The 68,085-nt window shown below is 40.2% G+C and overlaps 4 protein-coding genes across 4 annotated transcripts in view; 2 read left to right on the top strand and 2 right to left on the bottom strand.

Moving 5' to 3' along the window:
- Positions 1-4,996, bottom strand: part of Ifit3 (interferon-induced protein with tetratricopeptide repeats 3) — a 5,038-nt gene extending 42 nt beyond the window's left edge. Inside the window, exons 1-2 of the mRNA XM_013017034.1 lie at positions 4,826-4,996; positions 1-1,907 (exon numbers count right to left, since the gene is read on the bottom strand). The exon at positions 1-1,907 is cut by the window's left edge and continues 42 nt beyond it. Of these exons, the coding sequence (XP_012872488.1) occupies positions 470-1,907; positions 4,826-4,830 (1,443 nt within the window). The 5' untranslated portion in view covers positions 4,831-4,996 and the 3' untranslated portion in view covers positions 1-469. The remainder of the gene's footprint in view (positions 1,908-4,825) is intronic.
- A 6,813-nt stretch (positions 4,997-11,809) lies between these two features.
- Positions 11,810-15,704, bottom strand: Ifit2 (interferon-induced protein with tetratricopeptide repeats 2). Its single transcript, XM_013017107.1, has 2 exons — positions 15,564-15,704; positions 11,810-13,344 (listed from the first exon to the last, which is right to left on the bottom strand). The coding sequence occupies exons 1-2, from the start codon at positions 15,566-15,568 to the stop codon at positions 11,952-11,954; spliced, it is 1,398 nt and encodes a 465-aa protein (XP_012872561.1). The 5' UTR covers positions 15,569-15,704; the 3' UTR covers positions 11,810-11,951.
- Positions 15,705-33,354: 17,650 nt separating this feature from the next.
- On the top strand, positions 33,355-60,720 carry LOC105986330 (lysosomal acid lipase/cholesteryl ester hydrolase-like). The gene is made up of 10 exons (XM_013017190.1): positions 33,355-33,452; positions 36,853-36,963; positions 39,454-39,571; positions 50,023-50,221; positions 51,359-51,468; positions 52,918-53,054; positions 55,321-55,467; positions 56,373-56,444; positions 59,215-59,286; positions 60,435-60,720. Exons 2-10 carry the CDS (start codon positions 36,853-36,855, stop codon positions 60,666-60,668), a joined length of 1,200 nt encoding a protein of 399 aa, XP_012872644.1. The 5' UTR covers positions 33,355-33,452; the 3' UTR covers positions 60,669-60,720.
- A 4,669-nt stretch (positions 60,721-65,389) lies between these two features.
- The window catches only part of LOC105986326 (lysosomal acid lipase/cholesteryl ester hydrolase-like), a 63,278-nt gene continuing 60,582 nt past the window's right edge, over positions 65,390-68,085 (top strand). The window contains exon 1 of the mRNA XM_013017171.1: positions 65,390-65,500. Within this exon, the coding sequence (XP_012872625.1) occupies positions 65,390-65,500 (111 nt within the window). The remainder of the gene's footprint in view (positions 65,501-68,085) is intronic.

The raw sequence follows: 68,085 nt of genomic DNA on the forward strand, positions 1-68,085 counted from the left end.
GTCATGTACACACTTATTGTTAAAATCAGTATAAAAAACACATAAATGATGTGGTTAAACCAAGAATAGGATGGAAGAAATATTCCAAGTTTGGTCAAACATGAATTATCCTGGCCGAGAAGGCTGGAAGGAAATGGAGTTAAGGAAGTAAGTTTGAAGATACTGTTGGTAAACAGTCACCAAGTATTGTTGGTAAGAGGAGCAGGGATGCAGATTACGTGAGTGAATGCACACTGAAAACAAATTAGTATCATGTAAGCCTAAAGCACTTTCCACTAGTGATTATTGATAACTAAAGCTAACCAGATAACTATATGACTATGTGGACAGGGGAGAAAGAACATGAGATAATGATGCAAAATGTACTTTAAAACAATGAACGATTCCAAACTGGGGGGACACTAGGTTTCTAAGTCTTCTCCATAACCCCACACTTCTACTCTCAGCATTTCCCTTCTTCTTCTGTGAATCAATCCAGGACCTGAGAAGCTTCTAGGCCTTGGTCCTTATCATCATTGCCACCTTTACGCTGTGATGCTGTCAAGAAGAAGTTACCTATGCCTGAGGGGGACTCCCTAAGCAAATAACCTAGTTCTTTCTCATAACATGCCAGAGCTTGCAACAGATCTCCATTCAGTTCATGAACTGATCCTTGCAGATACCAAGAACTCCCTGCATCTTGCTGAAGTAGGTTTTTATCTGTGTTTTGCTCTTGGCTTTTCATTTCTTCCTTCTCTGGTTTGTCTTTGCTTCTAGAAAAACCCTCAAAACCATTTTGAACAGCAGTGTCTTCTGCCTGTCCAGGATTCTCTTGAAGGTTGCAATACCTCAGATGGAAATGTTGGCTCTCAGCCTTGGGGAGCTCTTTACTAAATGCATTCTGACAGCATTCTTCTGTTTCCAGGAACTCATTGAGCTCCAAGTGTGCATTGAGAAGACTTGCCCTCTTTTCAAGAGCTTCCTTCATATAGTCTCTGAGCAGTTCCTCCAGTTGCTCCATCTTCTCTTGATTTCCACTGGCTTCTCCTGGGGCCTGCATTTGTTTGACTAGGTCCATGAAGCTGCGCAAAGTATGGTAATAGAGGTGGCTGTTATTTGGTGTGCATTTTGTTGTCCTGACAATCAGATTAATAACTTTGTCTAGGTCCCCCTTTTTTTTGTAAAATGTGACTGCTTTTAGAAGGACATTTGTTGGGCAAGGGTCCTTCCCCAAGGCTTCTTCCACTAATCGTTCTCCTTCAGCCTCTGCATTTCTCTTTTGTAGTTTCAGGGCCATTAGAACTTTGACATACTGATCGTCAGGATTTAGCTCAATGGCCTGCTTCAGAGCTTCATCAGAAGGCTCCTTCTCAGACTTACTATTCAGGTGGAACATAGCAATTGCCAGTCCTGAGGCAAATTCGGGGTTGTTGGGCTGTTCTTCCAGAGCCCTCTGAAAGCACACCTTAGCTCTCTGATTTCTTCCACACTTGAGTCGTGTCCATCCTTCCTCAGAGTCAATCTCAGGACACTCAATGCTGTAAGGATTTGAAAACTTCTCACATATACACTTCACCTTGTCAATATAAGTCTGAGCTTCAGAGAATAAGCCCATGTGATAGTACACCCAGGCATAGTTACCCCACGTGACCAGGCTTCTGATCTCCTCCTGGTCAGTGTGGCATTGCTGGATTAACTCTTCAGCCTGCTGTAAGCATTCTAGGGCTACCTCATTCTTTCCATGTAGGTGTTTTATGTAGGCTAAGAAGTTATACATTGTAGCTTTGTGTTCAGTGTTTAAAAGTTCAATCTGGCTACGTACTCTTTCTTCTAGATAACATGGCATATTTGCATCCTTGAATAATTTCCAGGTGAAATGGCACTTCAGCTGTGGAAGGATTTTTTCCAGGGACTTTTTGGAGGCCTCACTGTGGAGAAAAACACACATAGTCATTGTGAGGGGCACCTGCTATCATTGTACTCTCTGATGGTTAATATTCTGTGTCAACTTGGTCACAGGATAGTTCAGGATTTGCCACCTTCCTGGCTCCTGATTACACCAGGAACAACAGGACTCTAGGAAGCTTTCACTTTGTGGCAATGTTTTCCAATGGCCAGTTTCCCATCTTTGAAGTAGCCCTCAACTGGGCAAGCTTTGCTTTATGTCAGTATCCTTCTTACCATCTCTCCCTGCCACATCTCTGGCTTCCTCTTCTCATATTTACACACTGACAATACAGGAGGTATTTTGTAAATTTAAAGGATGAGGAACTGAGACACTGGTATCATTTCTGCAATATACCAGTTCTCAAATTTTAATGTGTAGATGGAAGTATCTTTGGAGCTTTTAAAATAGGTTTTCCACTGAGCCACAGTGCCACTAAAAGTTCAAGCCCCACGATCAACTCCCCCCCAAAATTTCCCCCTTCTTATTTCAGATGTACTCAAGCAGGATTTCAGGCATCTAGTTAGAGCAGTGGAGTTGATTGTGGTACAGGGCATCTGCAGAGCACAATGACATGTTCTCCCTGTTTAGAGTTCACATGAGGGTCTAGTAGATCAATAAGATAATCATGGCTGAGATACGTAATCTAGTTCTGAACAAGCAAGGTCAAAGTGACCTATCTTAGCCTGGGAGTTTTTAGTGCTGAACACATTTGCTGAGCAGTAACACTTTACACGGACATCCACAACCATCCACATTTCTAATAAAGTTGCTGTTTTTTTCTCTCTCTAGGCCCCAGTGTTCAATGACCAATTGGGTTTGAATGGACCTGAGCACACACTCCCTCTGGGCCCTCTGTAAGCTCCTGATCCTTCCCAATTCTCCCTTCCCACTTCCCTGTATCCCCAGGATATTCCATGCTAAATGAAAAACAGACAAGAAATAAAACTGCATGAATTACTAAGTCCAGTTTTGACTAAATTAGGCAGATTTTGATCTCTGAGCCCACAGTGAAGTCTACAATTTGAGGAAGCTTTGTGAGAGTTCTTCAGAGGGTGTCCAGAGGGCTCATAGACACCCATGTCTAGGCGTGTTCCCAGGTGATTGTTCCCTTTTGGAAACTTTTAGAACTGCTTGGAAGGAACAGCCAAATCTGCCTATGTTCTGGTGGAACACCTTGATGTGTGCTTCAGCCAATGTGATCCAGAAGGTCCCCTCAGACATCCTCATATGGGTGGCTCTGGATGGCCAAAGATAGGCTCCTGTAGTAGGCAGGCCACCAAACCACAGGACAAAGGTCTGCCTTCTCATCAACTCCACTCATACAGCCATAATTAACATCATTAAAAAAGAACAAAAACAGAAGGCCATTCTATAGGAAAAGGTAACCCGAGGTAGATGACAGTGAATTTATTTCACTTGGACACCTTCAATTTTGACCTTGAAGAGTACTTGAAGTCCTTGGGTGGGGGGCAGCCAGTCTCCTTTTCTTTATTCTCAAAGAGGCTAATAGGGGCCTATTGCTGAGAAATTTTCCACTTAGACATTCCCCTAGGTGTTTGATGAGAAAGATGAATTTTCTCTTGGTTGTTGCTGACAGAACTCTAGCTGGTGTGTATGTATATAAAAGCATCAAGTTGGGGCTGGAAAGGTGGCTCAGTGGTAGAGCACTTGCCTTGCATGCCTGAGGCCCTGGGTTCGATTCCTCAGCACCACATAAGCAAAAAGAAAAAGGCTGGAAGTGGCGCTGTGGCTCAAGTGGTAGAGTGCTAGCCTTGAGCTGAAGAGCTGAGGGACAGCACCCAGACCCAGAGTTCAGGCCCCACAACCGGACCCCTCCCCCCAAAATAAATAAAAGCATCAAGTTCACTAAGATTATACTTTACAAACTACACGATGCACCTAGATTCATACAAACTCTCTGTAGACTATTCCTGCCACCTCCAAAGATTCCATGTTGTCCCCTACTCCATCCCCACCATCTTTAGTTATCTTCTACTTCCCATAATGAGAGATTAGACCAATATTGCATCAGAGATAAAATCATTATGTTTCAGGGGCAACCTTACTTTGTATTGCTTTTTAACATTGACCATAAAAATAAACTTTGAGTTTTATTGTCATATAAGGGGTGTGTGTATGTTTGTGTGAGTGTGTGTGTGTGTGTGTGTGTGTGTGTGTGTGCACATGCTGGTACAAAGGTTTGAACTCAGGGTCTCCCACTCTTGCTTGTTTTATTCACTCAAAGTAGGTGCTCTACCACTTCAGCTACAACTCTACTTTTAGCTTTTTGCTGGTTAATTGGAAATAAGAGTCTCATAGACTTTTCTGTCTGAGCTAGCTGCAAACTTCAGTCCTTAGATTTCAGCCTCCTAAGTAGCCAATATTATAAGAATGAATCCTTAGTACCTGGCCCATGTGAGATTTAAAAAAAAATCATTTATCTGTAAGAATTTTTTCTTAAACTTTCCTATGTGAGAGTGAACTGAACATTTCAGTTTGCAGTATTGAACCTGCAGTGTTTTTCCCAATATTTGCTACTTCCTTTTAAAATCAGAAGAAAAAAGTCACTGGGTTAGCCATTTCAAATAAGGCAATAATATAAAAGTCCATCAGAATTAGAGCTTTAGGGCTAGCTTTCAGTTGGCAAATTTTGCACCTCCTCTGAAGCCTTCCCTTTTTCCCAGTTATTAGCTCCTCTACTAGAATATCAGGAAGCCTAAACATGTACATTAGAAAAAACTATTAAAATAGAAGATAAATAAGTAATTGGTGAATTCAGGTCCAAGCTAACACAGATCTGTTGAATCTGTAAGCAAAAGCACAATCTAGGAACTTTCCTGCCCAGTGGGCGGTTCAGTTTACAATTTGCGAAGGAGAACAAGAATCATTTGGACTAACCTCATGACTGCGATTTGCTTCTCTGCAGTTGTGAAACACAGGGGACCAGGCAGGTTCCTTCTTCAGAAACTCTCCTTCTGTCTCCAGTCCAAGCAAGAGGGACTATATAAGGTGGGAAGGAGGGGGTAGTGTACCAGCAGATGCTTTTCCGTTTCTCTGCAGTTAGTTGCTTTTGTGAAGGGGAAGAGGAAACTAGAAAGTGAAACTGGTATGAAATCATCCAGAGGAGGAAAAGGAAACTTGTGGTTGAAACCAGCATTGGCTGAGTCACAGGCACTGCTCAACGCTCCAACTGTGAAACTGCAGTGAGAGGGTAGAAGGCACTCTCCCAAGAGGCCAGCCTTTGGTTGGGGAGTGATACAGTGTTGTTAATAGAGTACCTAGGGATTTGGGGGGCAGCAGGATGTGAAAGAATATCTCAAAATATTTTTTTTAAAAATAAATAATTGCACTTAATACATTTACTTGAGGGAGACAGTTTGCAACCTGAGATCTGGATTTAAATTTCTCTATTCACATTATGAACTCTGGAATTTTCCCACAATAGAATCACTGAGTTTCAGTTACCACTAAACCCCTATGTGATTTAGGAAGTTAAATATCAGAAGGAGTTATCTTTTAGTAGTTTGCTTCTGAAATGGTGATTATTTAGCTCTAAATCTAGTTGGTAATTACCCAGCTCTAAAATGGTAATTATCTATGTATCTATGCATCTATGTATCTATCTATCCATCTAGCCATAATTGCTGAATGAATGATAGATATAAATTTATTCATTTATGTTTTGAACTCTAAAGAAGTAATGTTACTCTTTTTGTTGTTGTTGTTGTTGTTGTCGTCCTGGGGCTTAAACTCTGGGCCTGGGCATTGTCCCTGAGCTCTTTTTTTTTGTTGCTCATGGCTAGTGCTCTACCACTTTGAGCCACAGTTGCACTTCCCATTTTCGAGGGGTTGATTGGTGATAAAAGTTTAAGGGGACCTTTCTGCTCCAGCTAACTTCGAACCTCAATCCTCAGATCTCAGCCTCCTGAGTAGCTAGGATTAAGGGTGTGAGCCACTGGTGACTGGCTAATGTTACTGTTAGATAAACATTTTTTTTAAAAGTTTTTGGTGATACTTCCCAGAATGCAGTGTCTCATGGCTGGGTTGATGATGAAGGGAGATGGGAGTAAGATTCGTTCTGCACTGAAGCTACACAAAGTGAAGATTCTTGGTTAGCAAAACTGACTTGATCCATGGTATTCCCAACAACAGTGTCTTCTAAGACATTTCACGTTCAGACACTGCTGTTAGGTCCCCCCAAAATAATATTGGCATAGACAGGTCTGGAATTCAGATTGATTGGCTTACTTAGCAATTTGGGGTCTTGTTGGGAATAAAATGACATACCTTTATAACAGGCATTACTACTGCCTTCAAACCCCAGTAGGAAGTGCTTTTGTCTTTGTGTCTTTGGCCTGTGGCTTAGAAAGTTTCACCTATCACAGTCACTATATAATATACATTATATAATATTCCATTATATATATATATAACATAGCTCTATCTATCCATCCATCTATGTATCTATCTATGTATCTATCTATGTATCTATGTATGTATCTATGTATATATGTATCTATGTATCTATCTATCTATCTAACATAGATCTCTCTTGCTCAGAATGCAGTGTTTAGTCATAGCTCAGCAAGGCTTGAAACCCTAAAAATCTAGCTCTCTTTGTCTCTCTCTTTGCCTTCTTTGCACAAATGAGAAGGAAATTGTGACGGGAACATTTGTATGTTGTGAAGGCACTGATTTTAGGGACGGGCTTTGCTTTGAAGTGCAGGAAGAGCCTGGGCAACTGGGTCACTTCACAGAAAGGCTCTTCAAATCTTTCTTCTTATAGAATATGGGACATTCTAACATCGTGAAAGAATTATTTTTGAGTACTATAATACAATCTCCTCATTTCCTTGCTTTTCTTTTTATTCTAATTGCCATCTCAAGAAGTATTGGAAAGGTAGACAATGAAGGGGGAAGGAGAGAGAATGCAATCAAGAATTCATTGTACATATCAGAAAATTAAGAAACAAAGGAAATAGTGGGTAGAAAGGGGGTTGAGATTGTTGAAGGAGGTGACACTGATCAAGATGCATTGTATTCATATATTGCCTTGTTAAAAGACACCTCTCCAGTACAACTATTTAAAGATAATAATTTTAAAAAGAAACTCCTGTCCCCCTCCACCAAAAAAGCACTTTGAGACAAAAAAAACCTCCAAAAGCATTTTCAGACAGAAGACAAGTATTCATGAATTTTTCTTGGGATTATAAAAGTTGTAGAGGGAAATTGGCTGAAAAACATTCTTCAATACTAAGGGATATATATTACTTATTTTCACCATTCAGAAAACAATTTATTGAATTTTATTCTACTACAAGAAAAATCTCATTGAAACTGCTCATTAATAAAAACATTATGAGCGCATGCCTCCATCAATAAGATCTCTTCTGTTTTCAGAAGAGTTCTGAGGCTTGGCATTTCCTCAATTCTTGGGCAGCTATAGTTGCTCCTTGTATCACACTATTTGACCTGCTTCCATTTCCTCTGAGGAGAATATGAAGCAAAGGCTATACAATGATCTAATGTTCACAATTGCCTTGATATTATTTGGTGCAGGAAGAACACAAATAAAGCACTGGAGGATAAACACAACTTGACATTTTCTTGGAAATGGTCTTGGTAAGCTGGAGAAGCCATTTTCCAATGAATGGTTGGCTCCTGAATTTGTGAACATAAAGGTAAGATTAGATGGGACCAGAGTTTCATAGTTTAGTCTACTCAGACAACAGGACACATGATTTATCCTACTTGTTGGATACTCATAGCAGGATTCTGTGAAAAGATTCAGGAGTGGGGAGAGAAGGAAAAGAGAATGTTAGAGGGTGAACAGTATCAAAATACATTGGACCTGTGAGTGAAGACAGCAAATCTAAACCTAAGCTCACTGAAAGTTGTTCTGCAATAGCGGTGGATATGGGCAAAGCTACAGCAAGCAAGGAGATCACTCTGTTTAAAGTACAATATAAGTATTTGTGGAAATACTAGACTGAAACTCCTTTAAACAATTAGCATAGGCCAAACAAAGAAAAAATGACAAGAATGTAAAAAGGTCCTGTGGAGGGTGTGTCACTAGTGGGAAGGGAGAAAATGAACAGAGAGGATGAAGGTGAACATACTTTATGTAAGTGTAAAACTTGCTAAGATTAGTTTGAAAGAGGGAGAAGGGATGAAGGAGAGTGATGTACAGAGTGGGTCTGATCAAGATACAGTGTATGCATATATGAACATATCAAAATGAAATCTGGATGAGCAAAGGCAATCATTATATTCAATGTACATTATTTGAGAATTGAATAACATGACTCGAGGATAGGAATGAAAGGAGGAAATGAAGGCGAATGATGGAAGGGGCTCTGACTAATTAATAGATTAATCCATCCATGGATTCCTAATTTGTTGGTATTATTTGGAGGTGATGGGAATTTTCAGAGGTGGGCACTCATGGGAGGAAGTATATCATTGGAGTATTTCCCTTGGGGTGATATCCTTTTTAGGGCCCCTTTCTTTCTCTTCTGTGTTTCCTGGCGGTTATGAGGGTACCAGTTCTGTTCCACCATGCCCTTCCGCCATGATGCTCTGCCTCACTACATGCCCCTAAACAATAGCACCCGACAACCATGGACTTAAAATTATGAAACACTGAGCAAAAAAAAAGTCTTCTACATGTAAAATTGTTTCATTTTTTGCTGCTGTGTCATAAAACTAACCAGGTAGAAATAAATATGGAAGTGGATTATGACTGTTCCCAGACACTAGACCTGAGCTCCATATGAGGAAGTTTTTCACTGAGAAATGACAAGCATTACTTGAAACCAAAATAGTAATGACAGAATTTCACGCCACTCCTCCACTGGTACAGTGGTACCTGAGCACATCTTTGGACAAGATGCTAGAACTCTCAAAATGACCTCTTGAATAGTTGTGTGGGCAGTGAATGCTGATTGGGTGGGTGTTGGGGCTGCACAAATAGCAAATACAATCAGGTAATTCTGACCAAGGTTTTCATCAATACCTGGGGCAGTTCTGTGGGACATGCCACTTGGTGAGTCACATGAGGGGAGAGAACTATCTTGCACAGGGAGAGGTGGCTAAGACACAGGGAATTTCTAATCAGGACTAGTTAATGTGACTTTATTTGTTCTCATAGTGAAATTTCCAGAAGCAGGAGCAACACATGTAATTTTCTTTACTCTATCCAATATCATGCATTAGCTCTACGGCCTGAAGTAGATAAGGGTAAGTCATTTATCTCTTGTCCACCCTTTCCGCATATTTCCTTCTCAAAATTCTAGTTCAGTATGCTTTGTTGGGCTGACATGCAAGGGCATGCACATTCTGTAGCACACACAGGTACCTCTGGTCATCTCTCAAGGTTGGTCCACCTGACCATCTTCCCTGTCACATAGGATACTCCTGTTTTTTTCCCCTAAGCACCAGAACTAATAATCTACTCAGCCAAAAAGAGCTAGACCTTCATTTGGGGAAAAAAAACAAACATTTGTCCAATGAGGTAAGTTTACCAGTGGTACACTATATGGCTTTCCACTAATGCATTTCAATTCTTTCTACTCTTGATATAATAAGGAAAATTCTTCAAAAAATATACAGACACTTGTAGACTTTGTTACTGATTTTGTTTTATGCGATGAAGGTGGGGCATAAGACAGAACCAGAAATGAATCCTCATTTTTCATATAAGAGGCTGGATACCAGAGGAATGACTAAAAGCAAAATTTAACACATGAAAGTGAAATGACTCACCCTGTTGAGGTTGGATAATGTGTGTGTGTGTGTGTGTGTGTGTGTGTGTGTGTGTGCAGGTAGAAGCATATACCATGGACTCTTAAAGCTTTAGAATTTTATAGATTCAGTAGTTACAAACTAACTTGCTAGATTATCTGAGTCCAGTTCATACTCAGTGTAATATTTCACTTTGCAGGACTTGTTCTTAAGATTTAAGTCTGAAAGAAGGTACAGTGAAATTTCACATAAACTAAAACAGTTTTATTTTCTATCACAGGTAAGTTATTTAATAATAAATGGTATCACTTTTTCCAGAAAGATAAACAGTATACACTGATGATCTCACACACATCCAGCATTATTTTTCTATAGATAACAACAGGAACTTTGTTATAACTAGTTGTAATTGTTAACTTTAAAAGTCTTTGAGTGTCGGGTGCTGGTGGCTCATGCCTGTAAATCCTAGCTACTCAGGAAGCTGAGCTCTGAGGATCAAAGCCAGCCTGGACAGGAAAGTCCGTGAGACTCTTATCTCCAATAAACCACTAGAAAACCAGAAGTGACACTGTGGTTCATGTGGTAGAGTGCTGGCCTTGAGCAGAAGAGCACAGGGACAGTGCTCAAACCCAGAGTAAACAAAAAAAAAAGTCTTTGACTATGACATGTTTAAATTACTTAATAAGAAGCATTGTGATATGCTTAATTAGTAACTAATGCTAAAAAATTTTCCACACAGAGCGTGAATCAGGGTCTCAGGCTGGTCCAGCTGACTCTGTTTTGGCTCACACCGACCTCAACATCTTGTCTATGCAATGTCTACTTAGAAAATCGCAGCCATCACAAACATGTCATCATGTTTGAGGATCTTGGAAGATTTTTCAAAGAGGCATTTATATTGCCATCACTATCAATGATACTGTCTATGACTTTCTTCTAGGCCTTAGTCACCAAGTCATTCCCCCATTGGCTGCTTTCCTGTCATCTCAAAGATGGGTTCATCAAGGCATTTTGAAAAAACAACTCTTATTACATAGAAAATTTCCTAACAGTGGCTAACAAATGAAAGTGTGTCTATGTGACTAACATAATCTACAAAGATTAATCAACACCCATTATTCTTTCTTTTGATTACTCTTTGTCTATGCCTCCCGAGATTACACACAAGATTTAAAGAAATGAATATTTCAATTGTTAGTACATAGTACAGACTTTTCCTTCTTCTTTTCCTGAAGTGTTAGAATTATAAGAGGTTGTAAAGTTCTCCCTCACACCTCCCAGAAGTCATTCATGGGTTTGCCTGAGACCTGGTTAATCCCTGATAGGAACTTTCTGGATCTGATCTGTTCTCTGTCTTCAAACTATGAGGGTACCTCAATTAATAGAACTCCTGTTGAATGAGGCTCTGTAGATTGAGGATTGACTGAAGAGGAAGAGGAAGAAGAGGAGAAGGAGAAGAGAATAAAAACAGAGACAGAAATGAGAGAAATACACAGAGAGGAAGTGACGATGAAGAAGCTGAAGAAGAAGATGATGATATATGAAGTACCATCTAGGCGTTGTGCCCTCTGATTTTCATTTAACATGGGACATAAATGGTGAGGCAGGACCAGCCAGTGATGAATTTTAAAAAATAATCCAAAGTATAGAGAAATGGGTGAAAGCTCTAGCTGATCTACACAAACATAATCATAGAAATAAGTCTAAGTCATCATTCCATGGAAGATGAGTAAAGCATGTCACTTCATCTGCTAGATATAAGAGTTGAACAGGCTGTTTGCTAAGTTTCTTGGATACATGCCCCAAGTGGTCTTTCTCCCAGTACTTCCCATGACCCAGAAATGGAGGTGCACATATCTGGCATAGAAAAATTCTCCCGTAATACTGATCCACTACAATGAGCAATGTCTTCATACATGTTTATATCATTCCAGTTAAAAACTTTGCTGCCCGGTGCCAGTGGCTCACGCCTGTAATCCTAGCTACTCAGGAGGCTGAGATCTGAGGATCACGGTTCAAAGCCAGCCGGGACAGGAAAGTCTGTGAAACTCTTATCTCCAATAAACCACTAGAAAACTGGAAGTGGTACTATAGCTCAAGTGGTAGAGTGCTCGCCTTAAGCTGAAGAGCTGAGGGATAGCACTCAGGCCCAGAATTCAAGCCACACAACCTACAAAACAAAACAAAACACCAAAACAAAACTTTGCACAGTGAGTTGTTGAGGGGTTTCAACCTCCATCCGGCCTTATGGATGGGAGGTGATTTATGGGCATCATGTCCATTATTCTTCATTCTCCATCTCATCTAATGATGCAGAAGGTACATGGCTTCCAGAGTTTGCATCCATCTCAGAGTCTTCATCAGTTTGCTCTACTTCTCCACCTAACTCCTGAAGAAATGCTAAGACATGCCAAGCTTCTATATCAGCTTCATTTCTGGAAAGCCGTGCTTTAGCAAGTTTTTGTAGTTTGATTTTCATTTTTTCTTTCTCCTTTGATTCCTGGTTTATTTTCACACCCTCCATAAACTGCTGGATGGCTTTGTCTTCACGTTTCATTTGATACAGCTGAAAATTGCCATAACGCAGATGGAGAAGTTGTTTAGATACAGGACCAAGTTCCTTGCTAAATTCTTTTTGGAAGTAAAACTCTGCTTCTTTGTACTGACCTGCAATGGTATAAAGATTAGCTAGATAGCTATCTATTTGAAAGATATTCACATTGAGCTCTTCAGCTTTCCTTAAATGATCTATAGCTTGTTCTACTAGTAGCAGAAATTGCTTTCTTTCCACATTCATTGCCTTCTTTCCTCTTTGGAGGACTTGTGATCTATAGCAGGAGCCAATATGATAATGCAAATAAGCATTGTTTGGCATGCACTCTAAAGCCTTTCTAAGCAGCTCTATTGCTTTGTCCAGGGCCCCTTGTTTTCGATAAAACTTTGCAGCTCTACATAACACATCGGTTGCACCTGGGGCTTTCTTTATGGCTTCTTCAACTAGTTCCTGTCCTTCATTCATATTTTGGAGTTTTAGAGCTAAGAGGACTTTAACATACTGATTGTTAGGATTCAACTCAATAGCTTGCCTCAGAGCACCTTCTGAGTTCTGCACTGGTGGGTGGACATCTAGACGGTAGCTCACTATGGCCCATCCAGAGGTGAATTCTGGGTGTTTTGCCTTCTTCTCCAGAGCCTTCTCAAAGCACACTTTGGCCACTTCATTTTGGTTTGTACATTTCAGCCGGGCCCACCCTTCCTCACAATCAAGCTCAGGACTCTCAATTCTATAAAGACTGGAAAACTTTGTGCAGACCTCTTTCACCTTGTCGACATAAGTCTGAGCTTCAGAGAGTCGGCCCATGTGGTAAAGGACCCAGGCGTAGTTTCCCCATGTGACAAGACTTCGGATTTCTGCCTGGGCAGCATGCTCTGCCTGGATGAACTCTTCAGCTTGTCGTAAGCATTCAAGAGCTGCCATGTTTTGGCCTCTGTGGTACTTTATGTAGGCCAAAATGTTACACATTGTGGCTTTAAACTCACTGTTCTGAAACTCATGCTTGTTAAACACTCTGTCCTCAAACTCATCCAAGGAATTTTCTCCCTCTAGCAAGTTCCAGGTGAAATGGCATTTTAGTTGTTGTAGGCTGCTCTCCAAGGATTTCTTAGTGGTCTCACTACAGGACAAAAGCAGGAAAGAAAAAAAAAACGGTTAGACTGACAGCACAGATTCATAGGTCATAAAATTGGTTTACTGTCAGTAAACATCAGTTCTTTCTGCTGTGCCCGTTTCTTTTAACATTGAATACTTTATTCTTGTTCAACTATTCTATTTTAACCACATGCATTTTATTTTCAGTCATTTTCATTTTTATTCAAGCACACCATCTCGTAATTTGCTCGTTATCTATTTGGCAATGTCTTAAACTGGAAGCAAAGTCCGACACATTATTTGCACTGAAGTGGAATTGTTTTTCCCTTTCTTTCCCCTCTCCCACTTCTACTTTAAAGACTGGTAATTTCTGTGTTTCAACAAGCAGACCTATGAATCATTCTGCAGTTTGCATTTCAACTTTCTATTGAAATTGTTTTTGTCCTCTTATGATGTTTCTTTTTAGAATGTGGGTAAGAAGTAGCGTTGTATGAGTTTTTGGGCAAACAGCTTCTTTTCTTATGGAACAACTAACTTTTTTTCCTTAAGGTGTCCTTAGAAACATTTTAAAAATTTTCCCATTCTCCACTGTGGCTCAAGGTGGTACAGTGCTAGCCTTGAACAAAAGAGCTCAGGAACAGTGCTCAAGCCCTGAGTTCAAGTCCCATGACTGACCAAAAAAAAAAAAGATTTGCCATTCTCTTAAAGAATTCCTTCAGGATTGTTCTCAAAATAAATAAATTTATAAATAAATGAATAACAACAAACAAAGAAACCCAGCAAACAAACCAACGATTAAAAAAATGCATTGGTGTCCTACGAATATTGCTCTTTTTTCTCTCAATTGTTTTATGGTATCTATAATTCAGCCTTTTTTTTCAGAAGCTCTACAACCTTCTGAACATGATGAATTCTAACATATACAACCACTAGACACCTAGATAACCACAGGAGAGGAGTGGGGAGGATCACACTCCTGGTCTGAATGTCCACACAAGTCTTCCTCCCCCTTTCTATTTGCCTCTTTTTTCTTCAAACAGAAAGACTGTTGTGCACTGTGATGGTGGCCTTATCCTGGAGGACTCACCCCATTCTCTTATGCAGGCTGCAGACTGTGGGTGCACAGCGTCCCCACCCCCACCCCCATATCCTCCTATTCTAGTCCTCTGGGGATCATTTTTTGTGAGGCACTGCTGGAATGTTAAGGCAGTGACTCTTTTTCTTCACATAAATGGAGACTTAAATCCTGTCCAGAATAAATAACAAGAACAAAAGCACAAAAAGGAAGGAAAAGGAGCAGGAGTTTCTTGGAAGGACCCCCCTTTTCTTTAGAGAAAAAGAAAATCATTACAATACCTCCAGTAGATGGGGACAGGAGAGTGGCTTGGTATTGGACTTCTTAATAACAACAATCTCCCTTTGAAAAGCCCACAACCAATCTGAAATAGCTTCCTTCTTAGTGAGGTTATTGGAGTATTTCCTTCACACACACACAAACACACACACACACACAGCTCTTTTTCACTTCATAAAAGAAACAGTTTTATATCTCTACGATATAAAACATAGCAGCTGTACAGGAGAGAGATATTCAGTAAATATACTTAATTACATCTCTCCAAGCAGCACTGAATTCATGTCCACAGTCACTGCTTGAACTTGGCTTTCTATTTAAAGGAATAATACATCAGAAAGGCTAATTCTTGATACTTGCTTCCTGGGCTCTTTAGTTAACAGCCTAGATACTGACAATGGTATTAAAAGTTAAATTCATTTCCACAGGAAATGAGGTTGGCAATCGGAGTACCATTTAACTCTGAAGAAACTAAATCCTTAACTTTTTTAAATTAAATAATACTTTTATAAACATCCACCAATTAAAGCATTTAAACAAGAAACAGAACTGAGTCCTTCAGACACATCTGTACAAGAAGGTCGCTCACAAACACATTATATTAAACATATTTCGGCCTAATTCTGTCTCAGATCTCAGCTCTCAGTTCCCCAGGAGGCAGAGCTGCAGATGCCCATAGGGGCTGCACAGTGAAATCAGAAGAAGAAACAAAGGAGCACCAGTAAACAGCACAGATTTAACAGCACAGATTTACAGCTATAGAGACAGAAGTCCAATAAGGTGATTAAATAACAGAGCTGGCCTTGCTCTGGACCGTAGAGCTCAGAACTTGCATTCCACAGCAACATAGACATGGTCTCAGCATACAAAGAAGGGAGAAGAAGCTTCACCTCATGGTTGATGCCAGCAGTTTTCAGCCGCTCTGAAGGGCTCAATTCAGGCTGCCACTCTCTTCAGAAATGTTCCTCCTCTGCTTCTGATGAAGGCTAGAGAGCAATATACAACAGCTTCTGGTTTCTTTTCCTGCTTCCGTGAAGTTGATGTCAGCAAAGAAACTGAAACTAGAAAGTGAATTTTCTCTTGAGTAAGAGCCAGTTCCTTCAGGGAGAGGCCCTGTGCAGCCAGTCAGAACAGATTGAGATCTGGAGCTGTGACAGGCAAGGTTTCCAACCTTCACAAAGCCCCTCTCTGAAGTCTTGTGATACCATCCTCACCATTATGTATCACCCCTTGGAATCCCAGCTAACCTCCCCACCAGTTTCTAGTCTATTTCCTTCACTGATAAGGAAGCTCCAGCCTTGGCAGTGATGAGTACACATTGACTGGTATGGCAGTCATCAAAAAAAGTCATCGTTGCTGAAGAATTGACCTCCACCCTATTAATCCCAAGTGTGCAACCTGAGCCTGGCTGTAAAAGTTCAGTTATGGGACTAGCCTGTAAGGATCTGAGGCAGAACTGTGAGGCCAGGAAAGGGTTAAAGAGTTAGAAGACAGAACTGGACCCTGAGAAGGCCAAAAGGTCTGGGCAAGACAGATGTAGAGCTGTTTGAACATTTTTAAAAGAAGCTTGAGACCTTGGATAAGGGAATACATACCCTGGTCTCTGCCTGCATCTGCAGTCATCCCCTTATACACTAAACGCGAGTAAGCCTTGTCTCCTCACCCAGACTCTACAAAACCCCTGACTCAGCCCCCTCTCCCCCTCACACACACCTTAGCTCAGCCTCCAGCCTGTGGGGAGGCTGAGTTTCTCACTGTTGTGCCTCAATCAACAGTCCTAACCTGGAGTCCAGTTTTTTCCGTTTCTTTTGTCTTCCATTTCCCCAACAGTTGCCATTAACCAGCACATGATTTGAAGCACAGATTCTGATGTGAGGCAATCTACATTTGAAATCAAATTCCATCTGTATGGCATGCAGCTTGGAGAAAATTGTTAACTGTCAGCTAGTTTCTTTTATTGGGAATTGGGAATAATATTGATGAAGAGTGATGGATGAATTCAATGAGCGAATACATAAGATATCCTGATGAAGATGCCAGTCACCTAATAACTAAATGTTAGATTTTTTAAATAATTAAAATCATTGACCAAAGAGACCAGAAGGGAGACATTTGGTGTTTGATTTTCTTAGAGCCTTCAATCCTCTGACATTTCTCAGTCTAACCTGATTCCAACCTAAGCCAAATGTCGCTTAACATCTTTACATGTCTCTGGATTCCCTGAGACCTAGACACTTTAAATCTCTGGTATTCAGCATTTGAATACCACAAAGTGTTTGTGATGACTGAGCAATGTATTTTTCTTGCTTTTTCCTTCTTCATTCTTGTGTTAGCTAATCTTGATTGTCCACTCAACTGGACTGGCAGACATCTTAACCATCTAGACAATGGTCAAGCACACTTCTTGCTGTGTTTCCAGAGACATTGATATGAGTCAGCAAACTGAGTTGGGGAAGACCTGCCCTGAAAGTGGGTAAGGCTCTGGATGGAGCAAAAAGTCAGAGAAGATTGAAGAGGTGAAAGAGACGCTTGCACGGACACTCACTCAGTACTCTTTTTTAAGCAGGTGTGGGTTTTTGCAGGTGCTATTGCCCAAGGACTCAACTCTTCAGTATTGAGCATGGAGTCCCAGAGGACTCCCAAGGCTTCTACCTCAGGCAGGAACTACATTGTTGGTCATTCTTAGACACTCATATTCTTGGCTCTCCTGCCTTCAAAGGGTCATTAGAGGACTCTCCAGCCTGTGATCATGAAAGCCAGTCCAATAAATCCCCTCATATATGTTAGGTCCGCCTAGGAAAAATGGCCTCTTCCCATTGTTCTCCCCCCAGTGCACACAGGCTCCCTTCCCTAGCAGTTCCGGCCCCGGTCCAGGTAACTGAAGTACCTGAGGGCAGTGGGAGGTTCCCTGGGCTCTGGCCCGCACCTCCTCCTCACCCTCTTTATTTGCCTCGTATATATTTTGGAGATAAGAATTCCACATTTTCTTTCATTTAAAACTACCATCTTTATTGTTACTATTACTATTATTATTGCATTAGCTTCATGGTATGTCATGTATGGCATGATGAAAACTAATAAATAAGATCTCTCATTTATTGTTGTTTGTCCTTTCAGGGTTTATTTTTTCCTTGTGCTTTGTTACAAACTAAGCTGCATGAACATCAGTATATATGTCTTGGCATGTGTGTACAAATATGAATACAAACAGAATTGCTAGGTAAAGATCCTGGTACATTCAACACAACTCTGTCTTTCTGTATGGTCTATAATCTTCACAGCTTGATGGTGTGTATATATTCCACATCTTCTGTTATTATTTTTTAAATTTGAACTTTAGACACCTATTTTAGCATTCACTTAGATTTCATGAGATTTCTTTCCCAAAGCATAAAGAACTATTTAGACCCTGTCCATTTGTAATTTTATATCTTAGGCTAATATTCACCGCAAAATGTTTTTAGAGGGCTGGGAAGGTGGCTCAGTGGTAGAGCACTTGCCTTGCATGCATGGGTTTGATTCCTCGGCAACACATAAGCAGAAAAAGCCAGAAGTGGTGTTGTGGCTGAAGTGGTAGAGCGCTAGCCTTGAGTTAAAGAGCTGAAGGACAGCGTCCAGGCCCAGAGTTCAGGCCCCACGACCAATAAAAAATAAAAATAAAATTAAATAAAATGATTTTAGATTTTCTAGGTCTTAAAGTAAAATAGGGCAACCTCTTGGTTGTGTCACTTTGGGAACATTACTTAGTCTTTCTCTGCCTCTGATTCCTATTGAATACATTTATTATAAGGATTAAATGAGATAAATCAAGAGAAACCCAAGGCTGGTGCTGCCACATTGTTAGCTGTTAAATGTTAGTGCCCTCCCCCCCGCCCCCCTTCCTACACATTGCATGTGTCTTGCATAAGCTCCTCTGGTCACAGTGTCCCCAATCCCTTAACTCTTGCTTTGGATTTCAGCTTTGGAGTCAGTCCAACTAGTCTTATGACTTACTTTTCCTTTTCTATCAGCATGGATATAAAGTTGTTAAACTGAGAACATAAAACCAACGTTGTTATTACTTCCTGAGAGAAAGCAGGCTAACACATTGCTTTGGTAAAGATTGCTGTTCTTTCTCAGACTGTGGCCCTTTGGCTGATGTCACTAGGGCTACTGACACTGAGTCTTATTCACACCAGACACACACTCTTAGCCAGGAAAGGGAAACTGAAAGGAAACGGGATCCTAAGAGGGTTCTCAAAATGGGAACATGCCATGCCTTGTCCCTCAAGTTTGCATAGCTTTGGTTTCATTTTACATTTGTAGTACAGATAAGGGAGGCTAGAACCACTTGTAAAACAGTAACAAAAAGAAAAACAAAGTTAGTAATCTCATTAGGAAATTCTGTGTGTTGATAAGGGGAGTCAATATTATTTTTGGCATCACCATGGAGTGAAAGTCCAAACTGGAAATTGTGTGGTTATTTTTTTTAAGATAAGTGAGTGAATGCATGAATGTCTTTTACTGCCTTTGATGCCTAAGCCCTGTCATGACCAGAAGCAGTTATTTTAAGTAGTTTCTCCATGTACAGATAGTTATCACTAATTTGGCAGTGTTTATTCTCTGTATTTTTCTGAATGACTAAGGAGAGTTACAAGGCAACAGAAATAACAAGAACAACATATTTTCCCAATTCTCCCATCCATCTAGCTTTAAGGGTTTATCCTTATCCAATGATAATCAATAACTCTTTCTACATTAATTCACCCAGTATTCACTACATTTCAACCATGTATTAGACACTATTCTGTGTCCTTAATGTTCTGAAAATAATGGAAGTGAAAATAAATACTGGAAATATCTACTGATCCTGTAGCAAAAATGAAGGAAGTAGGGTAAAGTCCTTTTAGAGAGAAGATAGGAATATGCTCACACTTGCTAAAAGTCAACTCACAGAGTGTTCTAATTTATGTGAACTGAGTGAAGTCAATTTAATGCAGCCTTCAACGTTGTTCAATTAGGAATACCCTCATTAACTCACTGTGGTGGTTTGGTTATGAAGTGATCCCAAGAAGTCTCATATGTTGAAGGGTTTGGTGCAGCTAGTGAATCTAAACATTAAAAAGTTACTGGATCATGAGGACTTACACCTAATCAATAGATTAGTCCATGGATGATTTCATAGTCTGGTTACATTATTGGGGGGTGATGGGAGCTAGTAGAATTTGGTTGAAGAAAATAGTTCACCAGTAGTGTTGTTTCTGCTCTCTCTGTCTCTCCATCTCCCATCCAATAAATTGCCTCTCACAATTGTGGACATAACCTGTGAAATCTGTTCCTGTGTTTGCTTGTGGGACACTATCCAGGGCTGCCTGCCTGCCTGCTCCTGAATCGAAGTTCTTTATCCCAAAGACAAATGCACTTTCTTTTGATTTCTGTGTCAATCTTTGTTAAGGTGAATCCACAAGTTTCTAAGAACTACTTTACAGGTAGTACACAACATGCCTCTTAAAAACTCCTTAGAACTTAATCCACCTCAGCTTTGTATCCCCTACAAAATAAAAGGATGGAATATAAACATCATATTCTGATCAGAATTGGCATTACTGTCACATAAGCCTGGGGAAGGGTCCAAGAGAATATAATATTATATAATGTGTTATATAATATAATCTGCATACACTGCAGATAGAGAACTATGTATGAAATACTTGGCATGCCTAAACATAGACTGAAGTCATCTCAGAGTCCTAGAGATGGTGTACAAGAGAATCATTTGCAAAATCCCATATACTTTAAAGGATTTCTTTTCTTTTTATTTATTTATTTTATTTTATTTGTGAACATACTGTACAGAGGGGTTACAATTACATGGGCAGGATAATACGTACATTTCTTACCAAGCATTGTAGCCTCCTCCTTTGTTTACCCTTCACATCCCTTCCCAGCCTCCCCCCTACCACTTTAAAGGATTTCAAACCCACCAAAATAACTTCCATAAAACAATAATCAAAACTGGCAGAAATGAAACTAGATGACTTTCAAATTCTCGGTTTCATACAGTTCGTGTGTGTGTGTGTGTGTGTGTGTGTGTGTGTGTATCAGTCAGGGTTTAGAAAGAGAAACAGAACTATTAAGTGTATTTGTTACAGGAAATTGGTGTTATGCAACCAGGGGAGTTAGCTGCTGGCAAAGCAGTCTTTTTAAGATTCTTTGTTTTGGGGCTGGGAAGGTGGCTCAGTGGTAGAGTGCTTGCCTTGCATGCATGAGGCCCTGGGTTCAATTCCTCAGCGCCACATAAGCAGAAAAAGCTGGAAGTGGGGCTGAGGCACTAGCTAGTCTACAGCTGAAGAGCTGAGGGACAGCACCCAGGCCCAGAGTTCAGGCCCCATGATTGACAAAAAAAAAAGATTCTTTGTTTTTCTGTCTGATGCCAGAGTTCATTGTTTGTATTCTAGACTTTTGCTATTATTAAATTAAATGCTATCTTTCAGGAAACAAACATTTCAAATAACAAAAAAATCAAATGAATTTCTGCACTTTTTTTTTCTAAGTATCTCTGTATTTCCAATAGTCTTAAATATCTCAAGATCCCAGGAATGTGAATCGTGGCTATAAGGCTATAAAACATAGACACACATGTTCCAATAAAGCTTTATTTATAAAAATAGTTGTTGGTCTATATACAGACTATGAGCTGCAGTAAGTTAGCTTTTTAAAATATGATCCTATACATTATGTATTCACCCAGAACATCTCGAGGAAATAAGGCCCTCGTGTTATTCACTCTACTTTCTGCATGCTTCTCATTTTTGAATATTTTTCCTGGTACTCTCTGGGATATGGAAACATAGCTAATCATCAGATCTGTTTTCTTACAGTGTTTGTTGGTATTGCAACGACATATAAGTGGGTTTCAGGCTCATAACATCCTGTACTGTGTTTCCCTGACACCATGTTTATATTGCTTGCCCAGTCCTACTCATTCGTTAACACTTCTTCAGGGACCTCCAAATGCCTTCTTGCTCAGGACAACTAAAATTCCCTGTGCCATCCAGCTCCTCATCTCTGAAATTCCTTCTTCCAGTCCCTACCTTTCCTCTACCACCTTCCTATGCCAAGTATATGCAGCTCTCCTACTCTCAGCTCAGAGACTGTGTCATCTGTTTCTCAAAAGCAAAAAGAATTTCTGTTTCTTCTACTCCCACTGAAAGAGGAATAAAAAATCTACTTATATTCCTCATATTAATTGAATGAAGTGAGGGGTATTTACAAACATACGTATATTGTTACCTTGGTCATATTCATCCCTGCATTGCTTTCTTATTTTTCTTCTTAGGTTTTGTTTGTTTATTTATTTGGGTGGGAGGTGCTTGTGCATGCTCATTACACACTCTCTCACTGGGCAATATCCCTAGTACCCCATTGCCACCATGAAGAATTCTGATGCCAGCTGCTACTTTAATTTTGAAAAATACTCCATCACTAGACACACAAAAAATTGCAACTACCACTCTAGAGTTGGATTGTATATATGTATTATATATGTATATACATACATATTATATATGTATTATACACAAACATATACATTTATGTATACACATATATATTTTATATATACAATTTGAGGTGCATTCATTTTATATATACAAGTTGAGGTGCATTCCTTTTCAACCAAGAAATACAAAACGGAAATGGGATTGCGGGTCAGGAAGGAGGCCGTGCGCATGTGTCCCCTAGGGGCACCTCCCGCCCCGCCAAGGTCCACTGAAGCTGCCTGGGCCTGTGCCACCTCCTTCTGGCTATTCTAGGCTAGCCCCTGCCAACAAGGACAAGAGCAGGTCCCACGTCTGGTCTCAACACTTACTCAGCTCTAGGGGCTTCTGACTCCTCTGGGAGGGTAAGATGCTACCAGGAAGGGGCTCTAGGGACAGGGGGGAGCAGGGAGGGGTGGAAGGGAGCAGGGCGCAAGAAGCCCTTATACTATCCCAGGAGGCTGCTTGGCACCATGCTTTGAAAACTGTCCTTCCAGTTGCTGTTTCCTACATTTTAATCTGATTTGTAGCATGCATCCCGATTCCCTAGCACAGGAACCCCACAGCGTCCTAACGTGAGCAGTGCCCCCTTCTCTTCCTACCCAGCAGCTAAGAGGGGTCTTCATCCGCCTGGGCGGGGGCGCAATCGCCCACTCCAGCTGCCAGGCTGAGAAATTCTGGGCTCAGCCTTCGGGCCCACCAGCCCCGGCCCACGAGCTCCCCGCGGGTGCTGCTGTTGGCCAACAGAGGGCGCTCTTCACTTCTACTAGGAGCTCAGCTTCCAGGGCTAGATTGCCTTCTATTTGACGCTTTGCACCCAAACCTCTTGAGCACCCAGGAGGGCCTGGCTTTACTCCTGGGCCCTTGAACGAGCTCTCCATACTCTAGCAGCCTGCACTGAAAATGCCTGCTGCCCTCTTATCTCACCTGTTCCTCGTGTTGCATTTTCAAGACCATCTGACAAGTCATGGACCCAATGGCAGCTGACCCTCACAGCCTGTAGCTCGCTAAATCCTGGTTCTGACGTTAAATCTCTACAGGTACCCCTGTGCGTCCTCAGATTTGTGCCTTACTGTGGTTGCCTATTTCTAAGAACTTATGTGTTAGTAGCTCGAGTGGAGGAATGTGTGTTAGATACTTGAGGCTGCTATAATCTGGGATCACCTCATCTTGAGATCTTAAATTTAATGGAAAATAAAAATAGACACATTGAGAGCATACTGTGTCAGGCACTGTACACATTGTAAATCCTGCAAAGTTGGCTTAATTAATTCCATTTTACAGATGGGAATGTAGGAAAATCAGACTTAGGAAAAGTGTCTTAAATTTTATACCATGGACCATATCTATGAAGTATATTCTTTGCCTATTACATCATGTTGCCGAGTTCCTTCATTCATTCATACAATCATTCATTCCATTCTATAAACACTTACAGAAAACCTATTGTATGTACTGACCATTCTAGATGCTGAAAATGTAGCCAAGAATAAAGATTATAAAAAAAAAGTTCATGCTTGTGAGACAGGGATGTAACCCATTGGGGAAGTGTTTGCCTAGTGTGCATGAGACACTGAGTTTGATTCCTAGCACGCACATACTCATACTCACACCTGCACAATCCCCATTAGTTGGATACAGATGCGATAGCTCAAGTCCATAATGCTAACTACTTTGGGAAACAGAGATTGAGGGATTGCAGTTTGAGGACAGCCTGGAAAAAAAATTTGTGAGTCTCTATCTCAACCAATGGCTTGGCATGGTCCTTTGAGCTCTTTATCCCAGCTACTGGGAAAGCATGATGGCTTGGTGAGCAACAGGCACCTGTCAGCCCAGCAAGACAGGGAAGCACAGAAGGACCACAGCCCAGGCCAACCTGGACCTAAAGTAAGCTACTACTTCAAAAATAATTAATGTGAAGGAAGTAGGAAGCATGGCTCAAGTGGTGGAGTGCCTGTCTAGCAAGCTCCAGGCCCAGAGTTCAATCCCCTGTGTTCTAGTGTGTGAGAGCAACGGTAAGCAATTAAGTAAAATATATGGTGTTTTAAACCATGATAAAGCAAACATGAATCAATGTGTGTACCTTTACCTGTTCTATCTTTTATTCTACATATCAAACAAAGAGACATTTTCACCCAACTGGGACATTTTCATACGGTATGTTATTGTTTGTTTTTTACATCTGATGTTACCATGGTACCTATGTTTCAAAAAATTGAGTTTGCAAAAATACTGATAATTTTTTTTTTTGTTGGTTATGGAGCTTGAACTCTGGGCCTGGGCGCTGTGCCTCAACTCTTCAGCTCAAGGCTAATGCTCTATACCACTTGAGCCACAGGGCCATTTCTGGTTTTCTGGACAGAGGTGTAAACAAAAGGAAAGCAGGATGAAAGCTATGACCCCTCAGCTTTGTAGATGTTAACAACAAATCCTGTGTATCCTAAGAGCAGATACTTTCCTATGGCATCATAATGGCAATGAAGTGATGGCATTAGGGGTTGAGGGGCAGTTCAATGGTAGATTGCTTATCTAACATGCATGGTGCCAAGATCAGTCTGCAAAAGGCCAAAAAGACAGAAAGAGAAAAAGGATAAAGAAAGAAGGAGAGAGAGAGAGAGAGAGAGAGAGAGAGAGAGAGAATATAAGGATATAAGGGCATGGTACCAAAACAAAAGCCAAGAAGTGTCCTGGAGCCATGGCTAAAACAACACCTGCCTCCTAAGCTAGAAGCCCAGAATTTAAGCACAGCACTGCATAATTAAATGACCACACAAAGAAATAGATAATTGTTCCACATTTCTAACATATAGTAAGTACTCAGTAAATGCCCATTTAAAAAAACATCTCCAACCTAGAAAGAAGATGTTGAAAAAGTGTCCTGTAGGTTTTGATTTCCAATAAATATCAGTAGCTAGTCTCAGTAGCTATATCCCAGTAAAACAAAAGAATTTTCGGCTTCAACAACTTTATTTTAAGGACAGAATGGCTGATCACCAAACAACAACAACAAAAATTGCACAAAACCCCCCAAACCAAAAAAACAAAAACAATTACAACAACGAAACATAATCCAGAGCAAATCGCTGTGAATGTCTCCAGCTATGACCTCTGCAAACCTCTTGTTCTGGAATTCTCAAAGTTTAAATTTCTTTCTTTTTTTCTTTTTTTATACTTTCTTGTCTCTTAGTTTTTTTGAATATATATTTTTATTGTAAAGATACTGTACAGAGGGGTTACAGTTACATGAGTAAGGTAATGGTACATTTCCTATTGAGCATTGTTTCCCTCCTTTGTTTATCCCCTACCATCCCTTCCCTCCCCACCTCCCCAATTCCTCCCTCCCCCAACACCTGAAGTTGTAAAGTTTGGTTTCAGCATAGTGTCTTGTACATCTCATTGTTACAATGGGTCAACCTGTATCCTTATTTCAGCATTTTGTTATTTCCCTTCCCCTCCCCAAATTAGAAAAATGTATATACAAGATGCAGGGCACCAGAATCAAATACAGTGACAACAGGGGTTGTATTTATTTCTGACTGAGTCCAGGTTTTGTTCTTCTACCTCAGCTGATTTTCAGTGACTTGAAAAACTGTAACCAAAAATTTCTCCTCCTTGTCATATATATCCATATTGTTTGGCTTTTACTCTTCTTATATGTTTGTATTTTTCTCATATGCTCATTCTTGGATTTCCTCTTTTTTCTTTATTCTCTTCCCTTTTCACAAATCTTCTGTTTTATTTATTATTTTACTTTCCTCACCTTTTCTCTTTTATTCTTTTTGCTTTATTATTTGGGACAGGAAAGAAGGACTTTTCCTAGTCTCTCAGAGAAAAATTATTAAGTATTAAGGTACAAAATTATTATGATGTAACACAAGATAAGGAGAAGCCTTTGCTCTACCCTATTACCTTGTTGCTCTTTATCTAAACGTTAACTTACAGAAACAGCTACCTTTGCAGAGTAAGGAGGCATTAGAACATGATAAATAGCTGAGTGGCTCTTGTGGTATAGCTGAGGTATTTCTCGTACAGAAATTCTGATAGTGAGTACAGGGTAGGGCCATGAGGATCCCCTGGGGTTTGTATCACTTGGGAAATGAAACTCCCTGGCCTTACACATTCTTCACACTGACGAAGAGCTTCTTGTGTAACAAGCTGTTAAAGCAGTTCATTCTACTTTATTCTACCTCAAAACAATACTGAACTAATACTGAAGGTCATTTAATAATTCATTATACTTCTCTGTACTACAAATTGGTTAAAATTTTCCCACTCAGTCATATATCTAACCTCGCTGGTCTATCTCCATCCTGTCTAGATTGGATTCCCTGCTTTATACCATATTTCTTTCTACAGAAACTGCTTCCCTGTAGGGAAATGGTTACTTCCTGGTCTATAACCACAGTTCTATTGATTGTTCCATCTACCATTCCATTCTTTCTCATGGATTTCAAAGACATGGATATTACCCTCATGTTGTTGGGAAATAAGATGGGATGGGCTCAAGAGTCTGCCAGATCAGATGGAAAACCCACAAAATGGAACACAGCCAGCTCTGTTAAAGTGAGTTAGCTTAAATAGAATATAGCAAAATTAAAAGATTAAGGGACTAAGTAGATATTTAGGGCAAATGAGATCAGATTAATATAACACAAGAAAATAGATCAGTAGAAAATATCCCAAAGCATGGAGGAATCATAAGGAGAAAAGAAGCATGAGAATTATGTCCCTTGGAGTAGGTCAATTACATGCATAACTGCAGACCAAGAAGTAGAAGTGGCAAAGTGACATTAGAAGAAATATTTGCAAAGAGAATTAATGATTCCAAAACTGATAAACTACATGAAATCAGGTATTCAAGAGGCTTCACAAGTCATGAATAAGACTTGTCCTGGGATAAATAGCTGTCAGGCTTATCATAAAGGACAGTGTCCCTCCACTGGCCCACCTCATACATAAATTTTAAAGTCAGTATTTTCTAGTTCTATGACTAAATCTAATTTTTATCTGAGGACAAAATACATAAAGCACTCCATCACAACAATGGAAATTACATCGGTCAACCAGCCTCATCCTGACTTTCACTTCATTTTCAGAAATTGTCTCTTTTCTCTGATTTCGTTGCATATGTTGCAAGCATTTGGCCAGAAGTCTTATTCAAAACACAAGTATGATGATGTTAGGAAAATGAGTCATTCAACAAACTATGACTGGTTGTCTACTATACATTCTGTTGAAGTTATATGCCATGGTACATTAAGAGCCCTCTTTATAGCTACATAATAATAAAATTGTAGCAACAATATGACAAAGTGGTTGGCCACCTGCCTGTCAGGTTACTTCTTCTTTTCCCTGCTTCGTTTTTTAGTATCAGTTGGCTGCGCAAGTGGATTCATTGTGATGAGTCCAGATATGCAGGCAATGTGCATTCCTTGATCAGGTCGTCCTCCCCTTCACTCTGCTTCATTTCTATTCCCTACTTCCCAAGCCAGTTTCAACAAGGGTCAGCATTCCATTTTCACATATGTATGTCAGGTTGCCTTTTGAATTGGCGAACTTGATCTCTAAATATTTTTTCATGCAGTAGTTTGTTAAACTTACTGAGATTTACACAGCAGTGATGTCTGTGAGTTTCCATTATCACCGAGTTTTCAACATTAGCCCTTGCACAAAGTCAATGCACAATAGATACTGATCAAATGAATGAATTAGGCATTGCAAAATAAAAGACATATGTTCAGGTCCTATAAAATAAAAGCATGGTTGCTGTAGTTCTTGGTTCATGTAGGAAGGCTATTTACCCACTGTATGAAATAATTTTTCTACACAAATGATATATTTAACTATTCCAAGTTGTGTTAATAATTGTTTTGGTCAGTTGTGGGGCCTGAACTCTGGGCCTGGGCGCTGTCCCTCAGCTCTTCAGCTCAAGGCTAGCGCTCTACCACTTGAGCCACAGTGCCACTTCTGGCCTTTTCTGTTTATGTGTTGCTGAGGAATCGAACCCAGGGCCTCATGCATGCAAGGCAAGCACTTTACCATTGAGCTACCTTCCCAGCCCCTGTGTTAGTAATTTTTATAATGAAATCTATGCCTATCATGCAACTTCTAGTGAATCATAACTTTCTGTGTATGTTTACTAGTTGCTATTATATGATATGCTTGGCAGAGTTATAAGCGAGGTATGATTTCTACCAGGAAAAATAGAAAGAATCACATATATCAAGTTGTATTCTTAAACATAGAACCAACGAATGTATTAAGCATGTTAACATTAATATCTTTAGCATTTTGATAGCAAATAAACCAAAAGATCTTTCATAAAATTTCCCTCAAAATACAACAGTTAGAGGATACAGTCCAATATCAATTATATAGCTTTCTATTGATTTTTGGGCTCTTTCTAAAGTTGGAATAAGGTCACCATTCTCGCATTGTGTTCAGTGCTGGGGATCTGGCTATACTATGAAATCATGGATTAAATGTTTCTGATTTTCACTTAGAACAGTTCACAGAAAACATTGGGAGATGGAGGACTAGGAGAAAGCAAAGGGAAAGTCAAGGCCAAAAATGTTCTGCTGCCCATGTGAGCATCTATTTTCTATGCAAGCGTCAGTTCCAGGAAGAAAAGAATGAAGGACTTGAGAGTCTGAGGGAAGCTCTTGTTGCCTTGCCTGCTCATTGTTCTACAGATATCAGCAGCCACATGTGAGCATGTGCCAATGCTCTCCAAAGTCAGTAGCTTGACAATTTACAAAAATAATTGAGAGATCGGAAAGAATTCTAGATCATAGTTCACTGTGCTTTCTAATGAAATGTTTGCAAAGGGTTTAGCAATGTTTTCAAATAATTTACTAGAACAATGTAGGAAATATGCTCAACCCATGAATATTAGGCTGATGTGCCTTTGAATTAGAATCTTATAAAGAATGCTTCCTGAGCATTCCCCAAATGAGCGGCACAGGGAGAGAATCTTATTCATGTGAAGATTCTGATTCAGCAGACCAGAGGCGAGGCCTGAATTTATTGCTCAGTCCCAGGTGAGATCAATGTGCTGGCCCATGCAGCAAGGTTGTGAAGGCTGGGATGGGCTGGTGATAGTTGAAGAATGAAGAGATGACAACAGTCAAGGCGCACTTGGCAAAGCTGTGGTTCAGACAGGAGAAAGGATGCATGATCCATGCATGATCACGTGGTCATCCATGGGATCCTCTAAGAGGAGCCTCGTCTGTTGGCAGATAGAAGCCAGGAAAGAAAGACGGACAATTGCCGAAAGAAGAAAGGAGAGGCCAGGAGAACAGCCTAACAGTGGCCTGAGGCCAATAAGGAAAACATTATCAGAGGTCCAGGCCCATTAGGACTGTCAGGTGGGAACTCCTGCGGTGCCCATCTTACAGATTCTGAGACAAGGAAAGACCCAGAAGCATGGAATGCACTGTATATGCATTCCTAATGCTGAAAAGCATCAGTTGCTAGAAGTTCTGATTTTGAATAACATTTAACTTAATAACTTGCTTTTGATTAACTCAACTGGAATCAGTATATATGAACTAGTTCTTTTTAAAAAGGGCACATGACAGGGGGAGCAGGTTTATGTAGGCATGGATAGGGTTGGCAGATATCCTCCTGAAGTGAAGCAACAATGAATGACAGAGAAGGCATGTTGGTTCTTAGGAGAGTACTGGTTATACTTGGTTGTTTCAACAACATGCCAATAAAATATTGCATCTGAGTTGACAATGGAAATGAGAGACACCAAGATTTATTTAAAAATAACTGAGTGGGAGGCAGGCAGTGCACATAGAGAGAGTGCACCTTGAACTCTTCAATATTGATATGCATGTGAGGGCAAGGGGCATTGGGAGTTTGGGGTGGGCAAAACACAGCCAGCCAAGCTGGATTGTGTGTGGTTTTCAACTGCTCTTAGACATCACAAGGTGGATAGGTGAACAGTGCTCAGTATGACCTGCAGATTGATCTGGGGCAAGACAGACTGAGGGCAGATAAGAAACTGGTCTCAGAGAGACAATGGAGGATCTAGGTCTCCTTTCCTCTTTGGCCTGTTCTATTATCATTCTGGGTTACAAGGCTCCCCAACCCCATGAATACACATAGACATCTGCATGGTGCATCTGTGAAAGTAAGACACTGTGATAGACAAACTTGCACTGGAGCCTTTTTAAGAGCATCTTTGGCCATATGAACACATGGAACTATTCCTTAGCCCATCTTGCCTAGACTTAAGGGTCCAGCCCCACTCTCAGCCTGGCCAATCTCAATGCCTTCACCTGTAAACAGAGGACAGAAAACTCCTACTGAGGACCAAATGAGACCCACCATGTGAGAACTAAGCACAATGTCTGACACTCAGAAATGTTGTTACATGTGATGTTGAGTTCTCAGGAGTTGCTTCACTGAAGCTACAATTGACACTCACCTCAGCAGAACATTTCTGTTTTCTTACCATTTTCTTGTTTACTTGCTGTCAGGAGCAGTACTCTCAGTTCTCAATCTTCTCAGGTTTTGCATTTTCCAAGTCTACATGCAATTCCTTTGCTTTAGGCAGATGCTATAATTTAATGGGTTTAAATTCTGTCTCTCAACTGTTTATTCCCAAATGCTATCTTTAGTCTAGAACTTGACTTTGAATCTTCCAATACTAGATCTATATATCCTGGTTCCTACTACACATTTCCATGTGGATTTTTTTATCTCTGCATTTATTTATATATTTACTTATTTATTCATTTGCTTACAGATCATTCCCTGTCTTTACTTGGCTCTACTGTGTGTCTCAGAGGGTCAAGATGTCTGATTCTTGCAGTTGAACTCTTAGGCTCCCAATCAGCTAGCTTCAGGCTGCATTTGACCTACAGGACAAAGCTATTGAAAGATGGGAAAGCAGAGGGTAAGGAAAGCAAACACATTTGTAACTCTTCTGTTTTGGATATTTGGAGAGTAGTTTTGGTAGAGTCTGCTTTTGAAGAGTAGTTTTGGTAGAGTCTGCTTTTGAAGAGTAGTTTTGGCAGAGTCTGCAGCTTAAGCTCTACCTCTGATAACATTTTCTCTCAGTAACGCCCCAGCCTTCCTCTGGTGCTTGCTCAAACCCTTCTTGGCTTCCCAGCAATTGCATTGCCTGTGTGACCTCTGCTTGGTATTCCTTCAATGGCTTCTTTTTCTCCAGTGGCCATAGCTGCTATCCTCTAACAATGTTGCCAAAAACCAAAACACTTGGAACATACTCTTGAATCCCTCTCTAGCTGCTCTTCTTTGTTCTTCTTCTGTTTCAGTTCATGGCACCATCATCTTACCTGAATGCAATGATGTCATCTTTCACATTGTTTTTCTTCTTCTACCTCTATCCACCCCTCCCCACCCCCAGCCAATCCTCTTAGCTTATCTTTGAGAATATATCTAGAGATGACCACTTTTCCCACAACAATACTGACTGCTAACAACTAGGCTTGCCCAAGCCACCAGGAATTCTTGCTTGGACCACTGCAGTAGTCTGTTTTCCTCCTTCCATGGCTAACCTCAGCAACTAGATTGATCTTTCTGTTAACCAGATTATGTTGCCTCTTACTGAAAACCTCTCAATGGCTTGTTACCTTGGTCAGAAGAAAAGGGAGAATCTTGAGCCTTGAGTCCCAATGCAGCCAACTACCTGCAGTACTTCAAGCTCCCCCTTTCCACGAAGCACGGTTTATTTCAGTTGCATTGACCTCATAGCTCTTGCAAGAACTTACAGAAGATATAGCAGTCCTAGGGCTTTGAACTTGATGTTATCATCCCAGAGTGCTTTTCCCCAGAATCCATGTGGCACTCAATCACTTTCTGTGTTCAGATGTCACCTCATTAGTCATGTTTTTCTAATATGGATATAACTATGTATATCAGAATATGTATATGTTCATATGTGTATATACATATGAAAGACCCCCCCCCAGGGTTTTGGGGTGCCCTTCAACCTGGAGAGACCCTCTCCCAAGGAACAGCGAGACCACTTGTGCGGATGCAATCACCAAGAGGTTTATTCAGGCATGCCCAGGCTCCCAGGTACACACAACCTCGAGATCCACAAGGTTCGGGTCGGTGGCTGGGGACCTGCTTTTACACGGGTACCCGGGGCGACAAAGTCTATCGGGAGACTTGCACGCCGGGGCACATGAAAGCACCCCTTTTTATGGGTAGCTGAAAGCAAGGTTACAGAAGCGAGATGCCTGGTTACAGGGTGTTGATTAACTAATTTGAGTCATTTGGGGAAGGGATTGGTGATTTAGGTGGGACTTTTCCACAGGCAGTTTGTCAATGTCTATACCTGCCCCACAGGGGTTGACTCAGAGACCTGTGGCATTATTTCCCATTACCGGCTTGACCACAATAGCCTGCCTCACCCTCTCTTGTATTTTTACATAGTTTCGCGGGGAGGGGGCAACACTTTTTCTGGGGTATCTAGTGGGCAAGCATGAACTGGGGTCTTTCACATACATGTGTATATACACATTTATCCGTATATTTACGGATCTATGTGTTTGTATGTGTGTGCGTGTGTAGAAAACAATTATTATTCTCTATTCCTTTCTCTGTTTTATGGCTTTCTGTATCATTATAGAGTTGTATACTCTTCCCATTAGGATATAAGCAAAAGAGCAAGTATTTTGGTAACTATATCCCAGTTTCAATAATGTGAAGTATTTAGCATGGGCGAATGAAAGTTTGGTTAAATGCACTAAGTAGTAAACAAGATGGGCCTGTTGAATGATGGCCTGCTCTCCTCTTCACAAATCTTTAGCGCTAGTAAACACAATGCGTACTGGGTGCTTTGCATCAGAACTCCTGCCCTTCCAGGGGACAGGCCATTTGTTTTTATTTGTGCTCTTTGCTAGTTGCAGGGTCTCCTGGGTGTGGGGGTTGAGGGGAGGTGCAGGAGGTTTTGGCCAGGTTCGACCCGAAGGGAGAGCTGGGGCGCACAGCACAGGGGTGGTGGCCTCGGAGGCCCGGGCCGCCCACGCGCATGCTCCGCTGGTTCCCGGGCAGGGCTCTCCTGGGGGTTCGCTCGGAAGCTGCGGGGCCAGGCCAGGGCGGAGTCTCTGCTGCACTTCCCGGTGGCGGGCTGCTCTGGTTGGCTATGCTAACCCCCTGATTGGGTGAACCGACGCCCGCCCTCCCTCCGGGGCCGCCCCAGTCCTGCGAGTCGGCGACTGGCACGCTGCGCCGGCTGTGGGCAGTGCGACCGGGACCGCGGCCGGGAGGGCGACTGCGGTGAGTCCGGCCCGAGGCGCTGGGACCGCGGCGCGGCGGGCGCGGTGGGCTGGGAGCTGTCTCCGCGCCCCGGGCGGGTGGCGGCCACGCACACCCTGCGCGAAGTCTGTTCCTGGGTCCCCGCAGCTCCCTGCTACGCCCGGGTGCCGGGCGCTGCGGGGCTCCTGGGGCAGAAGGGCGGTGGGGCCAGGCGTCGCCCCGCGCTGAGCGGCTGCGGCGCTGGGCGCTGCTCCGGAGCCCCCTGCGCGCTCGGATTTCTCGGCCAGTGCGGCTGCCCAGAGCCCCGCACCGCGGAGATGGCCAGGAGGCCGGCTTCCCAGCCCTCCTGCCTCGTGTCTCTCCTCCGTTTAGCTCCTCGGGGCAGCCTGGCCTCTGTCCCTCAATCTGTTAGCGAATGGTGTGTGGTCAGGAGCAGACCTCGGACGTGGGTCCTGATTAAATACGAATTCACCTCCCCGTGGAGGCAGGTGGACCCTCTCCGCCCTCCTTTCCTGAAAAGTGGGTATCTTGACACATTCATTCGATGGGGAGGGATGGGTCTACTGCCTGCAGCGCTGTCTGTGGTCCGGCCCGTGGTTTCGGTGTGGTTATCCACTAGAAAGCTACAGGACAGGCTGGGTGTCTTCTCACATTGGTCTGTTGGGCTGCTCCATCACAGTTTTCGGAATCTTTAATACGTGCATGGCACTTGGCTCTCACATGGGTTCACAGTCTGCACCTCAGGTCTCCTGGCCGGAAATGAAGGGAAAGGAGCAGTACTTCATTAGATTGACACAGAGTCAAAAGAGATTGTTACAAAGTTGAAAGAACCGAGATAAAGAAGAGCACTCTGAACCCAACGTAGAGATTTTTTTTTCAATTTTTTTATTGTGATTAAAGTGATTACATAATTTCACAAATTTCACAGTATTGTGGGATAGTGATGCTTAAAGTCACAAACACATTCTAACCTTCATGGGGCAAATTGTCGTGGTCTATAAAGTTTATGAGTTCTAACTGTGTAGTCAAAGCCCATAGAACGTAGAGATTTTTGTTCTTTAGCTTTCTTTTTTCTTCTCTAGGCTAGAGCTCTACTCCTTGATCCACAGCTCGACTTCCAGGTCTTTGGTAGTTAATTGGAGATGTGTCCTATGGACTTTGCTACCCAGACTGGCTTTAAACCACCTTTCCCCTATCTTAGCCTCTTACGTAGCTAGGCCTACAGATGTGATCCACTTGTGTCCTGCTCTAGTGTTTTTATTTTTCACACAGTCTCTTCTAGGGGAACAACTTGTGGAGTATGGTGAGAAGCAAAGGGTTGTGGAGATAGGAAAAGTAGCTGGAAGACATATTCATTCCAGTAGGATGAACTGTGGAAATAAACCTTTATTTTTTTTTCCTTTTCAGTGAATTTTTTTTTTCACTAGTCATAAAGACTTCAGGGATGTTGAAGTTGGGATAAAACTAACCCAGACATGTACACCCCTTCCCTGGGTGAATACGTAATGCAGTGGTAGAACATTTACCTAATATCCACAAGGCCTTTGGTTCGATTGCCAGCACTAGAAATAAACAATAAAGATGTATTCAGAATTAAAAGAAATAAACTTGCTTGATCAATATAGACTCAAGATAATGTGACTTCCCTTCTTTTCGAGGTTCATTATTGCCTGGAAAAATAACTCTAGTGTGGATTATGTCAGAAGATAGGAATTGATTGCCTTTTTAATATGAGAATCAGCTTCTTAACACATGTAGAATACTTACTTTAAGCATACTCTTTTTTTTGTTTTGTTTTTGGCCGGTCCTGGGACTTGAATTCAGGGCCTTGGCACTGTCTCTGAGCCTCTGTGCTCAAGGTTAGCACTCTACCACTTGAGCCAGAGCACCACCTTCTGCGTTTTCTGAGTAGTTTATTGGAGGTCAGAGTCTCACTGACTTTCCTGCCTGGCTGGCTTCAAACCACGATCCTCAGATCTCAGCCTCCTGAGTAGCTAGGATTACAGGTGTGAGCCACTAGTGCCCTGCTTATTTTTTGAACAGCAGTGTTGAGGTATTATTAATATACTATAGGTGGCATAATATCGAACTTTTGATATATGTGTACAGTTGTACATTATTGTATACCTGTATGTCATCCCCAAAATATTTCTTGTGTGTATCCTTTGGTAAGCCTTTCCTCCTATCCCTTCTTTCCCCTGGCAATCTATTTTCTGTCAGTATAGATTAGGTGTATTTCCCAAAGCTTGGTATGAATGAGATCAAACAATGTTGATTTTCTCTATCTGTTCAGTGTCTGCATCTGTTTTTCTCTCTCTCTCTCTCTTTCTTTCTCTCTCTCTGTCTCTCTCTCTCTCTGGTCTGGCTTCTTTAATGTAGTATAATGATTTTAAGATCTGTCCATGTGCATTCATTGCTTTTTATTGATGAATTTGTTTATCCATAAATTGTTTATCTACTTACTCATTTGGAACACTAGAATTTTACCAAGTTTGGTCTATTACATACAAACCTACTGTAAACATTTCTGTGTAAATCTTTGTACTGGCATATGCACACACATCTTTTTAAGTGAATATATACTTCATTTGCAGTGTCCTCGGGTCTTTGCTACACTATAATTTTGATCTAAACCTGTCAGAAACTAGAATGTTCTCAGTATTGGGGAGTTCTAGAAAAGAGAGGATGATTGACTTCTTTACCCCTGTTTCTCTTGCAGGCTTTTTTCTTTCACTTCCCTCTCCCCCCACTCAGTGACAAACTTGAAGCTTGACATATGGTTTGGTCAAGAACAGAAGTGAGTAGCTAGTGGGAGGTAAGGGCTCATAGTGCCTGAAAGAACATAAAAATGTTTAAATTCCACATGAAAGGGGAAAAGTGAGAAATTAGCCAGCTCTGGCACTTTTTGCCTCTTCCTTTTGCTCACCCTGTCCAAGTATAAGTCCTGCCCTCTGTTATTTCTCTAGGAACCCTTTAAATTTGTGTTGAGTTGTTAAGTGGATGTGCTGGGCTCCAAAGCTCACATGTTAACTGGACAGGAGGTTTTTAGTAAATGAATGTTGCCTTTTTTTTTTTGGTCAGTCATGGGGCCTGAACTCTGGGCACTGTCCCTCAGCTCTTCAGCTCAAGGCTAGTGCTCTACCACTTCAGCCACAGTGCCACTTCCGGCTTTTTCTGCTTATGTGGTGCTGAGGAATCCAACCCAGGGCCTCATGCATGCAAGGCAAGCGCTCTACCACTGAGCCACTTTCCCAGCCTCTCTCTCTTTTTTTTTAATTGAGATGCAACTGTAGTCATTTATATCATTTCTGGCCTTCACAGAATTCTGTTCTACCTAAATTCTTTGTGAAATCAGTAAGTGGCTTGCATATTATTTGCGCAGTGAAATTCAGGAAAAATAATAATTGATTACTTTCTTTAGATGAAAATGTACTTCTTGGAGTTCTTGGTCTGTTTGGTCCTTGGGATCCTGCACTCCCAGGGGAGCAGAGGGAAGGTGTCAGCTATGAATCCTGAAGCAAACATGACTGTGGTAAGTCTCTCTGTCATGTGCTTTTAAAATGCAAGAATGGCAAATGTTGTTCCCTTAATTACAGTTAAATAACTGCATGCAGCCACAACTGTCATCTCTTTATAAGAGCTCATTGTTTCTCACTTTCTCTGAATCTTAGATTCTGGACTGTGTCATGTATAAGGAATGAACACCATGTGATTGTTGAAAACTATGCACTTTTTAAGATAGTAATTTTTATTAATCAATTTAACTTTTGAGTCTCATAGATTTGTTGAAAGAACAAGGAGAATGGGGGTCACAACTCTTTCAGGGCATTATTACTAAGCCTTGGTTTTAAAATACACTCAACAAAGATTGTTATTAAGACTGTCTAGACAATTCTGCTACCACCATTTGTTGAAGAGGCTGTCTTCCATTCTGTGTTTTTGGCTCCTTTATCACATATTAGATAGCTACAGGACTGTGGGTTCACTTCAGATCTTCATTCCATTGGTTCTTGGGCCTATTCTTTGTTTTGTTTTGTTTTGTTTTGGGTCTGGTTTTGGGGCCTGGGTTCTGTCCCTCAGCTCTTCAGCTCAAGGCTAGTGCTCTACCACTTGAGCCACAGTGCCACTTCCGGCTTTTTTCTTTTTGCTTATGTGGTGCTGAGGAATTGAACCCAGGTCCTCATGCATGCAAGGCAAGCGCTTTACCACTGAGCCACCTTCCCAGCCCGGTTTTGGGCCTATTCTTGTTTTTATTACTGTGGCTTTGTAATAGAGTTTGAAATTTAGTATTGATATTCTTCCAACACTGTTCTTCCTGCTAAGGATTGTTTTTTTTTTTTACCATTTGAAGGTTTTTTTTTAAATTATTCCATATGAATTTTTGGATTGCTTTCTCTATAGCATTGAAGAATGTTTTTGGGATTTTGATGAGTATTGTATTGAATTTGTAGATAGCTTTGGGCAGTATTGCCATTTCCACAATATTAATTCTTTTGGTCTAGGAGCATGGAAGGGTTTTCCAGTTCCTTAATCTGCTTTAATTTCTTTTTTCATAGTTTTAAAGTTTTCATAATAGAGGTCCTTCACATCTTTGGTTAAGTTAATTCCTAGGTACTCTATTTTATTTTTTGAGGCTAGTACAAATGGAATTTCTTTCCTGATTTCAGTTGTGATCTTCACATTGTTGGTATATAGAAAAGCTACTGATTTTTATGGGTGCCTGCCATTTTGTTAAAGTTTCAGATCAGCTTAGATGCCCTTAGTGGATGAATGGATCAAGAAAGTATGGTATCTATGTATCTATCAATATACAATGAAATTCTATACTTCCTCAGAAAGAATTGTATTGCACCCTTTGTATAGAGATGGTAAGATTTAGGGGAAAAAATTACATGAAATAAGCCAGACTCAAAAAACATAGGTTGTATGTTTCCCTCATTTGTAGAATGTGCATACAAATCTATGCATACAAATCTACAGGTAAACACAATGGATGGTAAAGGACAAAAATATTATACTTGGATAATACAAATTCAACAGGACTCCCAAACATTCACACAGCAAGACCAAAGGAGGATATTTGTAGGAGATGATCACAAATGCTCAATATCTTTGTGCATATAATTATATAAAATGATATTTATTGAAATGAACTCCAAGAAATGGAAACAGGAGGGTTTTTTTTTGCTATTTTTTGTCTCTGTTTTTGATTCCTCTACCTTTTGTCTTGTAACCCCTCTGTACATCACCTTTAGAGTAAAAGTAAAAAAAAAAAACAAATAAATAAATGAAAGAATGTCTAGGACCATGTTTCCTAGCAAAAGTCAAAGTATCTGAAAAAAAATTAGAAGGAATAAGCAAAAATAGCACCTTAATTATTAAAGCATTTCAAAGTTATTTCTCTTAAGTAAATAATCAAAGCTTGAGAATATATTTAGGTGTGAAATATAAAAATACAGATTATTAAAGCAAATACTAAGAATCAGCTGAAGAATCATCTTAGAAACTTGGAAAAATTAATAGTCTGGTAATGATGTCTTAAGGTTAAGTTTTAGAGAGAGAGAGAGAGAGAGAGAGAGAGAAAGAGTGTGTGTGTGTGTGTGTGTGTGTGTCTTCAACTGCACCTGGACAGTCTAGTGTAATTATTTTTAGTCTGTTGATTAAAATGGAATTTTTTTATTCTTTGATTTTCTAGGATAGAACTTTGAAAACAAGTGTTAGCTAGCATATTTAGAAAGGAAAGAAATTTCTTTTAGTCTGGTAGCCAGTATAGAATGGAGGTCCAGATCCAAATACTATAACAATATTAGATACACTTGGTACAGAAGATATTCCTGTATGTATGTAAGATTTAGTTTTATGATGGATTGTTGGCCACACTGAAGAGACATACAAAGGTCAGTAATAGTTCATTTCCTAAATACAACATGGAGAATGTTATTATGTGCTGTTTTCTCCTGCTCATGTGGGAAATTGAACCAGATTCTCTCCATAGAATGTGTGTTGCCTTTTCTCCTCCCAGGTGCAAATAATAAGTTACTGGGGATACCCTGGTGAGGAGCATTTCGTGGAGACAAAGGACGGATATATTCTGTGTATTCATAGAATCCCTCATGGGAAGAAGAAGCATTCTGATCAAGGTATGGTGTTTCCTGTGGTAAGAGAGAAGAGAGCTCTTCAATTAAGCTCGAATGCCAGTGGCTCACACCTGAAGCTGGAAATCTCTTTAGACATGCTGTGAGAATGTACCCCTTCTTCCAGTCCTCCCCTCTATTTGCCCAGCAATTAACAGGCAAGGTTCCTGGCCTGTGTGTTTATCACAGGGCTACAGGCCAAGGTACCTTGCTCTGGAATATACAGAAAGAAAGCATGAGTCTTGAGATACTCTGAGATCCTGAGAAGAAGCCTTAGGGGAGCACAGTGTAGACCTAGGGCTGTCCCTGACTCCTTATGTGCTCTTCCCACTGTGGGTCTTTCTACCACTTCTATGTCTGTAACAAGGATAGATTCAATGCAGTGATCTCCAAATTTCCATTTAGTTGTGGTACTCTGTGCTCCAGGTTATTGGTTATGTTCTTCCTTTGTAGGGGAGGGGTGATGGGGAATGAGGAAGTGTATACTGGGTCATCAGAATGGGGAACATAGACTGAAAGCACCTATTCCAAGTTCTCTCTCTTATAGCATTAGCTGTCCATCTTCTTCTTCTGTTGTGGGACTCCCCTGGTAGAGAACTTTGATATATGTAATACCTGCTGTCCGCGCCAACCTTGTAGGGGATTTTTCAAGAAATGTGTGATGTCATGCATGGGTGCTTTCTTGATGATTTACTTTTTACTGTCCACAACAAAGGATCGTCATTGTCCTATGTGTCATACAAGGGCAGTGTTGTCAGTGCTTTCACTTTAGCTAATGGAAAGCCAAATAGAAAAAAAAGAACACAAAGTCCTTTGCACTGAACATGGAATTCATTTTCTAATACAGATCACTTCCCCTCCTGACTTCCTATAAATAGCACCACTGCCCTCTCTATGACTTGGACTGGATACTGCCAAGTCATTCTTCCTCCCTTGCAGCTCCTCCTTCTCCTCCTCCTCTTCCTCATTCCCATTTCATTCTTCCTCTTTCTCTTCCTCCTTCTCTTCCTCATTCTTTTAAAATCTTTCTTTGCAGTGCTGGGATTGAACCCAAGGGCTTCCACATTCTAGGCAAGCACAAGACTGCTTTGCTACATCCTCTGTCCACATAGAATCATTCTTCATACTCCTACTCAAGCAGCTGTGAGGGCCTCTCTGGACCACCCTTGTTGTATCCTCTGGTTAATCCCTTTCTTATGTTCCCTGAGTATTCTTTCCTGACTTTTTGAAAATTGTTATTTTAAAGAAGATAATAAATACAGAGGTCACAGTTATATAGGTTAGGTAATGTATACACTGCTTTTTGAACAGTGTCACCCTTTCCCTCACTTTCTCCATTTTCCCCTCCCATCTTCCCTCTCCACAAGTTGTATATTTCATTCTCAACATAGTGAGAATTGCTGATGCATTTTGTCACCTTTTGTTGCTCTCATTTAACTGGACACCTGAAATAGTGCTTGTGCAAGTTCCTTTTTTGAGGCTTCCCATATATTATTGAAAAGAAATTAGAAATAGAAATATGGACATTTATTCTACTGTTAACTTATGTATTTATTTATTTTGTGGGTCATGGGGCTTGAACTCAGGGTCTAGGTGTTGTTCCTGAGCTCTTTTGCTCAAGGCTTGTGCTCCTCCACTTTGAGCCACAACTCCAGTTCCAATTTATGACTAGTTAATTGGGAAGAACTTTCTGCCTGGGCTGGATTTGAAATGCAATGTTCAGATCTCAGACTGTAAATAATTAGGATTATAGGCTTGTGCCACCAGTGCCAAGCTTGCTTACTGTTTTTTGTTGGTTTGTTTTGTTTTATTTCCCCACATCCCCTTTGTGGGGCCTGAACTCAGTGCCTGATTGCTCTCATTCTCTTGCTCAGGCTCAACTCATTTGTTCATGGCTGGTGCTCTACTACTTGAGGCACACAGTTTGGCATTTTGCTGGTTAATCAGAAATAGAATCTCAAGTCATTTCTACCAGGATTGGCTTTGAACAGAGATCTTCCAGGTCTCAGCATCCCAACTAGCTAGGATTACAGACATGTCACACCAGTGCCTGTCTGCTTATGTTTTTAAGAAACTTTTAATATACAGAAAATAATGCCATTAGCACTGCTACTATCTTGGTATAGCTCTGTACCATATAATTGTCTTACTTCAATAAGATATATTAGATATTATTCCTTTATTTGGACCATATTTCTTGGGGAATATGCATTAATAGCCAACTGGTGAGCATCTTTGCGTCCTATTGAAGTGGGCTTCTCTGACAGTGTACAGAGCCCCATTTACTGGTCATAGGAGGTTCTGTGTAAACATTCAACAGCACTACCAGGCTTTTCTGCCCTTTGTAAGCTGCTCTTTGCCAGACTTCCTGTTTTTGTCAATTTCAAATGGTTTTGTAAGATAAACTTGCTTAAAGCCCAGCTATAATGATGTGATTTTGCTGGACTAACATCTTCTGGGTCCCATGGATGAAGTACCTGCCTAGTCTCTTATTTTTTTCTAGCTGGTATCTCAACCTTTAACCCTTGGCTGTTAACAGCATGTACATTCTGTTGTGTACCATTAAGCAATCTTTCCTTCAAGTGTGAGTGACTTTTGCTCTATGCAGACTCCTCCAAGGAATTGAATTCAGAAATCAATCATTTGTAGGGAAGTGGTTTTGTTTTTGTCCGCTCAGCCTGATTACTCAAAGTCATAGGGTGTTGGTGCTAGAAGGATCTGCAATTTCTGCTTGGGTCAAGAATTTGGAGAGATTATATTTTTAACATACTTCAGTGGATACTGAAGAATCTAGACTCTCTACTCTTAAGCAGCACTTTTATTTGCCCAAAGAGCCAAGGTCAAAGAAATGATCAGGTCATAGGGTAATCTGGTCAGTCTGACAAAAGATTTAATGTTCCTTAAGTCTGTGAATATAGAGTTATGTACAAAGTATCGAACAAACTAATCTCATGATGGTTATACCATGTATTTAGCTAAAATAGAATTCTGGTAGTGACCTCCTTTACAATAAAATACATAGAATAACAACAACAACAACAACAACAAGGCAGATTTACTCATCACCAATGAAGAAAAAAAAGCCCCATCCTTACAACATTGCAAATTACCAGACAGTGGCTTGGTGAGTGCATATGGTGTGTGTTGCATATGTATCTCTCTGTGCAGGTGATTAGGTAATATTTTTCCCTTTGATTTGTTCCTCCTTATCTGTGGGAGATATATTCTTTTTTATTGTAAGGATGATGAGCAAGGGGTTACAGATACATAAGTAAGGTGATGATTATATTTCTTGTTGAACAGTGTTACCCTCTCCCTAATTTTCTCCCAGTTTCCCCTGTGGGAGATACATTCTAAGACATCCCTCCCTGCCAGTGCATGCTAAACTCTGTGTGTACTGAACTCTACATTCACCATGTTTCCTCCTCTCCCCATATGCATGTAGACATGATAAAGTTCAATTTAAAAATTAGGCACAGTAAATTAAATGTACAGAATATCTAATAAAATGGAACAGTATACATTGCCAGCACTGCTACTCCTTTGCTTCAATGGTACAGTGAAGAAGAATGGGGTCATATATGCACAAGTCCTATGGTACCCAATAGTAGGTCTGCAGTTCCCCAGCCACTAAATCATTATTGGGAGGGTAGCATATACAGTGTGGATATTCCAGACAAGGGCTGATTCATGTCATGGGTGTGTAGAACAGGATGGATTTGAGTTTCATCATGCCACTTAGAATGGTGCATAATTTGAGTCTTATAAATCACGTTATTTCTGTAATTTTCAATTCAATATTTTTTGGACTGTGGCTGACTGCTGGTAGCTGAAACTGCAGGAAGTGGTAGCTTGGAATGGAGGGAGAGCTGCTGTGTGTCATTTACTCATCACTTTCTGTCATGTGTGCACCTTGTGCCAGGCTTATCAGGTGCTGTGAGCAATGCAGTGACTGAGACCAGCCAGGATGCTGCTTTCTGTTGCCTAACAATGGCCTTGACCGTTGTCAGTAGTGGGGAGAGTAGCATTTATTTTTTCTTCTTGCTCCATGACTCAGAACACTTTTCCATTAACTCTTGGGTTCATTTCTTTTCCTGTAGGGTGGAATGTGCATCTGGAATGTGCATCTATCAGTTCAATCAATGACAAAGGTTGCACATCTTTCTGATAGTTTCTGTGCTCCACTCATCCAGTGACTCATGCACTGGGAGACGGAAGAACTATCTTCCTGTTTTATAGATGAAGAAACCAAGATTTATAATACCCCCACTTTTTCCCAATCTGTGGGATTGCAGAGATGTCCCAGATAAAGGCTGGAAAGTGTGTGCTTTAGATGGGTTTCTGTTGTACAGAGCTAAGCCACTCCTTGTTTACTACAGAGAGATTCAGGCATTCCACCAGGAATGAGGCTTCCTACCAAGGTTATTTGTTTGTAGTTGCTGAGGTTTGAATGGGTCCTACAAAATTCATGTGTTGCCAATTCAGTGCCCAATATTATATGCCCAGGATGAAGGAGGTATCTAATGAAGGAGAGGTCTGGCCATTTTCCTTTTTTTGGAGGAGGGGTCCGATCATGGGGCCTGAACTCTGGGCCTGGGCGCTGTCCCTCAGCTCTTCAGCTCTAGGCTAGTGCTCTACCACTTGAGCCACAGCGCCACTTCCAGCTTTTTTCTTTTTGCTTATGTGGTGCTGAGGAATCGAACCCAGGGCCTCAGGCATGCAAGGCAAGCGCTCTACCACTGAGCCACCTTCCCAGCCCCCATTTTCCTTTTTTTATATACTTATTTTTCCCTTCTACCTTCTACCATAAGATGTGCAACAAGGAGACCTGGAGATGTGGGTTCATCAACTTAGGACTTTACCTGGAAGCAATCAATCTCTCTCTTTTTTTAAATACATGTATTCATTTCTGGTATTTGATCTTTTGCTTTTGCAGCACAAATCTGACTAAGACAAGTGTTTCAGCCTGTTTTTGTTTTTTTAAGGAAGATTCTGTAAAATAGAATTGGACTGTAAATCTTCCTTCAGTAGCCTCCTTCTTTGGATGAATAAAAGTTTACTTTAATTTTTGTGGTGCTGGAGCATGAAGCCAGGGCCTCAAGCATGCTATACCCCTCATTACCTCATCTGATCCTTGAGAGGGAGCCCCTGGGGGGAGAATTCACCTCAGGGATATGTTCAGTGTTAACCATGCACATTCTTCTCTGGGCCAGCTCAGAAGAGCAGATGTGTAGAGTCCCTCTGTGGTTAGAATGGCTGTGGAAGGGCTTGTTCAGAAGAGCTGTGAGAGCTTGTCAAAAAACTAGTAATTCCAGAGGTCCAGGGTCAGGAATGTTTTATTCACACTTTTGTGGGATTTCGACATGGAGTTGGTTTAGGGGAATGCTGTTTGGCTTGCTGTGAAATAGCTAGAGGCAGACGGAAAATTTGTATGCAAAAACTTTTCTTCTGTCCCTCTAGTTTTTAGTGAAACTTTCTTCAGAGAATTGATTAAAAGCAGAGACTCACCAGGTACAGTTGTTGCACTTGGCAGGCTGAAGGCCCACCGGCCTTCTTGTCAGGACCCTGAGGGTGATGGGATTCTATCGTTATTGTCACCCTGATGTTCATAATTACAAACATATTGTAATGATTACGTTTTCTTCTTTCTGGAGCTGCATGAGAATCCTCAGAAAGCCTGTTCATAGATGCTGTATCTACAACAGTGTCACTGTAATTTTCATAGAAAATTTGGCCTCTTTAAGGTAGCATTAAAAGGAGCATTCAAAGGCAAAGCCTCACCTTTATGAGCTCCAGGCTTGGCCTATTTGTTTTTTGTTTATTTATTCATTTACTTATTTTTAAAGTCAAGATGATGTACAGAGGGTTTACAGTTGCACAAGTAAGGTAGTAAGTTCATTTCTTGTGGAACTTGTTACCCCTTTCCTCATTTTTCTTCCAATTTCCCTTTCCCCTTTTCCCCAAGCTGTTAATTCACTTCCAACACTGTCTTGTGAGTATTGCTGTTGCCTTGGTTCCCCCCTTGTCCTTTGGCTCACCATTTTGGTGTTTTCCTTTCTTTCTCTAATTCAGAAAAATATATACACCATACCTAGAGTACAAAAATCAAATACAGTGACAATAGGGGATAAACCCTAGGGGAAAAACACACAAAAAAAACAACGAATCACATAGTACATTAAAAACAATAACAATAAAGGAAACCTCTTGTGTCCATGTCTTGGAGTTCATTTTGTTTAGCATCATCTTATATGATCATAAGTACATAACTATTGAGCTATTCTGCTCATCTGCTAAGATTATCCTAGACATATACCACTTCTTACAAATAAAGGGAAACCATGGGACCTATGTTTCTCTTCCTTTCTCTCTTTCTTTCTTTCTTTCTTTCTTTCATTTATTTATTTTTTGGGGGTCTGGTCATGGGCCTGAACTCTGGGCCTGCGTGCTGTGTCAGCTCTTCAGCTCAAGGTTAGGGCTCTACCACTTAAGCTACAGCACCACTTCCGGCTTTTTTTCCTCTGCTTTTATGGTGCTGAGGAATTGAACCCAGGGCCCCATGCACGCAAAGCAAGCACTCTACCACTGAGCCACCTTCCCAGCCCAAGGGACCTATGTTTCTTTGAGTCCGGTTTACTTCATTCAATATGAATTTTTCCAAGTCTTTCCATTTCCTTACAGACCTGGCAGTATCATTCTTTTTGATGGAAGCATAGATTCCCCCGACCTCTCTCTCTCTCTCTCTCTCTCTCTTTCTCTCTGACTCTCTCTCTCTGTCTCTCTCTCTCTATTTTTTTCTCTATTGAGGGGCATCTGGTTTGGCTGCATATCTTAGCTATGGTGAATATTGCTATGATAAACATATTTGTTCTGGTAGCTTTAGTGTGGCCTTGTTTGTGGTCATTTGGGTAAATGCCTAGAAGTGGGATTACTGGATGATAGGAGAGCTCTATGTGTTTGAGTCCCAAGAGGAAGGACATATGTTGGCCTTGTAAGTGCATAGGGCTGCATATATTTTGGTCATAAAATCGTAGGAGTCTTGTTGACTTTGGATTCTTCCTCTCCCACTTTTAAATTTATGAGGGAATCTGCACCCCTGCATTGCCCAGCTCTGGGACATGTCATTCATGTAAGCTTATCTTGTGTCAGAGGAACACTCTTGAAAAATGATTTAATGATTGCCAAAATATAGTTGGTTTTCTATATTTGTGAAGTTTGCATTTGTAGATTTAACCAACCATAGATTGAAAATAATTGTAAAAATTTGGGTGCCTTTGGTTTACACCTCTAATCCTAGCTACTCAGGAAGTGGAGATGTTTGGATTACAGTTTGTGGCCAGCCTGGGAAGGAAAGATTGCAAGACTCTTTTCCAATTAAAAAAATAAAGGCATGGGCTGGGAAGGTGGCTCAGTGGTAGAGCGCTTGTCTTGCATGCCTGAGGCCCTGGGTTCAATTTCCCAGCACCACATAAGCAAAAAGAAAAAAAGCCAGAAGTGACACTGTGGCTCAAGTGGTAGAGTGCTAACCTTGAGCTGAAGAGCTGAAGGACAGCGCCAAGGCCCAGAGTTCAGGCCCCATAACTGGACCCAAAAAACAACAACCAAAAAAACAAAAAAATAAAGGCAGAACTGGACATATGGGTCAAGTAGTAGTAGAATGCCAGCAGTGAACAAAACAGCCAAATGAGTACAGGACCTCTAGTCCTAATATTTACACACACACACACACACACACACACACACACAGAGTCACACACACACACACAGAGTCACACACACTTTTATCTTATCAATATTCCTTGAACAATACAGTATAATTGACATGTAAAATATGAACGTTTAGGGGCTGGGAAGTTGGCTCAGTGTTAGAGGCCTTGCCTCGCTTGCGTGAGGCCCTGGGTTTAATTCCTCAACATCACATAAGCAGAAAAATGCAGGAAGTGGTTCTGCTGCTCAAGTGATACAATGCTAGCCTTGAGCTGAAGAACTGAGGGACAGCGCCCAGGCCCCCAGTTCAGCTCCCACGACCAACAAAAAGAAAAAAGAAAAGAAAAGAAAAGAAAAGAAAAGAACATTTGCAGTGCATTAGTCATAAGTTGATTAGAGTGGATTTAAAGTATGGGGAAGATGTGCACAAGCTTTATACACATAAAACTGTTTTTTTTTAATAAAGATTGGAGCGTCCCTGGGTTTTGGTATCTACCTTGAGTTTCCTGGAGCCAATATCCTGTGGATATCAAGGAAACGCTATAGATATTAAAACACAGCATTATTAAAAATTTGTCAATTCAATTCTAATCTCCTTCCAGAAAATCATTTTTCCAATTTTTTTCCTGGTATTTTATATTCTTCATTGCTTGTATTATTTTGCACTGCTACAGTATAGGGTAGTGTACAATTTTGAAGTATACTTTTTAAAAAAAAAAGTTATGGTCTTAGATTTTTGCATAGTCCCTGTCATTGTTAATGGAGATTTATTATACTAAGTGGATTGCATCTTAATTATTTGACCACCTCACAATTAGCTTATTTCCATTGATTTACTAATATAAAGGATGAGTAGAAGGCACACAATGAGTTCTTGTTTGGTTTAAATGATGTGTTATTTACTGTGTTTCATACTGCACTATCTTCACTTTCTTTATATTTTTCCTTAAAAAAAAAGGGTCTTACTATGTAGCCCAAGCTAACTTTGAACCCTTGATCTTCTGGCCCTAATCTTCTGATTGATGGTTCCACAGACATGCCCAAGTATGCTTGGCTCAGTGATTTCATTCATTCCTCTGAACAATTATTTATGAAACTGAGGCTCAGGTTGGCCAAATAGCAAAGGAATATTAGTAACTGATGTATATTGCACCCTTCCTGCATTTCGGACAAGTGGTTCAGAACTTCTCAGAGAAAAATCTCACAGATCATTGCTCTGTGTAAGGCACATATTATCATGTTCACTCTGCAGGGCTGATAGACATTTTGAGGATTGTTCAAGGTGTCATGTCAAAACATGGTAAGAACAGAGGTCTGTCTGATTCATGGTCAGTGTAATGGTGGTTTTATAAGGATGATGTTTTGTTCCTGCCATTTTTGTTCTTTGCTATATCCCCTTTGCAAAAACCCAGTGTTTATTTTTATTAACATAAGTTAATATATTGCCAAGGTATTTCACTAGGATATTTTCAGAAATTCATTTAGTGTTTTTCCCTGTGCTTAGAAAGATGGCTGGCATATAGTTGGTGCGGAATTAGTGTTTGTTTAGTTATTGAATGATCTCAATACTCAAGGCAGCTTGAGCTCATGTTTCTTTCCTCTCTTAGTCTTGTGTTTTCTTCTTCCATTTCTCTGTCTCAGATGAGTAGAAAACATGTGTGTAGACACATGTTTGAATTTATGTGTGATTTTTTTCTATTTGATTGTTTCCATTTATGTGTTATTTGTGTGTGCCAGGACTAGGGCTTGAACTACTGAGGTTGTGTTGTGTTTGTGTGTGTTTGTTCAATTCTTGATAAGGTTAATACTACACAAGCAGTTATTTTAATAGAGATTGAGGAACTCAATTCATGTTAATGCGTTAATCTTAAATCTTACAAAAATCTTTAGATAAGCTTTTAAATTACAGCCAACCTAACTACATAAAAATGTTTATAAATTTTTATCTTTTGTATATATATTTATGTTTTTGCTCTTTTCTTTTTGGTAATGGGATTGATCCTAGGATGTTGCACTAGTTAGGCAAGTCCTTTTCCTCTAAGCTATATCCCAGCCCCTTTTGTATATATTCTTTATGTCAAGATATATTCATAGATACTTATCTTCAATTAACTGACAGAAAGCTGGATATGGAACTGTGGCTTGAGTGGCAGAGCAATAGTCTTAAGCAAAAAAGCTAAAGGACAGCCCTCAGGCCTGGAATTAGTGTCTCCCCCCACACACATACATACACACACATACATACACACACATCCAATTTTGGTTCTACCTTGTTAGTACTCTTTAAAATATGTCTTTAGTGTTATACTAATACAAAATAACACCTCAACACTTTTTTTTCCAGTGGTGGGGCATGCATTCAAGGCCTGGGCTTTTTCCAGTGGTGGAGCATGCATTCAAGGCCTGGGTTCGGTCCCTGAGCATCTTCGGGTTTAGAGCATCTTCGGGCTTAGGACTAATGCTATAACTTGAGCAACAGTGCCACTTCTAGCTTTTGAGTGATTCATTGGAGATAAAAATCTGACGGGGATTTTTTCTGTCCAGGCTGATTTGTAACTGCAATCCTCAGATCTTCTCCTAAGTAGCTCTGATATCAGGCATGAGCAACTGATTCTGGGCTCACTCCTATTTTAATGTATTTCAAGTTCTTTTGTTTGTTTTGGTATTTCTTAAACAATTTTATGCTCATCAAGATATCATGTTTGTTTTGAAACTTATACTTACTATCCTTAAACATTAATGCTTTTCAGTTCCCAAACCAGTTGTCTATCTTCAGCATGGTTTGTTAGCCGATTCCAGTAACTGGGTTACAAACACCGACAACAACAGCCTGGGATTCATGCTTGCTGATGCTGGTTTTGATGTGTGGATGGGGAACAGTAGAGGAAACACGTGGTCTCGGAAACACAAGACTCTCTCAGTTTCTCAGGATGAATTCTGGGCTTTCAGGTACATTGCAGTTGATTATGACTTGAGTTCATTTCTGTGACACCTAAAAAGCAGAAAGATACCCAGGACTTCAGCAGAAGAGTCCTCCCATAAATAACTCTGAAGTTGTAAACCTTACCAGGAATTTAATAACGAGTATTCAAGTAAATTAGAGAGAAACAATTACATTCATAATGACATTCAGCTGGGAATTTTGGCATTCCTTGTGGTATGGGGACTTTGGAGTCAGCTACTCTTCCTCTCCTCCACAAACACATTTCCCTTTCAGAAACTCTTTCCTGTCTCTTACTTCTGGATCCCCCAATCGGTGTCATATGACATTGGATACATTATATAAACCCTGGCAACTGATTCATTATTTATGACATGGGCTGATGAACATCTATAAAGTTTATAGGAGGCTGATAGTAGAAGATACAGGTGAAGAACCTCCTCAGACCAGAGCCTGGCCTATTGCAAAATATATGGGAACACTTGGCTCATCTGATTGTGATGCTATACACAGCCACACCACACACACACACACACACACACACACATACACACACACACACACACTCACACACTCACACACCCCACTTGCTCCTACCTGTTTTGGTGCTACAGCTTGATGCTGGAGGTATTAGCAAAGGTCAGAATTCTGGCCATCTCTAGTCTTGACTTCTATTTATACAACCAGAGTTTCTCTGATGACATGAAATCCATGAATAAGAACTTTTATCAAAAGGCATATATCAGAAAATGCTTATTGTCACCTGTTTGTGATAGTGAAAGTCTGGAATTTACCTAAATACATGCCACAGATGAGTATTCTAAATGGGCAATGAGAGTGTGGTGTAGTAACAACATAAAATGTGACTGAGCAACTACATTTTTATGCAGCAACATGGATGAAACCAAGTAGACAAGCAGAAGGTATAGAGAAAGTTTAGGGTAATTGTTCTTTTTGAGAAGCACATATGCAGTGGAATCCAAGGATGTTCTGTCATCCTAGGTAAAGTTCAGTTTCCTGAGCTCAGCACTGTCGTATCCAGTTCAATATGTGACAATAGTTCAAGTTCCAAGCTTAGTATTTCTGTATTTATGCAACTGTTCAATGAACAAGATCTTGTTTGTTTGTTTGTTTTTGGATTCTAGTTTTGATGAGATGGCAAAATATGATCTCCCAGCTTCCATTGACTACATTCTGAATAAAACTGGCCAAAAGCAGTTGTATTATGTGGGTCATTCTCAAGGCACCACCATCGGTATGTATGCAGTAAAGACTGGAAGTTGATAGAATGGATATACTATGGAGTTTAGGTGGTTTTTATAAGAGAAACATAAGAAAGCCACAAAGTTCAAATACAGTTCCTTTTTAAAATGTCAAGAAGAAATCATAGAAGGGCAAAAAGATTTTCATATTTGGTTTTATATGGAAATTTAGATTTTATTATAAATTTCTAACTACGGTATATGTGGTTCTCTTCAAACTGAAAGAATCAATCTAAGCCACATCCTCTCATGTATTTTTCCTGTTAAACAATATAAGGATGTGAGAAGGTTGAAGAAATGGAAGTTTTCTATGGTCAGAGACTTCAAAGTGGAAATAAGAGGATAGACTAACTTTTAAAGTTCAGTGGAGGGATTAGGGATGTGGCCAAGTCATAGATCACTTGTTTAGCTTATACAAAGCTCTGGGATATCCCCAGTATATAAAATTTGAGTAAGTAAGTAAATAAATAAATAAATAAATTTGGAGAGAGAAGGGATCAATAAAAGAAAGAGGTAAAATTTAAGTAGAATACAAGTCTGACAGGTTAGACTTTATTTACAGTTTTAAAGTCTATGTGCATATTTTATTTTGTGCTGATCATAGAATGAGCATGTTTTTGAAACATAAAATGTAGTAAAGTTTATAGAAAATAAAATTGTCTTTTCTTGTGAAAGCAAATTTCTCTAATGGAAGTCAAAGAACCAGCCTCATAATTCAATTACTTCTCTTTTGTGATTAGTGACTAATAATTCTGTCTTCATATCATATGCTCTCTGTATAGTATCCTACTGTGACAATGATGAATGCTTTTAGTCTTACTGATATATTGGATTAAATTGTACCATGTTCAGTAAAATGTGACTGGACATCATTCTCCATTTATATTTCTTCTTTTATGGACAGTTTATTGGTGATGCTCCAGTGGTTTCTAAAGTGACATTCTCAGACCAAGTTGCAAGAACTGACCAGAGAGAAAGCTAAATGACACTGTAGGGAATTCTAAATGTTTGAGTTGCTCTTTTGAGAAGTGTTTATTTGAATGGATCTGTTTGGATCTGTAAATTAGGGATGAAGGGAGGGCCAGGGGATTCAAAAGTTTTAGAGCAGAGCTCATGAAATGTTATAGACTTACGTTTACATTGTTAAAGAATACTGAAAGGTTTTGGGGTTTTCCCATTCTTGGTTTTTCCTATGCATTCTAAGTTTAGATTCAAAAAAAGCACTTAGCAATGCCTCACGTTTTCCAGTTTGATTAAATTCCATGTGTGCAGCTGACCAGGGCCTCATTTCAGGTGCTCTGCTCCCTCAGGGTGGTATCTCTCCACCCTTCTCTGGCTGTTTCTGGAGGGCCTCACCAGTGATGCTAGATCTCTCCTGTCTTTTCTGAGAAGGAAAGTCCTAGAAGATGGAATTCCTCTTATCTTCCTTTTTGTTCCCACAGGTTTTATAGGATTTTCACAGATCCCTGAACTGGCCAAAAAAATCAAAATGTTCTATGCCTTGGCTCCTGTGGTTTCACTGGTTTTCAGTTCCAGTCCTCTAACCAAGTTAGGAATCCTCCCCGAAGTTTTCTTTGAGGTACACGGCTTGCCCCCCTCTTTCTCTTCCTGACAGATTTCCTCTTCAGATTGAAGCACTGCTCCTTGGAGGGAGACTCTGCTGTCCTTCTCTGGGTTTGCTCTTAGAAGAGCAATGGGTTTCTCTTCTTTCCTTCACCACTATTTGCTATGGCTGGGGGCCTTGGAGGCGTAGCATTTGTGAATACTGCAGCCGTGAGTACTCATAACTAACATGTTAGTCCAGCTCTCTGTCCACTACAGAGGAAATATTATTTAAACATGAGCGGTGCTAGCATTTTATTCAGGGACGTGAGTTCATGCACACCAGTAGATGGGAGATGGGAGACAGGATGTGTACCATTCGCACAGGCCCAGCCCTCAGCACAGGATGATGAGGTAAAAATGTTGTTTAATTATATTCTCCAACCTGGCCACCAAACACATCAGCCCTCAGCCACTATCTTTGCAGTTCCAAGTTCTATACAAGGAGGATATAGCAGTCACGAGAAGTTGTTATAAGCTCTCTGAAAATAGAAGGCCCTTAATTCTTGCATTAGATGCCTTGTACATTTATACAAGCATGTACATAATTGAAATCTTGTCCAGGAAGCTACATGATCATGCAGCATGTAATGTGCTTTCATTCAATAAGGGACCACATATTGGGTGGCACCCCTGTAAGATCATAATAGAGCTGAATATTTCCTGTCACCTAGTGAATTTGCAGTTCAGCCTAACTGGTAATGTTAGTATAAACCAACTGACTACATTCACAGTCCTCACTAAAAGTCTAGCAATGCAATTATGTATAGGACATAATACTGGATAATGATAATAAGTAACTATCACTGGTTTGCGTATTTATCGTGGTATGCTTATCATCATTATTGAAGGATATATTCCAATTTCTTTTAAAAGGAAAGTTTGGACTAAGGGAATATGCTGTTTGCTGGCCAAAATTCCAGTCTCATAGTCACTGTACCAAGCAATTGCCCTGTACCACCGAGGTTGTTAAAGGACACTGTAATCATTAAAGCTGAGCAGGTGGCCCTTGCCCTCTGGAGATCTGCCCATTTATCTTTATATTCCCACTTATATTAGTTTGCTAGACTATGACGACAACTGTGTTTCATGTTGTTGGCAATCTTTGGCCATTCCTGTTGGTGGAAGCATCATTCCAATTTCTGCATTTCTCTTCTCTTGGTGTTTGCCTCTGTTCCTATCTATCTCCATGTCCACATTTCCTCTTTCCTTAAGGATGTCTATTTTCACTTGATTCTTCTACAAAGATCCAAGCAAGGCCATATTAAAATGCTGGCAGTTAAGGACTCTATGTCTATTTTTTTTTAACAAACCTATAAATTTAAACCTGTGTTCCTTTCCTACTTGTCCTTCTAGGTAGACATGAGCAAGAGAGAGGTTTGATTTGAATATAAAAAGAGATTTCCCCATTTCCTGTTGCCCACTTTGTCTTAAGAAAGTAATAATGTCTCTGGTAGTGCCTCATCAGTACTGATTTTCTGACCACTGGTTTGGGATACTGTAGACCAGTGTTTGATAATCTTTTTATAAATTGTTGGATAGGTCACCTGGATTTTTTTGGTAAGAATTGCATTCTACCCTTGTGGAATAAAAATAGCCAATGATAACAGATAATGTGGCTGTGCTTCAGTAAGGCTTTTCTCATAAAAGCATGCAACAATGGGAACAGCAGGATGGGGATGAGACTGTGTAATTACTGGGAACAGAGTTTGAGAGTAGGCGGCTGAGAATGTTCTGGAAATGGATAAGGGTGATTGATGCACAACAGTGTGACTACAGTTGCTGCAACTAAACACATAAAAATGATTAAAATGTTACATTTTGCATTATCCATGTTTTATCATTATGAAACAAGACCCTGTGTGGCTCATCTTGGTGTACATGCACGCAGGACTAGGATAGCGCTGACCAGTCCCAGCGCTGACTGTCCAGAAGTCACTACCATTCATCACAGAAAACTAATTGGGGTTTACCCTGGGGCCAAGGGTCCTGGCTCTTGTCCTTTATAAAAGTCTGTTCTAAATGTATTCAATTTTCTTTATTTCACTCTTAAAACTGAATTCCATGTCTCTAACATATCTATACTTGTTGTATATACTCACTTGAATATCAGCTAGTCTCCATTTTGCTCCTGAGGCTACTGGGAGGGATATTTGTGTGTCTGTGCTTCTGCAGGGAGTTGTGGAAGCTTCCATCCCAGCAGGAAATGCTGAGTTAATCTTGGGATTCTTTATATTTTGTAGGACGTACTTGGGCACAAAGAATTCTTTCCTGAGAATCCAGTCACAAAGTGGCTGAGTACCCATTTTTGCACCCATGCAATTCTGAAGGAGCTTTGTGGAAATTTATTTTTTCTCCTCTTTGGATTTGATGAGAGGAATTTAAATATGGTATGTATAGTTATGTTCAGAATAGAGTTAAACACTCAGTGGTCTTGATCTTGCAATGTGCTTAATTTGGATGATGTGGGAGACACAGCAATGACCTTGTTAGAGCTCTGAAGGGCCTTTCTTTCAAGATGACCAAAAGTGCTTTTCAGTAAATGAGTATGGATGCATTTGTCCTCATGGTTGTTTTTATCTTCTGTGGAGCGTTGTATATGAGGATCTGCCACAATTTAAGCCACTATATTTGCATATTTCTTTTAACAAATATATGTGTCCCAGTTTACCTTCCTTTGCACATACACACACACACATATATAACAATTCATATATGTGGATATATGTACATATATGATATATATGTATTTACTTGTTTTACTAAATGCAAGTCTTTGGCAAGAACAACCTTTTCTTTATAAACCACAATTTTGAAAATAAGTTTTTAGAGTCTGAAATGAAGCCAGGCCTTGTGGCTACCCCCTGTAATCTCAGGATATGAGACACCAGGGCAGAGGGAACGTAAGTCTGAGGCCAGCCTAGGCTGCCTAGGAGACCTTGTCTCAAACCCGCAATTCTGGAGCAATGGCTGTCTGAATTTTTCAGAGTAATATCACTTTTTTCTTATTGTTAAAGGTAGTGTTATTGCCATTTACAATTTTGCAAGTTCAGGATAGCATAAAGAATGAAATAACAATGGCCTGTGATTGCAACTTGTATTCTTCAACACCCTCAATGCTTATTCGTATTTTATAGGACATAATCATTGTTAGAGAATTTTATTTCCATTCTAATCTCATATATTTGAGATTGTAGTTCTGTAGTTTTTAATTTTTTAAACAACAAAATGTGTTGATTTTCAGTATCACCTTAAAGCTGTTTTCCTTCTTTAATCTGTCATGTTTATCCTACAGTCAAGAGTGGATGTCTATGCGGCACACAATCCTGCTGGAACTTCTGTGCAAAATATGTTACACTGGAGGCAGGTAGGCCTTTCAGAAGGGCAAGTGTGTATGGGAAAATCCAGTTGTTGGAAAATTGCAAGTATCCATCCATGTACCTCTCTCTCCAGCTTGTCACACTGAAAGACATTCTATGTAAAAGTTTGATCTGGTTTCCTTCCTGGTCTGGTCACTGTGTTTGTGTTGTTTGTATTACCCTCTATGATGCACACATGTTGTATGTGAGGTCACCAAACAGCTGTGAGGTTTGTCTTATGTCTTCTTCCTCTCTTCCCCTGCCTTCTCCTTTCTTTACTTCTCAGTTACCTATTTTCTCCCTGCTTCCCTTTCCTTCCTCTCCATCTGTCTGTCATTGATTCACAGGTTTATTTTATTCCTGTGTTGTTTCATAAAGCATGATTTTGGAGTAGCAGTGGAGATAGGGTACTGCTATTTCAACAGTCAGTTGTGGACAGGATATGTTTAGAATGTCAGTGAGTAACAGAGCCACACCAAGCATGAGCAGGGAGGGGAATTGCTAACTTTGAAAATAGAGTTTTGCTTATTTTTTATCACTGAAGTAATGCAGATCTGTTCCAGATCATATATTAGCAAAACAGGAACATTATCTTTTAATGTAATAATTGTTCTATAGTTATTCACAGATTAAAGATGTGTATTTAGAGTTAGGAGATGTCTCTGCATTCTCCTATATACCTTAACACAGCAGTAGATGTGTAAGTAGGTTATTTTTCTCCTACTCTTTTTTTCCTTTTCGTTGCCATTATATCAGGAGCTTATGTCAACTCTGGAAGACTTTTTTTTCCCCCACAGGGAATTTTATTTTAAATATAAAATAAGGTACTGTTAAGCTTTAAAAGAAAAGAATGGTACCATAGTGTTTTACATCAAAATTTCCAGCCAAGAGGCTATCAGGCAGAATTACTCTGTGTGTGTGTGTGTGTGTGTGTGTGTGTGTGTGTTTTGTGTGAGTATATGCTGGTACTGAGGCTTGAACTCAGGGCCTCAATCTTATATTTGGCTCTTTAGCATATGTTTGTTTCTTTAGCTTAAGAATGGATTTCTACCACTAGAATCACACCTCCATCTCCAACTTTCGGCTCTGGAATTAGAGATGAGTCTCATAGACTTTTCTGCCCAGCTTGATTTTGAACTTCAGTGGTTAAATATCAGCCTCCCGAGTGGCTTGTATTATAGCACTAGAATGGATTGCTTTTGAAAAGGACATCTTTTAATAAAATATTGCAGTAAAATACTGGGATTTGGGTTTATGCTAATGTCTAAAATTGCAAGTTTTTAAAAAATAGTCACTTATGGTTGAATAATGGGATGAGAGAGAGTAACATACATTTTTGCTGGGTTCTGGAGGCTCACACTTGTAATCCTACCTACTCAGAAGGCTGAGATCTAGGAATCACGTTTCAGAGCCAGTCCAGGCAGAAAAGTTCCCATGAGAACCTTATTTTCAATTAACCACCAGAAAACTAGATATTGAACTGTGGCTTAAAGTAGTAGAGCACTACCTTTGAGCAAAAGAGCCCAGGGACAGTGCTTAGGCCCCGATATCGAACTCTATGACTGACAAAAAAAAAAGATACATTGTACTTGTAATCATTTATTGAATTGAAACCCCTTTTTACAATTACTTAAAAGTATTAAAACAAAAACCGATTCCTATGTATGCACGAATCCAGATGCACTTGCCCTGGAGAATTTATACTTGCTTTATTAAATTTTATTATTAAGTAGTTATACGACGGGGTATTTTTGATTTTTAACAGCACTATGGAAGTTTTAATGATACAATGATCCTCAAACTACACACCTTGATAGATTTTGCCTTAGGTGTACACTTGCAAGCCCTGTGTCAATCAAGAGAGTGACCTCCAAAGTGTCCCTACGCCCTTCTGCAATACCTTCTCCTCTGTTCTCCTCCAACCCCAATGGCTATGCTGCTTTCTGTTACTTTAGATTAGTTTTCATTTTCTAGAGATTTAGTGCCGCCAGATACTATGTGTTTGTCTGGCTTTTTCACTCATCACAATTGGTTGAGACTTGTTATGTTGTGTACCTCATGTATGTGTACTTGTTCTTTTGTGAACATTTTGCTCCTGAGAATCCGTATTTTGGAAAAACCTGTCTAGGAGATTCCTCTACCTTAGCAAGTGTGGGATATGCTCATGTGTGACATCATTGCTCATTTGGTCTCCTTCCTCAGAGCCCTGTCTATTGGAAATACGGCTTTAACACTGACCTGAATCCTCTCTTGGATCAGCTATAAGGAGTCATTTCCTGGCCTGAAGTTCTTAGCTTGTAGAGACTGGAAGGCTAAATATGAGAGTTTGCTGTGGTTTAGAAGAGGAGCCCCTGGAATGCATATTGTTCCTACCATGCTGACAGAGCACACTTAGAATTTAAGCAATGGCCTGGGCCTTTGAAAGTCCTGTTGTTCACTCATGCTCTTCTTTTAGGTGCTCACAATCCCCCTCAGTCACATTTCAGTTTATCATCTTTTGTTTACTTCACATATCCTAACAGCAACATTCCACTACATTTCTGAGTGTTTTGAACTGCTACTTGATAGACTCTATGTCAGAAAGACCCAATTTCTGTGAGATGGGGTGTGTGTGCACTCCCAGAGTTGCAAAGAGTAAGTCTGAGCCCTGTTGAGGCAGATGGGCAGCTACTTTGCAATTTAGTGAGCAATGGCAACCCAGCTCCTCAATTCTGATGACTTGGCTTAATACAGTGATCTCTGATGATATGTCAATTTGTTGTTTTATTTTCCTCTTAGATTTCAAAACTTAATAAGTTTCAAGCCTTTGACTGGGGAAGCAGTGCCAAAAACTACCTACACTACAACCAGGTAAAGATTTCTGTCTTTAAAAGTAAATGGACCCCCAAATAACACCTCTTGGAAAGCAGCCTACCTTACTGAGGTTGTGGCTGTGCTTAGCTACTAAGGAATGCCTAGGTGGTATTTGATTTCCCTCTGTCCTCTCCAGAAGCTCACAGGTTTGCAGGTGGTGTTGTGGACTGGCCTTTCTCTCTCCATCCTTTGGGTGACTCTAGATAAGAGGCACACATTATTCAGAGCGAGCATGAGCACAGACACTGTAGACTCAAGTAGTTCCAAGTATATTGCAGTTGTGCAAGCCGTGGGTTCTTGGACATTATGTAAGCACTTTCCCTCATAGATAGAATTAGCATCTTTAAGCGTCAATACACTAATGTGTGAGCTACTTGATCTGTGTTTTCTTATTTCATTCTCACAGCATCCCTGTGAATTAGACTTGGTTATCTTTGACTTAAAGATGAAAAGCTGGTGCCAGTATTTCTTGTCTGTAATCCTACAAAATTAGGAGGCTGAGATCAGAGGATCAAGGAGCTAGCCCTGGAAGCAAAGTCTGTGAGACCTTTATCTTGAAATAACCACCAGAAAACCAGAAGTATTACTGTGGCTCAAATTGCTAGCTCACAAGCCTTTAGGGAAAAATACTCAGGTCAGCATTAGGCCCTGAGTTCATGTGCCACAACCCACAAAAAAAAAGGATGAGGAAACAAGGTTGCTTCTTCCATCCAAAAAGGAGAAACTAGGAGGCTCTGGCTTAGTCTCCCCTTACATGGGCCAGTTGCTCCCTCTGTATCTCATGAAAACAATGCTTCCCTTGATCTTTTTTCCTCAAAAATAACACTCTACCACTTTGAACCCAAGCACCACTTCTGTTTTTCTGGTGCTTATTAAGAGATAATAGTCTCAAGGACTTTCTTGCCCAGGATTGGAACCTTCATCCTTAGATCTCAGCCTCTGGAGTAGCCAGGATTACAGGGGTGAACCACTGGTGCCCAGGTATAGATTTCATTTTGTTCTTGCAATGGCTACTTGAATAGTTAAAGGAATATTCAAAATTTAGTCTGTTATTGAGGGTTCAGACTTATTGAACAGTGTTTAATGGAGATGTAGTTATTGCCGTTTTGAAAATTATATTAAACCTTTCTTCTTTTTTATTGTAGAGTTACCCTCCCAAGTACAATTTGAAAGATATTCCTGTGCCCATAGCCTTATGGAACGGGGCTCGAGACTGGCTGGCAGATGCCAGTGACGTCCATATCTTACAGACTCAGATCTCCAACTTGGTGTACCACAAGGAAATTCCTGATTACAATCATATTGACTTTATCTGGGGCTTGAATGCCCCCTGGAGAATATATGATGAAATTATTGATCAGATGAAGAAATACCAATGAGAGCCAGAGACACTCATAGAAAAGGGTGTTTGCTTAATTGTTGGAAAAGGAGTATTTATTTTCCAAGATCTTTTGTTCTTTAATATGAAAGATACCATGATTTTAAAGATGAATGATTCTCATTAGATATGATTAGAAGCATATACACTAGCTAGATTTTTTTCTAATTAAGGGCTATATGTGAAGTTAGGGTCTCAACTATATTGTCATTTTTTTTTTTGGGTCCGGTTATGGGGCCTGAGCTCTGGGCCTGGGTGCTGTCCCTCAGCTCTTCAGCTCAAGGCTAGCGCTCTACCACTTGAGCCACAGCGCCACTTCCGGCTTTTTTCTTTTTGCTTATATGGTGCTGAGGTATTGAACCCAGGGCCTCAGGCATGCAAGGCAAGCGCTCTACCACTGAGCCACCTTCCCAGCCCCTATATTGTCATTTTTATAGTCTGTTAAAAATACCATGTCATTATGAATATCTATTTGTCCTCACAATTTCAAGTATACACTGTTGCCTTTATATGCTCATATAGAGCAAATTGTTATGTTGGGTAATTTGTCATGTTGGTATTTGATAAATAATTTGACTGAGTTGAATATAATATAAAATGTACCTAGTTTTTATCACCTTTTCTTGAAAAGTTAGCAGTGTAATCACCTTGAACTTATATATCAAATTACATCTTTCTGTGTTTTTTTTGTAGTAAGTACTTTGTCAAATCCAGTAGTATCCCCACTATAATGGTTCACGCTGAACAAAATAATTTTCTGGAGTCTTCAAATATAGATTAAACTTACTTTTACATATCTATATAATGACAAATGGTTTAAAGTCTTTATGGAGTCTGAATTATTATGAGTAGCTTGACAACATACACTTGAAGTAGTGTTCTGCAGAGAGACTAAACCACTACTCTTCTCCTACAAGTAATGAACTCTGAACTAGTCATTTAGGCTCGATCTTGTCCATCACACCAAAGCCAATGAGAAGCGTCCAAGTTAAGTTTCACACACAGAATCTGTGCACAGGAATGATTTCAGATTAAAGCTCAGCTCAAGGATTCATTGTTTTTCATTGTGTTTTGTTGATATTTTTAACAATCTTGCTTTGCATCATGAACTCCATGTTCACTTGCCTCTCTGTACCATCTATGTTACTGTTTGAGGAACAGAATGACATTTGATAGATATTACTTTTATAGGTACTTACCAGTAGCAGTAACAGTACTTGTCTTTGACTGCCTCCAGGAGAACAATAATATTTGTAACATTTTGAAGATTTTCAATAAAACTCAGCTTCATAGGCTTGAAAGATGCATGTGTGTGTATGTGTGCCTGTGTGCCTTGTTATGTGTGTGTGTGTGCTTCTTTATGTTGGAATATTCTTTTTCTTTCGTCAGAACTTCTGATTTTCTCCTCTCGCCTTAATCCTTCCTCCTTGGGAACTTCACTTCACGTCTGCAGTCTTTGAATGCTGTTCTTGTTGTTGTTGTTGTTTTTAAATCTCATGGAAAAGTAAAAAGAGGTATCTAGGCTAAAGAGACCTTGTTTGGAAACGGATTCCTCCATCATCAGCATGCTCCATCATAATGAAGTTATGAGTAGAGTCTAGGCATTAATGAACCCAGAAGACACCAGAAGCACTAGTCAAGGCCTGTCTGTCGAACCCCCTCCTTGAACATATGAAGTCACTAGAACTAGAATCTAACATGTGCCTTCAGCCTCCAAAACATTGATGTGAGGCCATGCATAGTCTTTCAATACTGAACTTGAGTAAGACTCTATTTCTTATTTCTTTTTGTGAATCCTGAGCCTAATAACAGAACTGGAGACATAGAGAGTCAGTATCTATGACATATGTGTGTGATCAGAGTGGACATGCCATTTAGTTAAATAAAATTAGATGCACAGGTCACATCTGGGTGGGCCTAGCAGCTGACATGGCACTGATCTGATCTTCCATGAAACCACAGAAGAGAGTGAGATGCAGTGAGGGTGGCATCCCAGGAGGAAGCCAAACTCCTTCCTGGCCATAAGTCATCCTGGAAACCCTTCTTTCTCCTGTGACCAGGGCATCCTGGCCAACCAAGTACAGATGCCTGTGTAGGGCAAAAATGAAAGGGACAGAGTATTTCTGTTTTTTGTGTTCTCCAGTAGTAGGGAGAGCTTGTCAGAGGGTGGCTTCAGTGATGTCGGTTACTTGGTTTGTCTATTGTCTACTTGGAGCCAGTCACAGGAGGACACCCACAGAGTCTCTTAGAAGTTCTGGTCATCTAAATTCCCACAGAGACAAGAGAGAAGGGAATGTTTTTCACAGATCTTTTCTCCTTTTTATCTTCTTTCCAAAGTTTTCCAAGGACAAGTGGCTAGACCAATGTAAGAAGGAAAATACTGCATAACCACTCTTCCTGAGTTTGTATTACATTGCTCATTCGGTTTTGGCCATGCTTTCTTTTCCTGGATGGAGCTACATAAGTTCTCTAATACCTTCAGGTCCTGGCTGAACTCATCTTCTTTTACTTCATGATTAAATCACACTCAGAACTTCACCATAGGCCTGTGACAATTTCACAGGGATTCTAGTTCTGTTCTTTTTGCTTTTTTTAAAAAAATGTGTGTGTGTGCCAGTAGTGGGTTTGAACTGAGGGCTTAGACACTGTCCCTTAGCTTTTGTGCTTGAGGCTAGAACTCTGCCACTTTAGCCACACTCCCACTTCTGGCTTTTTGCTCATAATCAGAGAGAAGAGTCTTACCTACTTTCTTTACCCTGCCTTGTTTTGAGCCACAATTTTAGATTTCAGACACCATAGTACCTAGATGAAGGCATGAACCACCAGAACCTGGCCTCTATCTCTGTTCTTTACAACTCTTTTTGTGAACATCTCTGTTGAACACAATTATCTTCACAAGCCTCTAGTCCAGGAGAGGACCTCACACACCTCAAGTGCCAACTCCCTAGGAAGCCTTTTTTTTTTTTATCTTGTTTCTTTTTGTAAGTATTAGTTGTTTGCACAATTGCTTTCGTAGTGGTTTCCAGATCCACACATAATGTGCATTCCTTGATGAGAATCATCGTCTCCTTCACTCTTCTTCATTTCTACTCCCTGCTTCCCAAGCCAGTCTCAACAAGCTTTTTCATTCTGTTTTCACACGTGTACATTAATTATTTGAGACACATTGCTTTTTTTTTCTTTTTACAAAGTCAGGGGTTTTATTGACAGTGTCAAAGGTATATATAATGACCTGGAACATACTCATTCCTTTCTCTTTCTCATATCACTTCCCACTTTCCGCATCCACCTTGCTAATCATCCCCCATTTCAGGTCCTCCCTTACCCCTAGATTCCATGTATGAGGGAAAACACATGAAGCTGGTAAATTTCATTTAACTTAGTGATCTCCACTTCCATCAATTTCCTTGCAAATGGCTTAATTTTGTTCTTCTCATGGCTGAAGAAAACTCTTGGTATATTTACCATCCATCTATTAATGGGTACCCAGGCTGGTTCCACAACTGAGCTATTATAAATAGTGCAGCATAAATGGGCCTGCAGATAGCTCATACACTGCTTTTTGAACTGGTGAACATGGAAAGTTTTGGAATATTCAATAGCTTGTCAAATTTACAGAGATCTACAAGCAGCAATGTCTATGAGTTTCCAGTATCATACTGTATTCAATATCAGCCCTTGCGTAGAGTCTATGCGCGTAAGTGATGGCGATTCCACGAACAAATTTTGTATTGTAAAAGAAAAGATTTACGTTCAAGTCATCTAAAATGAAAGAATTGTTTTGTAGCTCTTAGTTTGTACAAGGAGACTATTTACCTGCTGTTTGTGGGTTTAAATTGCACAAAAAGATTTGATTAACTAGTCTATGTTCTGTTAGTGCTTCTTAAAATGAAGTCTATGCCTCTCAGCCAACTTTTAGTCAATCATAATTTTCTGAGTATGTTTATTAATTGCTTTTATATGATACATTTTGCAGATTAGAAGGCAAGCATGGTTTCTGCCAGGATATATAGAACCAAGATCAAGTTGTTTTTCTGAACATAGTATTAACAAATCTATCAAGCATGTTAACATAAATATTTTTAACATTTTTTTAGTAATTTGGGCTAACAAGATGGTTCATATGGTTCCCACCAAACACTGGAACACATAGAGGATAAAGTTCCATATAATTCACATGGATTTGTATTCGTTTTTGTGGTCTTGCAAATGTCCTCAGCTGGTGGTTGGAGCTTTCTAGAGGGAGAAAGAGTAATTGAATCCTTTCTCCCTGTTTCTCTTGTAAGCTTTTTTGTTTCACATATTTTTCCAACTCAAGTAACAAACTTGAAGATATAGAATTTAGGTCAATATGTGAGTAGATAGTAGGAGGTAAGGGCTCATAGTGCCTGAAAGAATATGAAAATTTTAAATTCCACATAAAAGGGGGAAAATGGGAAATTAACCAGCTCTGACATTTTTTGTCTCTTCCTTTTGCTCACCCTGTCCAAGATTAAGTCCTGCACTCTGTTATTTCTCTAGGCACCCTTTAAAATTGTGGTGAGTTACTTAGTGGGTGTGCTGGGCTCCAAAGCTCACTCACATGTTAACTGGGCAGGAGTTGTCTTAGGAAATTAATATTGCCTTTATTTTTTTCATAGAGTTCTGCTTTCCTTAAGGTTTTTGTGCATACAGTAAGCAGTAGTGAAATTCCAGAACTGTAAAAATTATTTACTTTTTGGGATGAGAATGTACTTCTTGGAATTCATGGTCTGTTTGGTCCTTGGGATTCTGTACTCCCAGGGGAGCAGAGGGAAGGTGTCAGTTGTGAATCCTGAGGCAAACATGACTGTGGTAAGTTTTTCTGTCATGTGCTTTTAAAATGCAAGAATGGCAAATATTGTTCCCTTAATTACAGTTATATAACTGCATGTAGCCAAACTGTCATCTCTTTATAGTTTATTATCTTTTTTACTCTTTCTGAATCATACATTCTGGAATGTGTCATGTGTAAGGAATGAATGTCATAAGATTGTGGATACTATGCACTTCTTAATATAGTAGTTTTTTTAAAAATACTTTTGTTATTGTAAAAATACTGTACAGAAGGGTTACAGTTACATGAGCAAGGTAATGAGTGCATTTCTTATCAAGCATTGTTGCCTCCTCCTTTGTTTTCCCCCTACCGTCTCTTCCCTTCTACCTCCACAACTACACTCCCCACATCCCTCACACCTAAATTGTAAAGTTTGTTTTTTAACATCGTGTCTTGTACATCCCATTGTTAAGATGGGTCAACCTATATCCCTATTAAAGTATTTTGTTCTTTCCTTTCCTCTCTCCAGATTAGAAAATTGTATATACAAGATTCTGGCATTGACATCCAATACAGGTAAGACAGGAGTAATATCGTGTGGGAGGAACATGCAAAGAAACAAAAAAAATTCACATGGCATATTATAAATATATTAGAAACAATAGCAAGAAAGAAAAATACCGGGGCTGGGAAGGTGGCTCAGTGGTAGAGCACTTGCCTTGCATGCCTCAGGCCCTGGGTTCAATTCCTCAGCACCACATATGCAAAAAGAAAAACGCTGGAGGTGGCACTGTGGCTCAAGTGGTAGAGTGCTAGCCTTGAGCTGAAGAGCTGAGGGACAGCGTCCTGGCCCAGAGTTCAGGCCCCATGACCCCCCCCCCCCAAAACCCTTGTGTCCCTATCTTGCATTTTATTTCGCTTATCATCATCTTATCTGGTCATATGTACATAGCTTTTGACCTTTTTTGCTTGTCCCAGAAATATACTAGTTATTCCATATAGGCGAAACCATGGGACTTATGTGTCTTTGAGCCTGGCTTACTTAATATATTTTTTTCCAAGTCTTTCTATTTCATAACAAATGGGGTGATATCATTCTTTCTGATGGAGGCATAGAATTCCACTATATATATATTTATATACATATCACATTTTCTTGATCCATTCATCTACTGAGGGGCATCTGGGTTGGTTCCATATCTTAGCTATGATAAATAATGCTGCAATAAACATAATTGTGCTGGTAGCTTGGTATGTTTGTGATCATTTGGGTAAGGCCCAAAAGTGGGATTGCTGGATCATAGGGGAGCTCTATGTAGAGTCTTTTGAGGAACCTCCATACTACTTTCCAACTACTTTTCACCAACAATGCAGTGGGACAATTCAGTGAGAATTTCACCACTGTGAAATCTTGTCATTGTGTGAAACTCACATTGCTACCTCAGTAGTAAGTCAGTCCATCACTTCTGAACTGTCATCAGGGTTCTGTACTACCATGTAAAACCACTAACTAACTCTTCCAAGAAACAAAAGATGGAAGTTTTATTGGAAGAGATTTGATTAAGGAAAGTTAATCTAGGCCAGGCCTGGTGGCACACATGTATAATTCCAGCTGAGCATGAATCAGATGTAGGAGGACTGTGGTATAAGGCTAGCCCTGGGCCAAAAGCAGTGAGAATACTACCAGAAAAGGTATACCAAAGCAAAGTGGGTTGAAGGCATGCCTCCAATGGTAGAACAGTTGCCTACAGGACTGCCAAAATAACAGTAACCATCACAGCAATACAATATTTATATAACAGTCACAATCATAAATCCAGTGTAACTCACAGCATTTGAATGTAGCTGATTTCCTGTGTCATAAAGTAGCCATTTTCCCAGTCATACATTGAGAGTTGAGCCATAGTGTGAAAACAGAATAATTTCATTTAGTTTTAACTCACAATTTGGAAATAAAGATTAGATCAGGATTTTGGTATAACATTTAATTCTGAGGACCTGGCTAACTCCAGTGACCTCTAATAATAGCTCATCTTCTTGCCCGCCCCCCACCCCCCATTATGGGCTTCTTAGATTTTAGAATGTCATAGGTTTCAAGCCTTTGACTGGGGAAGCAGTGCCAAGAACAACCTACACTACAACCAGGTAGAGATTTCAGTCTTTAAATGTAAATGGACTCCCAAATAACACCTGTAGGAAAGCAGCCTACCTTACTGAGATTGTGGCTGTGCTTAGCTACTAAGGAATGCCTAGGTGGTATTTGGTTTCCCCCTCTCCTCTCCAGAAGCTCACAGGTTTGCAGGTGGTGTTGTGGACTGGTCTTTCTCTCTCCATCCTTTGGGTGACTCTAGATAAGAGGCACACATTATTCAGAGCGAGCATGAGCACAGACACTGTAGACTCAAGTAGTTCCACATATATTGCAGGTGTGCGAGCTGTGGGTTCTTGGACATTGTGTGAGCACTTCCCCTCACAGATAGAATTAGCATCTTTAAGCATCAAGTACACTAATGTGTGAGCTACTTAATCTGTGTTTACTTATTTCATTCTCACAGTGTCCCTGTGACTTAGACATGGTTGTCTTTGACTTAAAGATGAAAAAAATTGAGGTTGAATTCTTCTG

Source organism: Dipodomys ordii, unplaced genomic scaffold (assembly GCF_000151885.1).
Source record: "Dipodomys ordii isolate 6190 unplaced genomic scaffold, Dord_2.0 Scaffold34, whole genome shotgun sequence".
Lineage (NCBI taxonomy): Eukaryota > Metazoa > Chordata > Mammalia > Rodentia > Heteromyidae > Dipodomys > Dipodomys ordii.

Excerpts from the sequence above, each read along its gene's own strand:
- LOC105986330 (XM_013017190.1), top strand. The coding sequence starts at position 36,853 with ATGAAAATGTACTTCTTGGAGTTCTTGGTCTGTTTGGTCCTTGGGATC. Across the intron at positions 50,222-51,358 it reads GATGAATTCTGGGCTTTCAG|TTTTGATGAGATGGCAAAAT; the intron begins GTACATTGCAGT and ends TTTGGATTCTAG. Across the intron at positions 55,468-56,372 it reads ATGAGAGGAATTTAAATATG|TCAAGAGTGGATGTCTATGC; the intron begins GTATGTATAGTT and ends TTTATCCTACAG.